The 60,948-nt window shown below is 39.8% G+C and overlaps 1 protein-coding gene across 2 annotated transcripts; it reads left to right on the top strand.

Annotated features, from left to right (window-relative positions):
* Nucleotides 1-518: 518 nt before the first annotated feature.
* CAPSL (calcyphosine like) lies at nucleotides 519-38,706 on the top strand. Of its 2 annotated transcripts, none has more exons than XM_055119833.1 (5): nucleotides 519-640; nucleotides 17,867-18,003; nucleotides 22,777-22,954; nucleotides 23,241-23,450; nucleotides 38,186-38,706. In XM_055119833.1, exons 2-5 carry the CDS (start codon nucleotides 17,867-17,869, stop codon nucleotides 38,285-38,287), a joined length of 627 nt encoding a protein of 208 aa, XP_054975808.1. In that variant the 5' UTR covers nucleotides 519-640; the 3' UTR covers nucleotides 38,288-38,706. The 2 variants fall into 2 exon arrangements, with proteins under 2 accessions (XP_054975808.1, XP_004605605.2); XM_004605548.2 differs by lacking the exon at nucleotides 38,186-38,706 and adding an exon at nucleotides 28,854-29,117.
* The last annotated feature ends 22,242 nt before the right edge of the window (nucleotides 38,707-60,948 follow it).

Genomic DNA, 60,948 nt, shown 5'->3' with positions numbered 1-60,948 from the left:
TAGATTACAAAGTTATTGCTGAAGAACCAGCATATAAAGAGAAATAATATCGGAAGAAAGAGAAAAGAAGAAATAAACGGAAAAATCTTGGGGTGTGGATGTGGAGAAGGAGGAAGGACATTGAATTCTGTAAGTGCACCTGCCTGCATCCATGTGTAGGGGGATATGTCTCAATTGCCAATAAGACACCTTAGCGGAAAGCCATCTGCAAATAACATATAGGCAAAAGGGGACACCTCAAAGAAATACGACGATTTGCTAAGCATTAACTTCTAAACCACACGAGGCAAGTTTTGATACTGTTTGAAAAATCAGTTGCCCGCTAAACTTCCTGCTTCTCTCCCAGAGCAAACAGCTTGGGCTTTCACAGCCACAGAATTTCCTAGGCAACCCAAGTGTAAACTAGAGAAAAGGCAGGCTCAGGACAAGGATTGGCAGTGAATAGAACCAATAAGGCACAGAGTGTGTGACAGTGATTCCAGTTCATCCAATGGGAATGAGGTGGGTGGACCAGGCTGCCTACAGAGAAAAGGTAAGAGGGAGGAGGCAAGGAGGTAGGAGGGATGGTCCTCCCGGATGCAGGAGAGAGCGTCCATAGTTTCAGTTCCAAGCAACTGGTGGCAACAAATTAACGTTTAAGGTAAATGAATGTTTTCTTGCACTGTGTTGATTTGCTCACTTTTTTAATTTTAGCTGGAGGTGGAGGGGTGGAGAAGGACAGATGTTACTCTGTTAAAAAGAACAACAGATGTTCCTTTTTTAAAAAGACATTGTTTAAAAAAGAAAAAAAGACTGAAGGGCAATAAAGCTGTTAGGCGAGGAACTAGGGAAGAAGCTTTGACGTATTTGGTATTTGCTGAGGTTCACACATAAAAATGCACAAAATTAAGTTTCATTCAGCACAGAGAAAAAACTTCATTGAGCTTTCACTCCGGACTGGGTACTCTGGGCAGGGTATGAAGTGCGGGGAGGGGGGTGGAGAAGAGAGGTGTTGGGGGGAGTGGGGGGGGTGCGGTGATGAGAGGTTAGAGGAGAAGAACTGCCTAACTAGCTGCTATGAATGTCGAGAAAGTTGAGTATTAGGAAATTAAATATCCCTGAGTCATAAATCAATGAAAAGAGTGAGTTTTGATTCAGATTTTAATTTGCTGATGATCAAAGCTGTTCTATTTCTGCCATACTCTGCTGAATTGGCCACTTAGGTAAGAACCAGAATTCCTATTAAATTGAACTGACATGGGTTGTTCAAAACGATATTAGAGAGTTCATTGGATTAATTATACAGTTAAAAAGGAGCTTTAATGGTAACACCATTTATTTAGGTTTCTATCCTTTCCTTCAATCTGAAGCACATTTAAACTTTAATTAGTAGATGAAACATTCTAAATTTTAGAGCTCTCATGTCTCCCCCAAAGCCCTATAACGAGAGAAATATTTCCATTTTTGTAACTTTGTTTTAAAATTATTTTCATTACCTTACTTTTATGTTGATCAATCTTCATTATAACACAGCACAAAGTAATTTATGCCAATCTATTTTTTTATGTTTGGTGTAATAGTGCATTTTACATATTGAGATTTAAATTGTGGGCATTCCTTTGTATTTATGTTTATATCTTAATAGCAATTGTTTAACGATATTAATGACCAGGTTTAAGAGCAATTTGATAATCTCCTATAATGTGTTGACAAGAAAACACAGAAGATACAGCCTTGGACTTAAAGATTTTATGGCGTATTAGGAGAAGCAGTTTTGAAAGCGGAGTTACATCCTGTGCGATGTGGATACCATTTGGGGTTTGCACACATCATACAAAGTTTCTTTGTGTGTGTGCACGTATTATACATAGGCTGTTTCACTCTGGCTAGTGTGGTTATGTGAAGCTTCACTGTTGTGATAATAGCAGGAAGGGTGGAACTTCTCCAGGCCAACAACAGAGGGAAAATGGGAAGATATTCCTGAACAGGAGACTGCAAGCCAAAGGCACTGCAGCATAGAACATCATGGTGTATTTGGGGGTATGCAGACTAAATTTCCTTTTAATTTACTCTACGTGAAATTACAATGTTATTCCTGATTGGGCTTTAGGCATGCAGTGTTCCAACACCCGCTCCTTCAGCATTCTCCACTTCCCTCCACCAATCCCCCCCTCACATCTTTTGCCTCCCACCCACCAGTCTCCTTCTACAGAGAAGCATATTTTCTTTTTCTTTTGATGAAGTAAAAATGGATTTTATTTGGAAGTTTTGAGGAGGGGACGAGCGAAAGGAAAATCTCATTCAAGAGAGAAAAGTGGCTTCTGCAGTGGCGAGGGAGCCCTAGTACACATCCCAACATTAGATATGGAAGTATGAAAGGACCTGTCTCAAGAGGGGAGTTGTGGGCAGCACCTGTGCTCCGGCACCTCATGTGCTTAGGTGCCACATGCACTCAGCAACACACATGGGCACAGGCAGCACATGGGCCTGAGCAGCATATGCGTGCCCACTTTTTCTTTTTAAAGTAAGTTTTTGCACTGTGGTTTATAGTGCTGATGCCGATAGGGTCTCATACATAATACTTAACCTCATACATAATACTTAACCACCTATCAAAAACTGGGTAGAAGAGATGAACAGAAATTTTCTCAAAGAAGAAATATAAATGTCCAAAAGGCACATGGAAAATATGCCCTGCGTGACTAATCATCTGGGAGATGCAAATCAAAACACCAATGGGATATGATCTCGCACCACAGAGACTGGCACACCCCCAAAAGAATAAGAACAGCCAGTGCTGGAGTGATGCAGAAAGAAAGGGACTCTCGTTCACCGATGGTGGGAATGTAGACTAGACTTTGAAAAAAATGAAAAATTACTAGAAAAAGGGCTGGAAAAATGCTCGGCCAATGATGCATATATCAAATGCTGAGACATTTGCGTGTTCCATGAACACAATGGGGAAACCCAAAGCATTTTAGTTCAAGGTGTGAAGTTCCGATTCCCATTTTTGTACTGATAACTCTGAGACTCATTTTCTGGGTGGGTTTAAAGAGTAAAACTCCAGGCAAGGACCAGCAAAGAGACCACCTGACTAGAGGAAATGGGAGATGAGTAGGTCCTGGGTTTCAGTGATACAGCCATGAAGCAAAGTAACAAAGTGCAGAGAATGTCAAGACAGAAATTCTACAGGACTTCATTGCTGACACAGCATAGAGAGTAAAAAGGATTCTAGGATAATGTTTATTTCATAGGCGTTGGCAATTCCTTTTCACAAAGCAACAAGTGGTATGAAGGAAAACAATGGAAATGGTTCAGGGACATTAAACCTAGTCTGTAGGTCTTTAAAAATGTTCAATTGTTGTGAATTTGAAATCAGGCTCTGAGACTCAGGACTGCATGAGACTCCTTTTAAAATTTATGAGACATCAAATGTAAGATTGGATGTAACTAGTGTTGTTATGAAATGGTCTCAAGAGTGAGAAAAAGAGAAATAGCTGAAGCATGTACATATTTTATTGAAATCCAACATTAGGTATCTTTATATTTATTTATATGCATATATAAATACAATAAAAGAATGAGTTTTGGGTTGGAAGTGGTATCTAGGAGACTGTGAGGTTCCTTAGTTCTTAGAATTGGGAATAAGATGAATGCTTGTCTGCGAAATTGCAGAAGTAGGGTTTCTTAAACAAATCTAGGATCCAGAGCAGATAAAGACATTATACTAGGCCACCTCTTGGCAGGAAATGGTTGTCACATTCAGGAGTGGTAATAGAATTCAAGGAATGTCAATTTACAAAAACGTGACTAAGGCTAAAGAATATAGATAAGGGATGATAAAACAGTCAGAGACCATAGCAAGGAGGGAGAATTATCCTTGGTCCTGAAAGGGTAGTTTCCGGATCTCAGCAGGTGTGTTAGCCTGGGATACTGCTGAGGGAAAGAGTTGAGTCACTGACAAGTTCAGGGACTATCACACTCCAACCCCTTTCTTCTCCTGTCCTCTGATCTTCTGCTGGTGCCTCACATTGGTTGAATTCAGCTGGAAGCCAGAGAATAGAATATATGGTTAACACTCTGAAGGGTCAATCTCTTACAGCAACATATAATTGGAGAATGGATCCAGGAGGGTTCTTGACGGAAAGAATATTTAGTTCAACATTCTTAGCCCAATTCTAAGCCCACTAACTATTCAGCCCAATGTTTAGTGAGGATAATTGAGTGTTTAGGGGTCACTGAACTTGACACTTGAGTGTCTCTCCCAGTATCTTGTGGTGGTGAGTGAGAGTTCACAAGCAAGGAAGAGGAAAATTTAGTTTGTGGATTGTGCTTTTTGGTTTTAATTATGGCTTTAAATTCTTATTAATGACTAAAATAAGGATTTGCCTTAGTGATTTTTTTCTTGTAATTTTTTTCTTCTATGTAATCTCAACAAACAACCCAACAAAACAAAGCTTCATAAAGGCAGTTTTCTGCATATCACAAGCAAACAAGCTGGCATTTGAAACAAGCATTACAGAATGATGCTTAGATTTATGGAAAGGCCTTCTCTGGACACTTCCCAAACATGTAAAAATTTATGATGTGAGTGATATTCTTTGGATTACCTTGGACACTTCTGGCCAATTCTATTGGCACTCAGTATCTTTTTATTCTCCTAGACTGGGACAGCCCCCACGCCCCACCCACTTACATCTTCTCATAATTTGAACAAATAGAAATAAAATTTTTCCACTGTGCAACTGCAATGCACAATGCCAATGGTTAGAAATAGATGATAGGTGATTATCCTTTTATTGGAAGCTCTTTTGAGTGTCTCTGACCTCACCTGGAGCTCTTCCCATGGCAGACAGAGAGGGGGAGAGAGTTCCGTAATTTGTCTGCTATTGCATGTCTGTATGCTTTGAACTCTGTATGGTTCTGAATCAGGTTCTTTGTATGAATGCTTTATGGCCACTGCAAAGCTTCATGTGAGAAAATAGGATCTTTCTTTTATAGCCCCCCCATCGGTGGACACTTAAGTTGATTCCGTATCTTGATCATTGTGAGTAAATAATAGAAAGAACATAGAACGGTGAAAACATCTCTTCCAAGAGATGATTTCATTTATTTGAGATTTATAACTGGAAATAGAATTGCAGAATTCCTCCTCCTTTTTTTCCCCCTAAGACTGCTTCTGGCTTTGTGCACAGGGGTGACTCCTGGCTGTGCTTGAGGGAACTTATATGGTGTATGGCAAGCGACTTAAGCTCTGCACCATCTCTCTGGGCCTGAGGCTACTTTGAATTTTTTTGAGGCACTGTTTCTCACCATGGCTGTTGCAATTACACTTTCATTGACAGTGCGCAGAGGGGGTCTGTGTGTCCACATCCTTGCAGTTCTGATCTCTTGCTTTTTTGACAATCAAACAGCCTAAAAGATGTGAAGTATTGTGTCAGGGATGTTTTTATTTATTTATTTGTTTGTTTGTTTGTTTATTTACTTTTTTGCCTTTTTGGGTCATACCTGGCAATGCACAGGGGCCACTCCTGGCTCTGCACCCAGGAATTACCCCTGGCGGTGCTCAGGGGACCATATGGGATGCTGGGAATCGAACCCGGGTTGGTTGTGTGCAATGCAAACGCCCCACCAGCTGTGCTATCTCTCCAGCCCCAGGGATGTTTTTATTTATATTTCACTGAAGTTAGGGTTGCTTGACACCTTTCACTTCCCTGTGGCTATTTGTAGACGGTTTGATTCCTGTGGGACTGAGGCTCAAACCCAGGGCCTCTCACAAGACAAGTCCCAAACTACATCCAAGTCTCCTGTTTATATATCTTCTTTGTAAAAGTGTCAGTTTTTCCTTTGCCCATTAGAAAGGTCTGCTTTTTTTTTTTGAAGTTAACAGATTTTATTTAGAGGTTTTTGAGGGAAGGAGGAAGGGATAAGTGGGAGAGAGAATAGTAAGACTAACATGCTCAAGAGAGAACGTAGGCTTCTCCAAGGGTGGAGAGACCTCTACACACATACTAGCTCTAGACACAAAAGCATAAAAGTACACATCTCAAGAGAGGAGATGCGGGTGACACATGTGCTTGGGCACCGCATGTGCTCGGCCACATGGGCACAAGCAGCACATGGGCTCAGGCAGCATATGCTTGCCGAAAGTTCTGCTTTTTTATGAAAAAAAAAAACAACAAATATTTTTGGAAATATTGAACATAATTTTTGCTTGGCTCCTTAATGACTGAAAGAGGAAAACTGCAAAATTTCTTTGTACCTCGTTTTCCTTTTTTTGTACAATAGAAATAGCCCTGCTCCATCATTTCTGTCTATAAAATTACTTTGTAAATTGTGAGTTGTTCTCAGTGATTGTCAAAATCTGCCTTAAACCAGATTGATTTTCTGTCCTAGACAAATGGATGATGAATGTTTGTGAAGTACAGATTACAAAAAAGCTCTCTGTTTTAGCAGATCACTAGAGTCAGAGTGAGTGTTCCTGTTATTGCTGTTGTCTTTTACAAAGTAACCTGGGCCAGCATTTTTTTTCCTCAAGAACAGATTTTAAATATTTCAGGGTTTGTGGGCCAAAAGGTCTCTGTTGCAAATCTTTGCTTTTGTTGCCTTCAAGCGGCTACAGACAGGCAAAATATAATGCATGTGAGCATTCTCCAGCACAGATGATTTATAAAACCAAGTGCAGGCATAAGTGTGAGGTCCCAGATCTTGATATCTTTAGGCTGTTTGCCAAAATTTAGGTTGTCCTTTACAAAGGCCCACATGAAAGGTGATGCTTGTTTGCTTTGTGGAGAAGAGGGTGGGATGCTGGAAGCCATCGATAGACTTCCTCTTGTGCCGACTAGGGCAGAAACTGCAAACTTAATGAGAATGTTCCTCTTTATAGACAGAGGCTGAGTGATAGACAGAGTGAAGTGAAAATGCCAGAAAGCTCTCAGCTGTCTCTGTAGCTGTCTGCCTGGGCTGCTGGAGAAAGCACTGATTGGGGGCAAATGGAAACAGACATTGAGTTCTCACAGTTTCAGAGCTGGAAATCTCAGGTCATGGGGACTGCATGGTCAGCTGAGGGCCTGCTTTCTGCTCCATGGCTGGGACTCTGGGCTATGTCCTCCAGGAGGGGCCGAGGGATCTCTGGGACTCCTTCTGTAAGGCACAATTTCTTTTTCTGATGGCTCTGCCTTCATAATTTAATCACCTCCCCAAGACCACACCTTCTAATATTAGTCTTGGGAGTGAGGTTTTCAGTATATCCAAAGTGGGTCACGAACATTCAGACATTGCACCAGACTTCTTTGTAGAAGTGGCTAATTAGCTTTAAGTGAGGGAGATGGATGGAGCCTGCTGGGAGCCACTTAAAGAAACTAATTCATCTGGGAGAGCTGGAGCAATAGCACAGTGGGTAGGGCATTTGCCTTGCACGAGGCCGACCCGGGTTCGATTCCTTCTCCTCTCTCGGAGAGCCCGGCAACATACCAGAGTATCTGGCCTACACAGTAAAGCCTGGCAAGCTACCTGTGGCGTATTCAATATGCCAAAAACAGTAACAAGTCTCACAATGGAGACGTTACTGGTGTCCGCTCGAGCAAATCGATGAGCAACAGGATGACAGTGACATTGACAATTCATCTGGGAACTGATCCTTCTGGTCCTCACTCCTCTTCTCTGACTCTTGAAGTGTGGCGTTGATGGCTGGAGCTGTGACAGCTCTGTGATCACTTAAGGCTGCTGCGAGGATCAGGTCATGGAAGGCTGGAAAGATGGTGGTTTCTTGGGACCTTGGCAACTTTTAAATTACCTCTAAACTCCTTTTATGATAAAGGAGAGTAAAACTATCATTTTTGGAGACAACAGCCCATTCTGTTTTGAGTACCTGGGCACAGGCCCCTTCTGATAAGCAGCCTGCATGATATTGATACTCTAACACTGGCTTTATCTCCTTTCCCATCTTGGTGTTCTAGATGCATACTTTACCACACACAGGGCACAGATAATTACCTGAATTTCTAAGTGGTTCTGACTAAACATGAAATGTGCAAATGATCACAAAGATGCGTTTTTAATGACCATAAAATAGGTACGAGGTGAGCTTGGTGATGGACGTTGAAAAGGGACAAAGTGGTAGTGAAAATGCCATATTGTCATCTGACAGGGAGGAAGATGACAGAGTTGGGGCTTGTTCTTTGGGTGTGTTTGAAATCACCAAGGCTAAGGCCTCAAGGAAACTAAAACACAGGGTGCTTGGAAATCATATGGTTACTTCTATGAACATAGTATTGCAATTGGGACAAAACTTTTCTTTGATCTTTTTTTGTTGTTGTATTTTTTATTTAATAATCAAATCTTTGCTTTCCTTTTATGATTTAAATATTTTATTTTCTGTTTTTTTTTTAAATTTAGTTTGGATACCATAATAGATATACTGGAGCGATAGCACAGTAGGTAGGGCGTTTGCCTTACATGCGACCAACTCGGGTTCGATTCCTTCGTCCCTCTTGGAGAGCCCAGCAAGCTACTGAGAGTATCCGGTCTGCACAGCAGAGCCTGGCAAGCTCCCCATGGCGTATTTGATATGCCAAAAACAGTAACAACAAGTCTCACAATGGAGAAGTTACTGGTGCCCTCTCGAGCAAATCGATGAACAACTGGAGGACAGTGCAGTGACAGTGCAGTGCTACCATAATAGATAAGACTGTTACAATACGATTTAATGCATACAGTGTTCCAACACCATACCCTTCACCAGAGAGCAGGTGCACATCCCCACTTAGCCTGCCCGCCTATCCTACCTCAGTAAGCTCAGATCCATACACTTTTCTCTGCTTCTTTAAGATCTCTCTTCTGGCAAACTCCTGGCACAGAACAGATTGCAAGTGATTTCCTGGTAAAATCCCCAGAGACTCAAGGTGGACTGGGAGGGGAAGAGTGAGATGGAGAAAAGACAGTAAAGAGACATCTACTAACCTGCCTCCCGCTTCCAGAGATTCCCCACGGAGGCTCATTCTAACAAGGACCCCATAGCCCAAGGGCCTCTGTGTATTTATTAGACATGGCTTTGTATTCCACTGTGTCAGTTACATGGCTCCTTGTATGTCAGGCTATGGCATTATTCTCACTTGGCTTTATAGACAAAATGCCGCAGAGATAGCTATGAGCTGAGAACATGTTTTTGAGAAAAGAGGCCCTAATGAAGTTACTTTATTTCTTCTAGCTTTCAGGGAGAGCTGAAACTCTTCTCACTTCTACTTATTTTACCAGGTATAGGGCACTATCTGGGTCAATCTGAAGTCTATAGAAAGAAGATTTACCAGCTACATTATTTAGGGATATTTTGGCTGTTTGTAACAAGATCTGACCAACGGTAGTTTAAGCAAATCGAGGCTTGTTTTTTCCATCTGATATCAGTGTGAAGTCGGGCAGTTGCTGGCATTGCTTCACTAACTCAGTGATATTATGATTCTAAGTGGGTTTCTCTGTGATTCCCTAACCCTTTGGTTCACACAACTTGTGTGAACCAGAATATTAGTTCAGAAGGCATAAGGCCATGAAGTCCAGCAATAAGACTAGTCAAAGACTGATTTGACAGATAGGTAACTTAAACAGGGGACTTTTGGAAGGTTTTTATGTCATTTTCCATTGTCATGCTCTTTAGGTAACCAATAGAATCACAGCACACAAATATTTGTCATCTGTTAGCTATATTTATTTTGTGTTGGAGTCACACCTGGTCATACTCAGGGCTTGCTCCTGGCTCTGTTCTCAGGGATCACCCCTGGTGGTGCTCAGGGGAGCTTCTGGGGTGTTGGGGATCAAACCTGAGTCATCTGTGTGCATGACAAGCACCCTCCCCGATGTCCTGTCTCTCAGGCCCCAGTTGCCTGGAAATTTCTAACTAGAGACTCAGTTTCTTCAGCTCTTCAGATGGACAACATCGGGGAGTGGCTCAAAAGGCAGGCCAAAGCACATGCTTCATATTTGGGATACCTGGACTTGATCCCCTTGGTCCCCTGAGCACCTCCAGCAGCAGTCCCTAACACTGAGTAGCCCTGAGCACTGTTGGGCGTGGCCCTTGTAAAAAGGAACAATATCATTGTGTGTGGGCTGGAGCAATAGCACAGCAGGTAGGGCATTTGCCTTAGTGGTGGACCTAGGTTCGATTCCTCCGCCCCTCTCAGAGAGCCTGGCAAGCTACCAAGAGTATCCCTCCCGCATGGCAAGGCCTGGAAAGCAACCCCTGGCGTATTCAATATGCCAAAAACAGTAACAGCAAGTCTCACAATGGAGATGTTACTGGTGCCCGCTCGAGCAAATCGATGAACAACGGGATGGCAGTGCTACAGTGCAGTGCTTCCTAACCCTTATCTCATGATGGCATAGAGGCTGCCACTGCACCAGACATCCCATTATCATTCAAGTCAGGAGGAGGTAAAGATGAGAAAGCTCTTCTTGGGCTCTCACCATTGTCATTTAAGTCACTTATTTTGGCTGGAATTTTTTACTCTGTCACCTTAGCTAAAACTGAACTTGTTAGAGATAGATTAGAAAGAATTTTGAATCAAGTGGGCTATGTCTGGAAAATCAGCAATAGCTCAAATTCAACAAAGTTAAAAAGTGCTGTAAATAATATTTATCACCAGAAGGAATTTTATGGTCTTACTCATCATCATTGTTCATAACATAGTAAGTGTTGAATAAACATATGATGAATTCAGGACATAAACTAGGATGCAACAGGCTTAGCACCCAGGGCACACACAGCTTGGGGCAAACACAGAGATGACATTTGAACAATCCTCAGACTGAGGGCCTCCTTAAGCCCTAAGTACCCACTCTATCTAGCCAAATACTAAGCATGGTTGAGTGAACAAAATGAAATTTAAAAAAGGTGAAATTAGCATATGATGTAAAATACACCTCATGGCAATACCATATACAAAACATTATTCTTAAATGGAGTCATGACTAATTAACATTAAATCATACTATTTAAGTCATAACATTTAACTAAGGACTTATATAACATCCCAAAGATTAGTAGAAATTAAAGACCATGATAAATTCTAAGAAAACCTGCCTATAGACAATAGCTGAGGCATGAGTTTAAATCAGATCAAGAAAATGTATTTCAGTTGCAGAGAAACTATTGCACTTAACTATATTTTTCTTAAGACATACTTCAATGACACCTTATTTCCACAGTATGATTAGCCCCTGCCAGCATGCAGGGAGTTCATCCAGTGGAACATGAACATTGCAAATCAAACTAAGACCAGGTGTTTCCTATCTTCATACACTACAGAAAAATTAAAAGCAATTTATGGAAAGAGAGTTTTCTGTCTAGAAGATAAACACAGCAGTTTTGAGTTTAGGTTAAAAAACAACAGCAACTCAAACCCCAAATAAACAAACCCAAGCAGCGTGTCTCTTTAATAAGACAAACAAGCAAACAAAAACCCCCTAGGAGGCAGGGACTTGGTGACATTACTCATGGCAAAATCTGAAGCCCACCCCAGGGCTCTGTGTGGAGGGGGGTGGGGCTGATGGAACCTGGGCCAGCCGCTTGCCCTGTTCTGCTGAACTGAAGTGAGTTCAGGCAGGTTGCCTGCAGAAGTTCTTATCAACACTAACTCTACATGACCGTTTCCAGGGTCCCTGGGACTGTGACCAAAGAAATTCCTCAAACCCTGAACCTTCGTGTCCAGTCTCAGGGTGAGACATCCTAGTCACCTTCTAGGCAACTCTGAGTGCCGGGAGCTAATATCTATTTAATATTTATTCCAGTGAGGCACTTTTTTTTTTTTGCTTTTTGGGTCACACCTGGCAATGCACAGGGGTTACTCCTGACTCTGCACTCAGGAATTACCCCTGGCAGTGCTCAGGGGAAAATATAGGATGCTGGGAATCGAACCCGGGTCAGCCGCATGCAAGGCAAATGCCCTACCCACTGTGCTATTGTTCCAGCCCCCAGTGAGGCACTTTCTAATGAAACGTTTTGAGAAGCCACTGACTTTTTGCTATTTACTATGTAGTAACTACTAATTTATTAAGAGAACTAGTTAGTAAGATATTTAGGTTCTCTCAGTTATTGTCATCAAGTTATTGTGTCTCTCCTAATACCCTGATTATTATGAGCCAAGGGTTTAAAGACCTGCTATTTAGATCAAAATTTCAGGCCCCTCGCCAGTTCTTAAGGAGGGAGCAATAAACTCCGGTGTATCCTCCATCCCTGCAGGGAATAAGCATCTTTGCTTGGGGTCAGACCAGTCAAGCCTGCGCTCTAGCAGAGATGGGAAAAGTTTGGAGTCTGACTTGAGTTTGAGAGAAGGTTGGCTCCCATCTAGGCTTCCACCCTCTTCACTGCCTTCTGCATTCTGCTCTCTAGAGAGCAGAAAGTCTAAAGCCACAAGCGACTATTGTAACACCCTCAGATCTCTTGCTACTGAAATGCCCAATGTAAAGACATTTAACACTGTAGCACTATTGTCCCATTGTTCATCAATTTGCTCAAGTGAGCACCAGTAACATCTCCATTGTGAGACTTGTTGTTACTGTTTCTGGCATATCAAATATGCTATGGGGAGCTTGCCAGGCTCTGTTGTTGGCGGGATACTCTCGGTAGCTTGCCGGGTTCTCTGAGAGGGACAGAGGAATCAAACCCAGGTTGGTCACGTGCAAGGCAAACGCCCTTCCTGCTGTGCTATCGTTCCAGTCCTGTATAGAATAATCACAGAAATGCTTCATGATTTTTTTTGGGGGGATGGGGTGGAGATGAGGGGAGACTTGTGACTTGTGGTTATACCCAGGGATGCTCAGGGGTTAACCATGGCTCTGAACTTAGGAATTACTCCTGGTGGTGCTCTGGGACCCTATGTGATGCTGGGGCGTAAACCCACGCTTGCTGAGTGAGAGTCAAGTGCCCTATGTGCTGCACTGTCTCTCTAGCCCTGCCAAATGATGTTCTTAAGGCAAAATTCACCTTCAAGACAGTGGGGCTTGAAGGCTGTCAGACAGCTGCTGCCCCCATCTCAAGACCCCAAGCAGGGGTGTGCAAAAGACCCTAAACTAAAATCAGGTCAAAACATTCCTGGTTCATCTTCTTGCCCATCTAGGAGGGTCTGCTTCTCCTCCCCAACACTCCCTCACTCCCCTCCTCCCCACAATGTCTTCAGTGACTTCTTGTTCATCTAATTTTGCTCCCCCTTCAAGTTTTCTCTAAAGTTCATCTGCGGTAACTAAACCTGCTTCATTGAGGTCTCTCCAACCCCTTCACGTAACAGTCCTTTTCTTGACAGTAAAACCAGCGCCATGTCAGAAAGACCCAATCAAGATTCTTGAAATAACGAAGTAGGAAGTTTCCTTTGCATTAGAGCACGAAGATTATTATTTTTTTTCCTTTTCCACTTTATGGGTATTTGGAGAAAAGCTTCCCCATGGACCTCATGGGGAAAATCTAGGATCCACCACTGTATTTCAAATTGTTGGTTGAAGGGAAGCTCTACCCTGCCTGGGCGCGCTGTGATTCCCAAAGTCACGAATCTCACAGAGTTGTGGTGACAGTCATGTCAGTAGGGGGCACCAACCACAACACAATCAAGTGCAAAAGCCTGAGCTCCAAGGTTCCCCTCTGCTTGCAAGGTTCAGCTTCAGTCCTTCCCTAAGTTCGCATCCCCTGCTGAGAACCACGGGCTGATGGGCAGACCGTCCCCAAGCATTTTTGTTTCCATTCCCTGTCTCATAATGATTAAAAAAAAAATCAGACAGCTGGTGTCTGAGTTGGGGAAAAGGTCCTAAAGCAGGAAAGGCCCCGAGATGCGGGAGGTCTGCGCTTTCTTCTCCAGCCAAGTTATTTGACCTATGGTTCCCCCTTAGTGGCCCCAATCTCAGAGCTGGGGTGTTTGCCGGGGGAAGAGCTGGGAGCAGCTGACGGGCTTTTGATATTCTTTGCATGGCCTTTGATCCTTTGTTCCAGCAGGAGCATCGCCCCCACCCTCTCTGCTTAGCCAACTCTTCTTATGAGGGATCCTGAGTCTTGCTCCTGCATCTCAAAGGTTTCCCAGGTTTCTGAGATGGACCTTTGCTCTTTTGTGTCCAGACTGAAGGCTGGTTTAAGTTTCTGACTGTTTTTCTCCAGAAACTTTCCCAGGGCCCTCCGTCTCTGCCTGCAGCCTAACTTTGTGCCAATTCTCTCGTTCCCCTCCCTTTCTCTACTATCTTTTTTTTCATATTCCGCCAAGACCCTGTGTGTCGATTCTTACTACCGTTCTTTCGTTCTCCGTCTAAGAATTTCATTCCCCCTTGGTTTTGGGGTCACACCTGGGGATGCTAAGGGTTTACTTCTGGGCTTTGCACTCAGAAATAGTTCTCGGCAGTGTAGGGAGAACTATATGAGATGTTGGGGATCGAACCCTGGGCGACCTCATGCAAGGAGAGGCCCCAATCCGCTGTACTATCACTCCGGCCCAAATCTCGTTTCCTATGGCCCTAGGTGACGTTTCTTGAGGGAAGGGAGATTACTGACCTCTGAGACGTGCGCAGACGCAGCGCCAACACCAGGGGGCGCTGCGGTCACACGCCTCGGGAGGGCAGCGTCTTCCAGGATGCTGAACCGCTGGCTGCACGGGCTCTGTGATCCAGAGACCCCCGAGGCCTCCGGTGGTCAGAGACAGTCCCTTGGAGGCACGGACGCCTTGTGTAATAATATGAAGTGAATGACACGTGTTTGGGGACCAAAGAGAGGTCCTCTTAGTCAAGCTGGCAGCAGAGGATGTAATTTTTGTTCTGAGGCGGGCAGTTTAGACTTCAGAGGAAACTGAAGCAAGCCCGCCTGCTCCTTGGATCTAGTCATCCAGGAGGGGTGAGGGGGAGGGATATTCTCGGGGCTCTGACACTCCCCTGCTGCCTAGGCTGAGTGGGGACACCCCCCCCCAGTTTATCTCTACTATTCCCCATGACGGGTGGGGCAGAAGACCCCTGCCATGGATCCCAGTATTTAGGACAAGTTGCTCTAGCAAGATTGGGACAATTGGGAACCAACTTAGTTCCCCTGAGATTAGCAGGATAATCCCCAACTCTTTCGGGGGAGGCGTGGGAGGGAGGCCCTTTCTGAGTCTTTCACACTGAAGTGCGAATACAACTGGCCAAGGACAGTCCAGAGGGGCCTCGGGGTACCCGGAGGACCCCAAAAGAAATAAATCAGGTCGCTCTCTCAGATGCTTTAGTCTGTGAGGCTCACAGTACACCGTAAGACTGCAGGAGCCTGAAAAAGGTCCCCAGAGTCCTTCACCCCTGTCAGTGGAAGAACAGGAGGTGGTTAGAAGTGAGGCAGGGCCCACTGGTCCATGAACACGGGGTTCCGACTGGGGTTCTGTGGCAGGGCATCAGGACTGGAAGCTGGGCACAAACTGTGAATTGTGAGGTTTTTAAGTGGATGTGATGTCCATGGGCCCCACAGATGGCTCACATGAAGTGGGGAGGAGAAAGACGATCACTTTCTCGTGATCTGCCTCTGCCACCAGGGACCCAGGGTTATTGGGTTCTTGGTTCATTTCACAGAAAATAATTTCAGGAGTAGACAGGCAGTGAAATTACAGTTTTTATTTAGAAGATTTGAAGGGAAAGAGGGAGAGAAAGTGGGAGAGAGTGGAGAGTAATGTCATGCTTGGATGAGCATCACCCAAGAGGGAACAAGCCTCACCCAAGATGGGATGAACCTCATCAGAGAGCGAAACAGCAGGAAAACGCAGATATGTGGGAACCTGTGATTCGGATCTCCAAGCCTGCTTGAATCAGGACTGGGCCTCCTCCCCCAGGTTCTCAGTTTTCCAGTAGCTTGGCAGTCACTCCCACAAACTACCCCTGGCGCCATGTAATCTCATCAACGTCCAAGACCCAGAGACTATAAACTAATGCTCCAAAAGAGAACAGAACAGAGTTTCCTGGACATTATATTCTATCCATAACAAGCAATACAAAACAAATCGTCTAGCATTGCCTTTTTGGCAGCTTTGAGTGGTGGTGAGACTGGTGTCAAAATATAGAATGTAACCAAAGTAGAGAGAGAATATGGGGGAAATTTTCTGCCACACAGGCAGCGGAAGGGTTGGAACGGAGTGGGGAATGGGGGGAATATTGGGGATTTTGGTGGTGGAGAATGTGCACTGGTGAAGTGATGGGTGTTTGATGATTATATGACTGAAGCTCAAACATGAATGCTTTGTAACTATCTCAGAGTGAATCAAAAAAGGGGGGGATAATAATAAAATAATAAAATAAAATTAACATTCAGAATAGAATAAAAAAAGTAATGTGGAGTTCATGCCTAATTTAATCAGCTTAATCAATGACTGAATAAATAGTAGTACTCCTACAAACTTGAAAAAAGAGAGAGTGGAGAGTAATGTGCTCAAAAGAGAACACGGGCTTCTTCAAGGGCAGAGAGAGCCCCTACACACATTCCAGCATTAGACACGAAAGCCTGAAAGTACACATCTCCAGAGGGGAGATGCAAGCGACACATGTGCTCAGGCACCGCATGTGCTTGGCCATCTGGGCACAAGCAGCCCATGGGCTCAGGCTGCATATGTGCGCGCTTCCTTTGTTCAAGGTGGCCTTTATAGGTTTTCTCCAACCTGCTTCGATGTGCGGCTTCTGCCTAGGTCAAAGTCTGTTGCTAAAAAAGGTTGTCAAGGGGGTAGAGTTGGGAGTGGTGATGGTCTTCTTTGAAATTCCTCTTTTTTCTCCTGATGGAGCTTCTGTCGAGGGGGTTCCAGCCTCCTCGGACGGACACTGGCACTGGCACCAGTTCTCCATGAGGTCAGGGCTATTATTTCCCAGCAAATTTACTGCCATTGCCTTGGGAGAAGCCTTCCCTTCCTGCCTGCCCCGCCAACATTACAGGCACCCACTACTTTTGCCCTTGTTGGATCACTGCTGATCACTGCTCCCTGTAAAGGCTTGACACTGTGAGGGCAGACTGTCAGAACTCCTTCTAAATTCCAAGGGAACTGTAAAAGCATCACTACCACTCTCACCAGGGAGAGGAAATCAAAGGGGCAAGAAGATGTGCACTCATTGGATTAAATTATTTGGTCTCTGGTTAAGTTGTGTGATTCATTCTTTGAAGGTAAATAATGAGAACTTTGTACGGGAATTTATTGGAGCAGCATAGAGGAGCCCAATGTGAGGATCAACAAATTTGAAGAGAAGACTTTTTTCTGTTTTTTTTTTTCTTTTTGTGTACACCCAGCGATGCTCAGGGATTACTCCTGGCTCATGCTCAGGAATTACTCAGAAATTACTCCTTGCAGTGCTCAGGGAACCATATGTGATGCTGGGAATCGAACCCTGGTCGGCCACGTGCAAGGCATATGCCCTACCCATTGTGCTATCACTCCAGCCCCAATTAAAATCAAATCTTGTCAAAAATATAAAGACTGAAGCAACAGATATTGATGCTAGGACTAAAGATGAGAATATCAAATGTGGAGTCAAAGGAAATACAGAAAATTCTAGAGAAAGAATGAATCATATGATTGAGAAGAGATCAGGAATATAGAACTTCTTTCTTCATAGTGGGGGGAGGCCAGAAAGATTATAGCACAAAGGGGAATGACTATATGTTCCAAACTATTGTCCTGACTCGGGAAATCAGAGGTTCTGATTTCCAGGACAGGTAATGGTAATACATATGTCAGGTAATACATATGTTCAGGTAATACATAGGTCAGGCCTACATGTGGTATAGCTAAAAATGGGAATTTGGGGCGGTTGGAGACCATTCTTGGGGAATGAGTTTGGGAGCATGCTATTAGTTATCTCCTCAGCAAGACGTGGCTGCCAGGCGTGGTCCAGCCACCTGAACTCTGTGATGTGGTATGCCTTCCCTTCCCAGATGTCTGGAACAGCGCGCCATGACCGAGAGATGGTGATCCAGGCTAAGAAGAAGCTCACCACGGCTACTGACCCCATTGAAAAACTCCGGCTGCAGTGTCTGGCCCGGGGCTCGGCAGGCATCAAAGGACTCGGCAGGTAGGACCTGGCCTGGGGGTGGCAGAGAGCTGGGGCTGGCAGGGTGGCGGGGATGGTGGCAGGTGGGGTTGGTTCAACCAGGTGAGACCTGTGTGACCTCGAGCAACTCGCATCTTCCTGGGGTTTCTTCTTTATTTGTGAGATGCTGTTTGGAAGACTAACTGGAGGTTCCCTGTGGCAATTTTGGGTGTACAACCTCAGACTGAGTAACGACCATGTCTGCTAAGAGACTGTGGATAAGTTGAGGTAAAGGAGATGTGTGTTCAGGCCCGAGAGACCAGGGTCAGGGTGAGAAACACACTTCCTGGAGGGTGACAAGAAGGGCCGGGGTGGAAACAGGGGGTAGGTGTTGAGACGGAAGAAATGGGAGCTAATTCTCAGGCCTCTGTCGCCTGCCTGTCATATAGCTATCCTGTTCTCTGGCCGTTGGGCAGTGTTAGGAGTCCCAGGACTGAAAGACTCCTGGGGGAAATAGAGGAAGCTACCGGAGCAGGTTCTGTGCTTTTGTCTCTTGCACCAACCAAATCTAGGCCTGCCATGGCCCAGTTGTCCTGTACCTCTGGAATGCAGTGGGGTGGGGTGTCTCCCGCAAAGGCCAAGTGGTCACTTCTGTGGTTACATGTGAGAGAAACTTGGGATAAACTAAAACATTTGTAACTCCCAGTCAATAGGTTGAAAACTTCCCTTCCAAATATAATGAATTAGAGAGTCAGGCCTTCGGAGGTGCTTAGGTATGGAGGATGGAGCTTCAGTGCCCAGAGAGCTTCCTCACCCTCTCAGCATCCTGTGAAGATGCAATGAGAAGAAGCTGAAACCCCAGTATCTGACCCCCAGAGGGCAGTTCCCCAGCGCTGAAATGTGCTCGCGCCCTGCAGATCTAGGAGAGAGAAATATTTATTGTTCAAACAGAATTTTCCAACTGGGTCCCCTATGGCCCCTAGAGACTTCCAGGTTATTCTAAGGGGGTTACAGGTGAAAATTGGATCAGTGGGAGCACATCATGAGACTAGACAGTCCACCAGTATGAGGGGTGGGGCCCAGGAGCAAAGCAAGGCCAGAAGGGGTCACGGTTGAGGAAAGGTTTAGAAACTTACTCAAACTACCCATCCTGTGGCATTTCAATTATAGCAGCCTGAACTGAGCTGATAAAATGTTTATTTCTAATTTCTTCATGATGAAGAAGGAAACAGGAACAATTCGTTTTCTGTACTGTTTCTCCATGTTTATTGTTCATTCCTGTTTAGCCAACTAATTCTGCTAGAATAGGCTTTTCATGGAATCTCTTTTCCAGACTATGTGATGCCCTTTTCACAGTGCTTGGTTTTGTTTTCTAAATAAAATGTAAAGTGAAAAGGAGTAAGATTCGTTATAACATATAACTCACCAAGAAAAAGATGCAGGTTGTTACTTAAAAAATTTGTGTCATTTACATGCAAATAGAGAACTGAAGGTTGACCAATCTCTCCATATGGAAAATTGAGACCCAGAGAAGTTTCAGGATGTGCCCTAGTCAAACAGTAGAACTGAAACTCAAACCTCAGGTTTTAAGATCCTAAGTAAAATACATTTTTTTAAATCCATGCTATTTTTTTTCAAAAGAAAACCCATATTGTTTCTAAAATCCATAAATAAATAAATCCTCAGATAAAATAGATCATATTTAGGCCTGTGTTGAGAGTAATGGTGGATGGTGAAGGAGATCATAATGGAGGTGATAAGATGGATGAAGGACCTTAAGAGTCACAGTTAAAGACAGACAGTTAGGAAAGATGTGCTTTTCCACCCCCCCCCCCAGTAAAAGATGTGGGTACCACAAATTAGGAGGTCATCAAACATAGTAATTGGAGGTAATTGCATCCTACTGGAGGTTTTGCAAATTTTCTACATTTGAGAAATGAATGACCTATGTGAATTTCCTGTAGGAAATGGAATGATCTCTAAGTAGAGATAGGGACTTGAAAATGTAACATTTTTATTTTTTAACTAGACTTAATGTTTTATAATAGCTTCAAATACATAGAAAAATGGTGAGAATTATATAGAAAAAATGCAGTGAATTTTCATGTACCTCCTTATTCAGTCTTTTTCTGTCCTTAGCATACTCCATCAAGGTAGATGGACACATACATTTGCAACAATTAATGAACCACTATTTCTACAATACTATTAACTAAAGTCCACAGATTTTAGAAGTCTGTGTTTCCTGGTTTCTACATTGCATCTACTTTAGTCTCAGGACTCTATTCAGGAAAGGTGTTATGTTTCCTGGGGATACTTTTAGCTCTGTTAAGTTTTTTAACTTTGTTTTTGATAAACCTGAGAAGACTGGCATTTTTCAGGATATCCCTTTATTGAAATATGTCTCATGTTTTTTTTCTCAGAATATGCTCAATATACACTTTAGGAATACAGAAGTAAAGTGATATTTTCAACACCCCATATTATTTTGTTTTTTATTTAAATTTTATTTATTATTATTTTTAATTGAATCATCATGAGATACAGTTACAAAGATTTTATGATTGAGTTTCAGTCATACAATGTTCCAACACCCATTCCTCTACGAGTGTAGATTTCCCACCACCAATATCCCCTGTATTCATCCTGCCACCCCACCTGCCCAGCCTACCTCTATGGCAGGCACTTCTTCTCTCTCTCTCTCTTTCACTCTCTCTCTCTCTCTCTCTCTCTCTCTTTCCCCTTTTGTGCATTCTGACTTTCAATACAGATACTGAGAAGACATCATGTTTGGTCCTTTGCCCACTTTCAGCACACAACACCCAACCAGAGCAATCTCTTCCAACCATCGTTGTCATAATGGTCCCTTCTCTATCCCATCTGCCCTCTCCTCCAGCCCTTGAGGTGAGGCTTCCAACCATGGGCCAATCCTCCTGGACCTTGATTCTACAGTCCTTGTTTGTAGGTCAACATCTCATTTTAAGTATGTCTATTAAAAACATGATGCTTAGTTTGCTTTAGTTGCATGATGCTTATGTTTATTGATCAAGGTCAATATTGACCTTGACCACCTGGCTTTTCCATTGTACAGTCTAGTCTTCTACGCACCGCCCCCACATCCTTAGAAGAAAATTGCATGCCAAACCACTCAGAGATGGGGAGTGGGATTTCCATCTTTGGAGTAGAGTTTGTGCATGCTTAATTTGCGCTTCTTTTGCAAGAAAAAAATTGTTTCTTCATTTGCATTAGTTTTTTAATCATTTTTCCAAACTAATCTCACTTGTGGATATTTTGTTATTGTTATAATGTAACACTACTTTTTAAAAAATTGCTCTATTATTCCAATTTTGTCCTGTGAATCTTTTCAGTTAGTTCCTGTGTCCTTTTAATATATACCTATGGATTAAAACACACACACACACACACACACACACACACACACACACACACACACACACTGCCTGTGCTGTCTGGCATAAGATACTCCAAGCTCACATGATATATTTCCTGCTTCAATTTTAGTATAATCAATTTCTCCAGAAGCACAGTTTTTTTGGTAAGAGAATTATATTAGAAACCAAGATCTTGGCTCTAGATGTGCTTATTTCTATTGGAGTGCTACTTCTAGATTCTTTTTTGCTGATAGAACAAGGAAAGGGAATATATGTGTTTATGTGAACAGCGTATCTATGTATCTTTATCTGTAAATATTTTTATATGTGGTTATAAGGTAATGTTACCTTATGTTTGCATTTAGGTAAATACGAGTTGACACAATGTCCACCACTCTAATGGATCATTTCAGTGCCTCTTCTAGATTTCTGTAAATTTCCATTACATCATTGAGAAACCTGGTTTCTATAGATCCTGGCCATGTTTTGTTTAGTACACATTTCTGGCAATACAAGAATTTTCAACACTTGTCATCATGAAGAATATTTTTATTAGCCATAGTGTAGTGTTTGTGTCTAGATGCTTTTGACTTAAGCCTCCACACCCCCAACTCCTCCTGTGAGGGAGAATGTCTCAAATATTTGCAGTACACAAATAGACTCATTCCTTTCTGATAGCACTTATTTCCTAAATAACATTTTAAAAATTTATATACATTAAAGCTTATGAACTTCACTGAAGTTCTAGGGGCTTTGGCAAATGCTAATGTCATATATCCAGCATTACAGTAGCACATGAAGTTGTTTCACTGCTGTAAAAATCCCCTAGGTTCCACTTGTTCTTTCTCTCGCTATCATTCCCCTTATCTTTGTAGTATCTTTACAGTTTTGACTTTTTGAGAATGTCGTATAATTAGAATTATACAATGGACTTTTTTTGTGGGGGTGGGGGAAATGGGAGAGCTCCCAAGCAGTGCTCAGGGGTAACATGGGGCCATTTGCAGCAATTTTCAGCCAAACAGGGTTATGGTTCAATGTGAAGATTCCTTGGGGGCCACAAGGACTATATCTTGCCGTGCTCAAGGGGCTTCTGGGGTCATGGCCGCAATGCTTGAGGGCCATGTGTTGTGAGGTCAGAACTGGGCTTGGACACATGCCATTCATGATTCATATACTATCTCCCAAGCCCTCATTTAGTACGTTTTTTAGTTTTTTTTTCTTTTATGAGAGCTTGTGAAGTGGCTTTCCAATTTGAAAAAAAAGATTTTGAGAAGCATCTAAAATGCCTATAATTTTTTTTGGAAAAATGTGAGAGCAGTGTTCTTTGAGAAATTTTTTCTTATAAATTTTTCTTGTGTATTTCTCTCTCTCTCTCTCTGTGTGTATGTATACGTGTGCTTGCACATGTGTGTGTTTTCTTCAGAGTGTTTAAAATCATGGATGACAATAACAACCGGACCCTGGATTTCAACGAATTTATCAAAGGCCTAAATGACTATGCTGTGGTCATGGAACGGGAGGAGGCAGAGGAGCTGTTCCGGAGGTTTGATAAAAATGGAAGTGGAACAATAGACTTTAATGAATTTCTTCTTACATTAAGAGTAAGTGGCTCCATGATTCAGTATATCTGTGCAGGTTGGTTCGCACATGATTTGGGTGGGCAATTTTGAGGTTATTTTTTTCTCAGAAATTTTTAGTGCAGAGTGGAGGAGATGGGCAGGAGATTGGAACAGATGAAGGGAAATTTTGGAGTAATCATAGGCACATAATTAAGAGCTCTCACTCTCACAACATGGAGGTGAATCAGACACCTCATCCTTTCTGATAGACAATGAAAATGATTTTATTTGTGCATTGTCAGTGTATGTGTTTTTTATATTTCTCTAGCCACCAATGTCCAAAGCTAGGAAAGAAGTCATTATGCGAGCGTTTAGAAAGCTAGACAAGACAGGAGATGGTGTCATAACAATTGAAGACCTCCGAGAAATGTACAATGCAAAGCATCATCCGAAGTACCAAAATGGAGAGTGGACTGAGGAGCAGGTGTTCAGAAAATTTCTGGACAACTTTGATTCACCCTATGACAAAGATGGGTTGGTAAGTTCTCCTGGCCTGATTTGTAATTATAAAGAAGAATTAGCCCCAAGTCTTAAAAAAATATTTACACCAGATTTAAGTAGAAGTGAAATGTTTTCCTAGTGACTATTTGGAGAGTTGGACTAAATGAAACAGTGAAATATGTATGTGTGTGTGTACATATAGTGTCAGGTAATCTATAGACAGTAAATATCCATCATCTGGGAAATGTGGTATTTTGATTAAAATTTCCTGTTTGTGGTTGCTGTATTTATCATATGCTACTGCCACATTCCAATGAACTAGACCTATTTAACTTCAAAATGAGACCATAATTCAACTTTGAGAGACACAGCTCACAAGTCATTACAGAATGTTGCAGTTCTGAACACTCATCTCTGAGCATTGTTTGTCACCATACTTTGGCATGTGGAAATGCCACTTTAGGGAAACTTCCAGTGAAGGAAATGCCAGACAATTGAATTCACTCTGATTCTAATCTCTGATATAACTTTGCATTTTTAAATGACAAGTAAATCTCCATTAGTTAATAATTTTTAATTACATATTTGTAGCTAAGTGTCGGGTAAGAAACTAGAACTCTGTAACTGTAGCTAAGAAAAAAATGTCATCTGTCTTCTACCAACTAAGCAGCAGCAGAATCCTGGTCAGGGTTACTCCTGAGACCTGTGTCATAAAGGATTAGGACAGTGTGCAAGAGGTTATAGGAAGAGGAAACGAGTTTTCCCCTTATGCAGGGACTTTCCACAAAAACCTGCTAGATGTGGAAAAACAGCCTCCATTTCAGCCTGAAGGGACTGCAGAATTGATTTTTAAGACAGGAAGGGGTTTTTGATGGTCTATGGCAGCTGAAGGCTTAGGGAAAGAAATCAGAAAAACCATAGATGTTTTCTTCCATCATTGCCAGTCTTTGATCATTTTGGTGGTAGTGGAAAAATAGCCAACTGCCATTTCCCCAAATTAGCCCAACTTGCATGGGATCCCAGGGTGCCATTGCCTCTTTTCTGCAGGTGGTTCCTCCTTGTTACCAGGGGAAACCTCAGCAATCACCCTTTTCTCTAACCCAAGCCAGTTGTGATTCAGCTAATTTTAAGTTCCCACCCCCATGCCATTCCTTCTGACATTTATCTAAACAAACCACATTAAACTCTCAAATACTCACAAAGGTTACTGGGGTTTTTAGCAGTTGCAGTGTTTGATGATGTCACTTGGATATCATAGATCCAACTCTGTGCAGTTTCATCATTTGGAATATGTTCTAGTAGTACAGATTGTTGACTGCACCACAAAACTTTAGAAAATGCAGGGGCCAGAGCAAGAGTACATCAGATAGAGTGCTTTTTTTGCATGTGGCTGACCCAGGTTTGAAACTTGACATCAAGCAAAAACAAAACAACAAAAAGAAATGTAGGACTCCATTTTTGTAGGTGGATTTGCAGTCTTGCAAATTTACACTTAAAAATATTTTTTAATTTTAATTAAAGAACCGTGATTTACAAAGTTGTTGATAGTTGAGTTCTAGGCAGAAAATATTTCAACACCAGTCCCACCACTAATGTCAACTTCCCTCCACCACTGTTCCCATGTTCCTCCCTCACAAATTGACATTTTTAAGAATGTCACAGGTGTCTCTTAATCCCCTTCATATGTGAGACCTTTGCTTCTAGAGATTCAGAAATGCCTATATTTTGTTAATGTATATAATGGGCATGTGAACCTCTTTTATGGATCTGTGCAACATTTCTTAAGCACTGATTCTTAGTGCTTTGCTAAGGATTTTATTCCAATATAACTTTGAATAGGCATAATGAAATGGTTTTGAAAAGTGATATGCAATTATCTTCTGTAATTAAACCATATTTTCAATGCATTTAGAACTGTTGACATAAAGTAACCCTCTGGCAAATTTTTTAGAAAGACACTAATTAGCCTTTCATTTACCTTTGTCAAATCAAGTTGTTTTGCACATTAAAGGTATCTATGCTCAAGGTCAGTTCACCATTTATAATGAAAAAGATAGAGTTCAAATCCAAATAATGTACTGTACTTTTAAAATATATATTAATTTATTTTTTGATATAATTTTTATTATAACACTATGATTTAACAAGTTGTTCGTAACACTGTTGTTTCATGCATTAAATGTTCCAATACAAATCCTACCACCAGTGTGACCTTCCCTCTACCAATGTGCCCCAGCTTCCTGCTCAAACTATGCCCTCTTAACAGACATACAAGGTTTACCTAATATTATTTGTTATAACACAAAGACAAATGGAATTATCAACTTTGGATCAATAGAAGTCAATTTGTGATCATTGTTATATCTCAGAATGACACAATGATGCATCTGAAGTCATTGAGTATTTATTGGACTAGTTGGTGCAAGTTGAGCCTCAGTTTGTGACCAAATAAAACACTTTAAGCTTAGTCAAAGAGGTTAGCATACAACTTGGTCAAAGATAGTGTTCTAATGTTTCGTGTTTTTTTAAAACGGTGTTTATTTTCCATCTAACCTAATACACATTTTTTTCACTTTGGCTTTTTTGGGTCACACCTGGCGATGCACAAGAGTCACTCCTGGCTCTGCACTCAGGAATCACCCCTGCCAGTGCTCAGGGGACCATATGGGATGCTGGGAATCGAACTTGGGTCGGCCAAACGCCCTACCTGCTGTGCTATCATCTCCAGCCCCAGTGTTCTAATGTTTTAAATCGAATCACTGCAAATTACAAAGTAACAAAGTTATTATTGTTATTACTGAGTTTCAGGCATATAATGGACTGGAGCAATAGCACAGCAGGTAGGGCGTTTGCCTTGCACGAGGCCAACCCGGGTTCGATTCCTCCGTCCCTTTCGGAGAGCCTGGCAAGCTACTGAAATTATCCCGCCCGAATGGCAGAGCCTTGCAAGCTCCCCGTGGCGTATTCGATATGCCAAAAACAGCAACAAGTCTCACAATGGGGACGTTACTGGTGCCCGCCGCAGCAAATCGATGAACAACGGGTCGACAGCGCTACAGTGCTAATGTTCCAATACCAGTTTCTTCACCAGTCTTCACTTCCATCCACTAATATTTCCAGTCTCTACCACCCCACAGCCTGCCTCTAAACTTTTAATCTCTTTACAGCATTCCGTTTCCCTCCGGAGTGAAAATTTCCCTCCACCAAGGTCTAATTGCACCCTTCCCTGACCTAAGCTCTCACCTTCTTTAAGCTTCCAGCAATAAACTTCCTCTTGGAGAACAGTTTTCATGTGCTTTGTTTCTGTTGCCTTTGAGAATGTGTTATTCCCCTACTATGTTTCTCTACACCCTGCATCTGAGATAGATCATTCTGTGTCTGTCCCTCTCCCTCTGACTTAGCTTCACTCAGCATGCTGCTCTTCAGCTCGGATGAGATTCTAATTTGCCAGTATTTAGTAATCTGGACTAAATACTTCAGGTGGTTATAAAGGGTTGCCGAGGTTGAAGTAGCCAGCGAATTTAGCATCACAGGTCCTCTACCCAATGTTCTGATATCATACCTGAAACAATTTAGTCAAAGGTGTGAGGTCAACCAAATATTGGGTGAAGCAGTAGACTTCCTTCAGTCTGATCCTATCTCCAAACTCTGCCCCAGTTGGGTGAGACTTTATGTATTATCCTCTTACTGTCTAGATTTTGCAATTTTCATGTATATGCTATTTTATAATGACAGATAAGTTCTTAGAATTAGATTAACATTTGAGGGGACTGTTGCCTACTCTATCTCTTATGGATATTTAAAAATAAACAAATATTTTATTTATGCTACTGAGTGTATATAGAAGTGCTAAATTTATTCTATATAATGTATATATTCTACATACATATATATAATTATATATAATTTTCTTAATCAGTCTGGAGTTGAGAAAAAGGGACTATTTTTGTGCCATAACTCGAATATTTTTATTTTATTCATCTGACACGTTCTATATAGAAAATACAGCTAGTTAACAATAGAATTGTCAAGAGGTCTGTTATTGTATCACTTTTTCTTAATATCAGAAAAAGGATTTAAATAATAATGTTATTATTTAAAGAAATTTAGGAAGAGGGCAAACTAATAAGTAAATCAGAATTTATGATTTTGGCCAGTTGGATATTAGGAAATACGCAGATACTTTGCAAGAATAATTGTAGCTTTTCTTGAAGTGATCAAATGTAGATTTTAATGTAGTCTGATTTTCAGATGGGGTTTAGTGCTAACCGGGGAAGTGCAAAGGAGGGCAAAAAAATAAAGACATTCCAGAAAGGCGACTGTTAATGGTGGTCCAATTTTAGCTAAAACTATGCATATATTATTTATTTCTACTTTCAACCCTCTGCTCACCTATTGGTTCAGACCAATATCTTTTTTTAATTGCCTTTTTTTTTTGAGGGATTGAGGTAAATATAAGGAGGAACTATGGGTTTCTTGATTTCCCCCTCTGTTTCCTTATAACTTTAGCTAGAAAAGCAAGTAGGTTAGTCATTTCCCATGAGTCTTAGAAGAAAATGAGGGGAAACTTCATGAGAAAGGAATATTTGACCTGCACAAGAAAGGGGTTTTGAATTATTCATCTATTTCACTTTTTTTGTTGATTTTTTTTAACCCATTAGGATGCTGAAGATCAAGAACAGTCAGTCTCTAAAGCAGCTGTCATTTTGATACCTGTATGCTCATTTGTAAGCAAGTCCATTCTTTATAAATTGATGAGTGAAACCATTCAAATTGGGGTATCAATCATTCCCTGACTGATTTGTGGCAGCCAGGATGGTTGAATTCAGATGTCCTCAACACACACCTACTAAAAAGTCATAATGGCTATCTTTTGAAAGTGAAGCCTATATAATATCTCAGCAAATATGAACACACTAAGTGGTCTTTCCAGAAATACAGTTACAGGCTATAACAGAGAGGTTGACAGGGAGCAGTGGGCTGGGGTTGCCTGTTCCACTCATCCTGTGTCTTGAGTAATTGATGCCCCAAAAGTGCATGAAGTCAAGAACTATTTAAATAGAAATCTATTCTATTTTTCACTCTACCAGGACAGATCTCCATGTTTTGAAAGTAAATTACGAGCTGTTTCTAAGCTTGTACTCTGAGAAAGACAGCATTAATTATACACTTTGATTTTCAGTCTTACATTTCTGTCTGCTCCTGAAGAAAGATGAGGACTTTCCATTTAGGCCGGTCCGGAAAATTTCAAGACTTTCTACCTCTCCTCTCCTTCCCACTATTCTCCCTTTGCCTTTATTTTAGATCTGGTTCTTGACCATGCTCTCTCAGAAGACCTCTCAGTTGAAATTTCCCTTCCACATACAGATACTGGAGATGACCTTCATGGAGATGGTGAAAAACCAAGTTTTGTTTTTGTTTCTAACTTTTTCTGCTCTAGGTCACCCCGGAGGAATTTATGAACTACTATGCCGGGGTGAGCGCATCCATTGACACCGATGTGTATTTCATCATCATGATGACAACAGCCTGGAAGCTCTAAGTATATGGTGGGGAACAAGGGAAGTGGGTACAGCCATGTGGCATCAACTGATTAAACAGTCAGCTCAAAACCAGGGTTGTTTTTGATTTTATGCACCCAAGTGTTTCCTCCAAGACAGCACATGATTAATTTTCTAGGACAGAAATAAAGACATTTCTCTGAGGTTGTTTCCTTAGATTTTATAATAATAAATTATTCAAAGAAGATCTATAAAGTCGAGATAATACAGGTGTCAAAAAATTAGATGTTTCTAATTATAAATGTTTTTATAATAAATGTTTAAATATTTTAACTATATGTTAGCACTATTGTAGCACTGTCGTCCCATTGTTAATCAATTTGCTCGAGCGGGCACCAGACTATATGTTATATGCTAATAAATGCTTAAATATTTTAACTATAATCTAGTATAATGTCCAGTTTTTTTTTCTCTTCTTGAAAGTTTCATTTCTAGGTGGGAGAAGTTATCTATTTTTATGCTGACTATGATTTTTTAGGTACTTCACAGTTCCAAGTTGAAGACCAAAGAAGATTACTCATCAAGCTCAATTTCTATAACTGAATCTTGAGGTTTCTCTGCTTAAGTTTTAGGGAACTTGATTTTTTTTAACTACTCATGACTGGCATACAATATTCCAACACCAATTTTTTAACATTTTATTTTTTTTAAATCCTGCAATTGAGTGCCATCATTCTATGTCTGTCTCTATCCCTCTGACTCATTTCACTCAGCATGATGCTTCCATGTCTCTCCATGTATAAGCAAATTTCATTACGTCATTTCATTTTTCCTGGAAGCTGCATAATATTCCATTGTGTATATGTGCCATAGTTTAGTTTTAGGGAATTTTTGGTTTGATGAACACATTTTATTTTTATTGTATTGGGGGGAGGGGTATTTGGCCACATCCAGTTGTGTTCAGGGTCTTAGTCCTGAATCTGTGCTCAGGGATCACTCCTTGTGGGGTTTGGGAACCACAGGTGATGCCAGGGATGGAACTTGGGTCAGCCTTGTAACAAGCACCTTACCAGTTCTACCTTTTCTCTGGCTCTGATGAGCAAATTTAATTAAATTTATTACTAATTTTCTATTTGGGGCTACACTGGCTGTGCTCAGGGCTGACTCCTGGCTCTGTGCTCAGGGATCACTCTTGAGGGCTCATGCAACCATAAGGGCTGCTGGGGATTGAACCCTAGTTGGTGCATACAAGCAAGTGCCTTCCCCACTGTACTATCTCTCTAGCCCTGGTAATCACATTTGGTGATCACATTTTAAATGACTTTTTTTTCTTTCTGCGTCACACCCGGCGATGCACAGGGTTCACTCCTGGCTCTGCACTCAGGAGTTACCCCCGGCAGTGCTCAGGGGACCATAGGGGATGCTGGGAATCAAACCCAGGTTGGCTGCGTGCAAGGCAAACTCCCTACCCGCTCTACTATCACTCCAGCCCTTAATTGACATTTTTGGGTGATTTTTAATTTGAAACTAGAGGACATGGCCCTGAGAAACTGAGCTGAGACCAATTAAAGTGTTCCCACTTAGCTTAAAGGTTAGGTCGAGCTCTCAGATTTTATGGGGTACATCTTTTCCCATGACTGCATAAGCCATATCAATAAGCCATTACCTGGTCAAGTGTCCATCTCTCTCTTCTCTGCCATTGACCAATCATGTTGAAGCTCCCCCATCACAAGAGACTGGTATCACAGATGTGTCAAGATGGGTTTTTAATTTTGCCATTTTTGTGAGCTCAGTCTGTTTCCTCTCAGCTCTAAGATTTTGTTCTTTTGCCATTGATATGTGATATTATATGTGATATTATTCCCAGAAAAAGGCTTCTGAGCAAAGGTTGCTTCAGTTGCCGGAAGACAGATATGGACTATAACTCACCCATCTTGTGTTCAGTGTCTGGCACAAGTCATTAGTCCTCTGGTTGTGGTGCTACAAGTAAGATTCACCTACTCTTATAACTCAGAGAGACGCCTCCTTTTATCACCTCTGTCCCAAACTGTACTCATGTCCTGGTTTGGGGATGTAGGATGGGGTAGGAGTTCTTTAAAAAATACTTTCATGTATTTAAGTGGTTCTAGATTGAGGGGGATGACTCACATAACATGTTTTCTACCATTTGTGTTGCTCTTTTTTATATTTCACAGTCTTGGAAGTTGATATCAAGATATGCATTGACTTAAAAATAGCAAAAACAGGTATTTCCAGATAAGAGTTATAGTGACAATAGAAAGAACAACTTGCTTTGTTTTTTGCTGTTTAGAGGATAACCTCTCACTTGTTTCAGAAAGGGAACCTTTTTCTGAAGATGAGGACACCACACCCAGTTCTTGGGAAACATTTAAAAACAAATTATACAGGTCTGGTTTTCCCTCAACTTGTCATTTAGGCTTCAGTAAAGGTTGGCAAATTAAAGGAACCAAGTATTATAAAACATACATAAATGACTTAAAAATAGAAGAAATTTATATAAAAATCCCATGTTTTTTGCTATCTGTAACTTAAAAGATTGCACCTAAGGAGAGGCCCATGGTTTCTTGGGCCTGGTGGATGTTGAGCCTTCCACTCTTGATAGAATTTTGTGACTCATGTCTTCGCAGAACGGAAGGCCACAGAGTTATAAGCATTTTCATTCCTAATAAGTCCTTATTTGTAACAAGGATTCAGTTGCAGCTATCAGATTTGTCTTCCCCAGTTGTACTTACTTCCTGTCTAATTGGGGCACAGGATAAGGCCACTAGATTTTAGATAACCCGAGTCTAATGATGTGTTCAGTCACATTTACTTTGCTCTTTGCTTGTATCTGGGTCCACCAGGGAGGATTCCATCAAGGCCCTCTCACCCTCTGCAAATAAGATGCAATTAGCCTGACAGTTAAAATATATTTTGCTCTTATTCTCAGGTTTAGTTGTGACTTACAGCTTATTAAGGAATTATTCCTCATAAAACCTCTTCTTTTTAACACCAGAGAAAGGAACAATGGACCATTACAGATATTATTTTGTAATGCTTTTCTAGGTACGTTTCTGTTTATTAGTTAACACATTTTAAGCATCACTAGTTTAGCGATTTAGAAAGTAAGTACTCAGGTCAGGCGATAAATCACAACAAAAAGTCACCAAAAACAACTCTTATTACTACCTTGTCTGTTGGACCTAGGCCTCCAGATTGGAAATAAAACAAGCCCAGGAAAGCTGGAGAAAATTAGCATGTTTCTATGAAACACGATCGATCTATGTGAAGATTATAAGAATTGGTGCTGGTCACATCAAGAAAAATACTGAATCTGAGGTTCTAACTCCCCTGAAGCAAACATGGGCAAACACACAAATGGGGCCTGGCTCTGCCCATGCTGAGTTGCCGGGCTTGCACTCTGAATTCCATTCAGAGAGCAGATCAGAGATTCAAGAAGTGTAGGATGAGTTGTAAGCTGTGGCAGAAGAGTCTGTGGAGTAAATTTTAACGGTCATTCAACTCTTCATAGGATTTCCTCTCCAGATGGCATTCTGGAGTAATGTGTTGGATGGATTCTTTGTGATCTGGTGACATGCAGGAACTTAAAATTCATATCTTTGAAAAGAAACTTTCAAGACAGAAACGATCCTTCTCCATGTATGCTACATATTGGTTTTGTACATGAGTTTAGAATAAAAGCACATCGTGTGAAGAAATAATTGATGAGGGGCTGCATATGGATGAGCCAGGTTTAATCCTTGGCATCCCATATGGTCCCCTGAGCATCACAAGGAGTAGTTCCTGAGCACAAAGCTAGGAAGTGATCCCTGAGCATCACCGGGTGTGACCCCAAAATAAACAAAAAATTATCTGATTCTTTGCTGTGTGCCATGTTTTATTCTATGTTGTGGGGGCAGAACAGTGAACCAGAATATATACAAAATAATGAAATATAGAGCCACAAAGCAAATGCCCCACTGGAATTATTTAGTTTATTAATTTTATGCAGTGCCTAAACTTAAACTTCCAATCGCTGGGAAAGATGAGTAAGGAGAGGCTGCTGAAATCTCAGGGCTGGGATGAATGGAGACGTTACTGTTACCCGTTTGAGTAAATTAATGAACAACAGGATGACAGTGATACAGTGACACAGTGATGTAGTGCTAGGGATCTAACCTAGCGCCTAACACATGCAATGTGCTCTACTGCTGAAGTACATCTGCTGCCCCATTCCATTGACTTTTAAACAAAATTATTATATTATTGGCTTTTGGGTCACACCTGCCAGTGCTCAAGGCTTACTCCTGGCTCTGCACTCAGGAATTATGCCTGGTGTTATTTGGGGGACCATATGGGATTGAATCTGGGTCAGCTGCATACAAAGCAAACTCCCTACCTTCTGTACTATTGGTCCAGCTCCTTAAACAAAATTAATGGCCCACAATCATTAAAAAAATAGAGAGGGTGGAAGAAATGGGGAAATGGACCCTCAAAAACCTTTATTTGTTGCTTGCTTATCTTCTGAAGCCAAGACTTTTGGGGACCTTCATAAGGTAGTGTCTTTGGGGAACAATGTAGTAAATTTGGGGAATATAAGCAATCTATGATGGAAATGTAAGGGATATTCCCTCTATTCTTGGAGGCAGACTTTTGTCTGGCCCTTTATTTCTCTTTGGCAGTGTGAATAGCTTTACTGAGCCATAAGAGTACTTGCAGATAGTGTTTCCAGCCTCCTTAGACTATTTACAGATGCAATATATTCTGCTTAATGTTTAATTAAATTAATCAAGTGGATTTTTGATGGTGTGTGGGAACTGTTCTATTCATCCTTGGTGAAATTCCACTAACACTGACAGAGAAATATATCCTTTTGGATTGATGCCTATGTCTTTAGTGCATAGAATGCAAAGCTTCACAGCTTCCAATTTTTCTGATCAGTTCACAAACCGACTTTCCTGGAAATTATTGAATTTTCTTTGAAATACAGATCAGGTTGAATGAAGCAGGAAACTCTTAAAATTTGAAATACTTATGACTCAAGAAAGACAAAGTTTCCAGAGTTCTGATAGATTGCCAAATAAAATTATTTTCATGAATAGAAATTCTTTAGAAAATCAATGCTTTTAAGCAAGGCTTTACTTATCCCATTGCTTGCATAAAACTATGTAACCTGGGTAGAGAGTGCTTTTATTGTGATTAAAGCAATAGTAAGTCAGTCTGCAAAATATATGCTTTAAAATAGATGATGGGGGCTGGAGCAATAGCATAGCGGGTAGGGCATTTGCCTTGCATGCGGCTGACCCGGGTTTGATTCCCAGCATCCCATATGGTCCCCTAAGCAAAGCCAGAAGTAATTCCTGAGTGCATGAGCCAGGAGTAACCCCTGTGCAATGCTGGGTGTGACCCAAAAAGCAAAATAAATAAATTAATAAATAAAATAAGATAGATGACAATTGAATAGATTGAATAGATTTCTGTTGAAAGAAACCTAAGCAAATGATTACTGAGATGATTCTGAGAACAGTGCTATGTGAGAAGAATTCTTGCAGTCTCAGTGGTGTGGTGAGAAGCTGTGGTAAAACAGTGCTTCCTCTCTGAGAATAGCATGACCTTCTTGTCTTATTTTCACACCTGCTTTGCCAAAGCAGAATTTTCACTCAGCGAAATATAGTAGAGGTACTCTTCAGGAGTTAAATCTCTTGAAAATGTGAACAACCAGCCAGTAGCTGAAGTTTTGACAATAGACATGGCCACAACCAGAAAGGTATATTCCAGCTGTAAAAAAAAGATCTCAAAATTCAATGGTGTATTTTCTTTTATTTTAGATTATTCTCCTTATTCATTATAAGTGGAAATTATTTGTTTATATTTTCTTGTGAGCGTTGTAAAAATCCCAGCTGCGATGGGAGACTGTTGCCACAATTTCTATTTTTCCCAAGTTCTTTTTTCCCCCCTTTTATTTTTGAAGTCACCATGAAGTTACAAAGTTATTAATGGTGAGGTTTCAGGCATACAGTGTTTCAACATGGATTCCATCACCAGTGTCCACTTCCCTCCATCCTCCATCAATCAATCCCCTCCATTTCTTATTTGCCTCTCATTCACCAGTATGCCTCGAGAAGGGGCACTTTATAATATATATATATATATATATACATATATATATATATACACATGTCAGTACATGAGTTGGTAGAGTTTCATACATAACACTTTACTACTTTTCAGCATCACCTCCTCCAGGTTTAATGCTTCCCTCAAACAGTCTATTTTACCCAAGGTCTTGTGGGAGCCTTGGTTTCCTGTTCACATCTTGCTCCTGATGTTGGGATTATGGAAAGCAACTCAAGTGTGTCAAGATTCACACCCGATTTTGCATCATGCAGCTCATGAAACTATCATTCATTTCTAAATTTCTTCTGCTTACAGGGTACCAGGAGGCTCAGGACTAAAATCTGAGTATATCATTTGTCATCAAAGATTTGAGTAACTTTTCTCTTTCGTGACATTTAACATCTGGCATTCAGAAACTGGTATTGATTCTAGGAACATCTTGATCTTAAGCTTGAAAGGGTTGAATTTTCTCATCTCCTAGAAACCCTCACGCCGCATGTGACACATGATAATCAGTGCTCTGAGAGAGCCTTAAGCAGAATGGGATCTGCAATAGAGAAAATGACAGATGGCAGAGAAGTTTGCTCCTTCCAGAATTTGAAGGCACCTTTAAGTGTGCCTACATTGATGGAATGAAGTATTTAACAAATGCAGCATATTATCAAATGATAGGCATTACCCAGAACATCTCTTTTGTTTCTAAGGAAACCACGAAATTGAGTACCTTATACTTAGTAATACCTAAAATTTAATTTAGCAATATAATTCAACAACCATTTAGGGAATATTGTCTTTGAAGCTGCAAAATATATAAATAAATCACCATGTATTTAGGTTCCAATAAACAAGTCCACTTATATTGCATTTGCATTAAAATTGAAAATTTTGTTACCTATACTAAAAGAAAGTGGCTTGTTAAACAAGTCAGATGTAAAGAAGATTTATATAGCTGTACCTACTTTTCTAGAGGATATGTTTTATTAATACTTACAGAGATCTATTTGTACATTAATATAACTAGCTTACTGGTTATTAAAAATTTCTGCATATTTTAAAAAACAACTCTGGGATGATTATTAATTGGCAGTAACTTACTTGAACAAATATAATATGAAGCTTTTTTTCTCCATTCTGAGGTTTTCTTGTGTAAATTCTATTTTTAGAGAGTTTTAAATTAGATGTTGATTAGAAATTAATGCTCAAAAAGCGTTTTTTAAAGCACAATGTTCAAGTTATCTATGAAAAAAAATTAAAATTATTTCATTAAAAACCTTTAGCTTTCTGGGGGCTGTAGTGATAGCACAGTGGGTAGGGTATTTGCCCTGCAAGCGGCCGAACTGGGTTCGATTCCCAGCATCCCATATTCCTCTGAGCACCGCCAGGGGTGATTCCTAAGTGCAGAGCCAGGGTAACCCCTGTGCATCACTGGGTGTAACCAAAAAAGCAAAACAAAACAAAAAAAACTTTAGCTTTCTCTCGCAATAAGTTTCATATGGACTGAACTTATAATTTTTCCTAATTTTTCTTGCGGGTGGAGTGAAGGCTGCAACTGGTGATGCTCAGGGTGTACCCCTGGCTCATTCCTCGGGTGTCACTTCTGCTGATGACTGGATAACCATGTGGTGCTGGGGCTCAACCCTTGACTCCCAACAACCTGCACACTAGCACTTGAAGATCTATCTCTTTAGGACAATAGTCATGCTATCATACTGAATAAGCAAATGTAGAAACACTTTTATTTTACAAAATTAGGCATTGTTTAATATATGATACCAACTTTGTCACTTTGTCACATTATTGGATCGTGCCCTGTTATTAGTATAGTTCTGATTAAGTAGGCTTTCTTCACTTTAAAGCATGAAACATTAGCTATTCTTGTAATAAGAGTTCAACAAGATTTTGTATTTAAGTTTGAAAGTGTTTCAAAAATATATTTCTTCTTATTAGATAATGCCCCATATCAGACCTCTTTTGAAGTTTTCTTCCTCATGGTGCCTTTGGATCATTTAAAAATATTACTTGTGTGATGTTTCAGTTACAGGTGATAAAATATCTTATTTGAAAATGTTAAGATCTTGTTAAAATTGCACTTGCTTGTGCTTTTACAAGAACAGAACATAATTACCTGTAAAACCACTATTTTTGCAACCAAGAATGAAAGTTTGAAAAATTGATGTTAATGTTCTTTTTGCTACAGGTTGGATGGTTCCCATCTAGTAGTCCAAGCACGTTCACAGAATGTCCATCCTCTGAGTGGTGTCTCTAGGATTATGGAGTCTAGCATTATTCTAGATGTTGGTATTAGTGGTATTAATTTCTGTGATTTGGAATAAGTTTACTTGGGAGGTTGACTGAATAGAGAGACAGAACCCAGGGGACTATTCGTGCTCCTTATATATTTGTTGTCAATATTATTGTCCACTTGAAAAATACTGGTCTACACATAAAAACTTACCCATATCCTGGTCAAACTAAGAAACTGGGTATTTGTCTTCTAGTACCAACCTAGAGGCATAATACCCTGTACTCTGCTTTTGAATTCAGGACTTTATACCCTTCTAAACACCTTTTTTCTCTAGATTTACTTCTACCTATATGTTTTTTAGAGTCATGTTCTCTAATGTTATTATTCTTTTAACTTATTCTACACACTTCTCTACTTTAATGTATTTTTTTAAACCAGAAATTTTAAAATCTTTGTTTTAAAGCAACATTGTCTCATCAAAATTTCTGATCGTAGGATCTTTTTTATATCTATACTCTCAAATACAACAGTTGTTAGCTACATGTAGATATTGAGCAGCTGAAATGTGGCTGGTGTGACTGGTGAAATGGATTTTTCAATACATTTAGTTTAATTTAAATTAGAAAAACTCATGTGTGACAAGTGGCTGCTGTATTAGATAAGCACACCCCTATGATCTTATTTTAATGCAGAAACGTGGCTTTGGGGGTAATTGTAGCTGATCCAATAGTATTTGGCAGCTCTTGTGCATGTCCAACCTTAGACACTGCTCAGTGGCTCCTTGACCCAGACTGCTCACCAGTGACAAACCCCTTCTATAGAAAAGCTTTCAGGGAGAATCCACAATGGTATACTATGATTCTTAGAGTTTTGATATTGTTTTCTCCACTTTCCTTTAATTTTCTCTAGATTTCAAAAGAAGACTTTCTGAACTATTATGCTGGTGTTAGTGCTTCTATCGATACTGATGCCTATTTCATTTTAATGATGACAAAATCTTGGAGATTATGACTATTTAATTTCTTGGATATCATAGACTCTCTTAAAGGAGAATGAGCATGAAAGAAGTCCATCGCTAGAGGCTTTAGTAAAGTGTAAACTTAGTTTCTGAAGACATGAAAGCTTGAACATAGCAGATCTTCTTAGATATCTGACAAATTCATTTCCTTAAATTTCTGAGGACGCATTTTAATTCAAAAAGAAAGGAATAATGGAAGAGAGGAAGAAAACCATAAAATCAGACTTAGAAGATGGGGGAAAAATAATATACTTCTTCTGATGGTTTTTCCACTTATAAGTGTAGGTGAACTTGTTCTAGCCATGCTTTCATTTTGTCTACTGTCTGGGGGATGTAGCAGGGTAGAAAGTGATAGTAAAAGAATGGGAGGAACATGTAACTGTGAAAAATTTCTTGAGCTTACTTATTTTAATATTTTTCTTGGTGAATACAAATAAAATTAATTTTATTCTGAAATATAGTGACTTCCCCCTTGTTTTTCTTATTTTAGTTTTAAAATTTTATTTCAGGCGCCATTGTTCACTGTTAATGCATTCACACATTTTAGCACAATACTCTTCACCAAAATGTCTACTGCCTCCACTTTTGTCCCAGTGTCTCCCCTCCCCCACTGGGTCCCCTCTTCCTTCTCCTATGGTAAGCTTCTTACAAAAGACCAGTTCTCGATTTCTGTTGCCCGTGGACACTTGTTTTACCTCTACTTTGCTTGTTTATGTTCTACTTATCAGAGAGATCATCTTGTCCCTCTCTGTCCTTCTCCTTCTAACTTCATTCAACAGTATACTCTGCAGATCCATCCACATAGCAGCAAATTGCATGACTTCCCTTTTTATTGAATAGTATTACATTACATACATGTTCCATGATTTCTATATGCAGTCATCTGTACATGAACACTTGGGTTACTTCCAGATTTTGGCTATTGTGAATAATGCTGCAATGAATACAGTAGTGTAGATGTCTTTTCTGAATAGAGTTTTGGGGTCCTTGAGGTAGGTATAAATAAGTGGAATTATTTGGTCCCGTGGAAGCTCAATTTTTTTGAGAAATATCCACATTTTCCACAAAGCCTGGACCATTCAGCACTCCCAGTACTAGTAAATGAGGTTCCCTTTTTGCTCACATCCATGTCAACACTGGTTGTATTGTAAAGAAAACCAAATACCTAGGAATCCCCTTAACAAGGGAGGTGAAAGGCTTATACAAAGAAAACTATAAAACACCACTAAAAGAAGTAAAAGAGTACATGAGGAAATAAAACACATTTCCTGTTCATGAATAGGAAGCATTAACATGGTCTCAATGGCAATTTTGTCTAAAGCACTATACAGCTTCAATGCAGTCCTTCTAAAAATACCCATGACGTTTTAAAAAGACAGAGATTAAATGCTGTTAAAATTTACATGGACTAAAATTCGGAGCTGCTGAGAGTGAAACGGACCCTCTGTGCCTAAAGACTTTGATTCCAGAGACACATTCGGGCATCCAGTGCAGCTTCTTATAGCAATGCACTGGGACTGTGAACTGGGCTACAAGTCCGTGCTGCCTGGGGGTGGATCTTTCCTCACCACCCTGTCTCCCTGCATGGAAAATGTCGGCAGAAGCATCATCCACATGGCAGGAGCCATCTTCTAAGACTCCTAACCCAGAGGTATACGATTTTTACACTTGGGGCTCCTAGGGACTCATGGGAAGTGGGTTGTAACCGGCATGCCCTCGGCCCAGATAAATTCGGAGCTGCTGAGAGTGAAACGGACCCTCTGCGCCTAAAGACTTTGATTCCAGAGACTTCTTACAGCAATACACTGGGACTGTGAGGTGGGCTATGCAATTTCTGGCAGAATTTTCCCTGGACTTTATACAGAAATCCAAAACCAAGACTTAACATCTATAATTGTCAGCAATGTGAAACGGTTCCTTTTTAACAGGTCTGACTTGGGGGGGAAACTCCAAATAATAGCAGTGAGTTTTTGTTGAAATATTGAAGGTTATTAAAGTAGCAGCCATTTCTCTGGACTGTGAACTAAGCAACAGCCCCACGCTAGCCGAGGAGAGGAAATATCCCTCTTTCCTGGTTGTTTCCCATTTTCAGGCATGGCGTCCACCATACTGTGAGGCGCGGGAAGGGGGATGAGGGGGAAAAAAAAGGAAAAGGAAGAAGGAAAAATAAAAAGAGTTATGTACTTGGAGCATTGGGGCTACATATCTCTTCATTCTCAGCAATGGAAAACTAATTATCAAATGCTTCCTTGGTAGTAGGGCTGTCTTTCTTGGGGGGAAACTCCAACAACAATAGTGAGTTTTGTGTTGAAATATGGAACGTAATCAAGGTTAAGAGAAAATGAAGTGAAACTCATCAGTTATACAGTTGGGGGTGGGGGGCGGGGTTTTGGGGGTTTTTGGTGGTGGAATATGGGCACTGGTAAAGAGTAGGGTGTTTGAATATTGTGTAACGGAGACATAAACCTGAGAACTTTGTAACTTTCCACATGGTGATTCAATAAAAATTTTTTAAAAAATTTACATGGACTAATAGTCCCCATCCCAAATTGTAAAGATAGGAAACTTATCTTTTCCCAACATCAAACTGTACTATAAAATTGTAATAGTCAAAACTGTGTGGTAGTGGAATAAGGGCAGACTCTTAGACCAATGGAATAGAACTGAGAGTCCAAAGACAAATTTTGACAAAATAGCAAAATGTATGAATTGCAGTAAGGAAAGTTTCTTTAGCAAATGATGATCCCTTTAGCAAACAGGGTAAAACTGTTTGTCACATACAAAGAAATGAATTCAGAATCCTTTCTAACACCACACACAAAAGTCATATCAAAGTGAATTAATGATCTTGATATCAGACCCAAATCCATAAGTCACATTGAGGAAAACATAGGTAAAACACTCTATGACATAGACGTTAGAGCTATCTTCAGTGGACGAACAAATAGAAGCAAATATAAACAAATGGGACTACAACAAACTGAGAAACTTCTGCACTGCAAGAGAAATAATAATTAGGATATAAAGACACCCCATGGACTTGAAAAATATTTGCCCACCATTCATCTGATACTAATGCTTGTAAAACTGTGAGAAAAAGAACACATAAAAAATGAAGGGAAGACATGAATAGAATCTTCTTCAAAGAAGACATATATATGGCTAAAAGACATATGAAAAATGCTCTACATCACTTATCATTAGGGAGAGGCAAATTAAAACAACAACAATAAAATATCATCTTGCACCAGTGACATTGACACACAGCACAAAGAATATTTTTATTGTATTATTCCAGTGGTTTAATTTCAGTCAGTAACCCACATTTGCATGGGTAAGGGAACTATAGTGCTTCTAGGATGGTGAGTTTGATTGGCCCATTTGTTGAAGGAGGGCCTCTTTTACTGGATCAATTCAAGAGGAAGGAAAAGATCACAAAGGAAAGGAAATGCTTTTTAGAAAAGTTCAGGAAGGTTTTGGAGCATTCAGCGGACTGGGAAGGTGTGTATTCATAAAGTGACTAAAAAGCCCGTGACTCTCTCTTGCTGCCTGCATTTGACTCCCATATTACAAAAGCATAGCATTAACTATCTTCCTGTGTCTATAAAAAAAGGACATTGCTCTGAATTAACTATGCAATGTACGTAAATAGAAGAGAAAAGCAATATTTACAAGTTAATAGACTCTGATTAGGAGATAAAGGTGATTGACTGGATGGGGAAGCAGAGCACAAAGAAAGAGTTTACAGATAAACACAGAGGAATGGGAGTGTCTCTGGAGCACTGAATGGTGTTACTCCATAAGCCTAAGCTCCTTGTGGCAAGGCAGAAAGGACAGACCAATGTTATCCTACAGAAGTAAGACTTTGGAACTCGCTTGGAAAAACCATCTTGAAATCTCTTTGAGGCATCTCCATAATGAGGTAAAATCAAGTTTCGAGATTCACCTTTCTGGACAGGTAAGGACTGGAGAGTATCAAACACATACCCTGAGTCTTTTCAGTTTTGAAAAAAGGTTGAAATCAGGTGGGAAGTGAGGAAGAAGGCTGTGTTTCTCAACTTTAATGGGCTCAAAACTCACCTGTGGTCTGGAGGGAGGACCAAACTGGAACCTTGTAATGACAAGCTTTCCTGTGGTGTTGACAACTCTGTCCTTCATACCGAACATTAAATAGTAAAGGAATAAATATACCTATATCAGATTGGGCATTTCTAATGCATTAGATTATTTGTCCACCTTTTGCTTGATGATCTTAGTTGATAGTTTTTGACTGGGTCATCTTCATGTCTTTGAGGGTATAGCAGTGTGGGGGAAGTATTTTAAAAGCTCACATCTTGGGTCTGGAGCCTTGTATGTGGCTGACCTGGGTTCGATGCCCAGAAAACTGCCAGAAGTGCAGAGCCAGAAGTAACATCTGGAACATCACTGGGTATAATCCCAAAGCAAAAAACAAAAACAAAACACATGTACCTTTCAGACATGAGTGGGAAAAAATACTTTGGCTATGGTTAGTGTAGTGACATTTCAAATGGCAAACTTCATACAGTCTAAGTCCAAGTCTTGCAGTCTTCTGTCTCAAAGATTTGAACGTGTCAGGTTACCAAGGGTAGGTACATCTCTATTTTTCTTTTTGGGAGTCACACCTGGAAGTGCTCGGGGCTTACTCCTGTCTATAAACTCAATGATCACTTCTGGCAGTGCTCAGGGGACCATATGGGGTGTGAGAGTCAAACCCAGGTCAGTTTCATGCAAAGCAAGTGCCCTACTTACTGTACTATCTCTCCAGTTTCTATCTTTTAAGAGAAATTTTAAAAGTACATAGCTACTTGTATTAAAACTGGAACTTCCAAACAGTTGACTGACCATGGATAACCCAATTTTTATGTATGCTGAGATGAGAATAGAGAACTTATTTGGACTTGAAGATATGAAGGAATAATAGTCTAGTTTTCAATTCAGGATTACTGTTAGCAGTTTGCTCTCAGATACTTACAGTATGTTAGGACAGTGTTACTTACAGTAACAAATCCTCAAATTTATAAAAATCCAAGCATAAAATCTTTCACTCATCAAATAGTAGCATGTATCAGCTATTTGTAATCAATAAGCAGTTTTCCTAGTATAGTGATTATGGGTTGTAGAAATCCTTTATTTTGTGATTCTTCAATTCTCTTAAGACTTTGTAGACAATGGTATCCATGCAACCAAAGGAGAAAATGATGCAGACAAGGCTGAAAAGTTATTTAGTTTGTAAATAACAGAACTTTGTCAACTTGTCACTTCAACTTGCTTTCCATTCGAAGACAAGATTATGTCTGAATGCTAAGGAGGCAGGAATCCAAGTCTATGTGATGGGAGAGAGTATAAATTGTGGAAGACAACTAAACCTCTCTTCCCTTATACTCCCTGTTGTTTTTCTGTTCTTATAAGGATGTGCTTCAAGGTCTGATAGACCACAAGGAGTGAAATATTTGCCAGTTGGGAGGAATGAAGAACTGAGGTTTCTCTATCTTTAGCCATGTGAGCAACAAAGAAAACAACTTCTAGAGCCATAGAAGGTAAATTTTCTCTAATCAGTAAATCCTGTGACTTTACTTCATGGCCCTATTCCAGGTCTTAAAATTTGTGTCGCCACAACATTGAAAAAATTTATTTCTTATATGCTTCTATGACACAGAATCTAAGAATTTCTCATCTATGTTTATGTAGGGACTTTTTTGCTGGGAGCTGTAGCTATGTCCTAGCCTCTCTACCAGAACAAGATTTTAATATTGGTAAATGAGAAAAAAATTGCCTTATCAGTAGATCCCCTGTTTGGATCTTAATTATAATCATGTGATTATTTGGTCATTGGAATCAGAGAAAAATTCACAAAGAAGGCTGGAAAGATTGTATAGGAGAGAAGGCTGGCTCTGATCTCTGCACGGTGTATGGTTTGCGGAACACTGCCAACCTCACTTCTGAGGAGAGCAAGGCACGATTAACACCTGAGCACTGCTGGTTGTTTCTGGTGGCTGAACCTCCTTCTAAACAAACTAATAAAAACAAAGGAATAGAGATAATAATGCCTAATAAAATTAGGTTTATACCTTATTGCATTTATTTTTTCAGTATAGTGTTCATCTCCCAATAGTTTTCTTGAGGAGAACAATAATAAAGATATCTTCTCTGATCCCTCTTTTACAACCCTTTATAATTGACTAGGAAACCACTGGAGAGACACAATTCTCATTTCAGATATGTTAATCAGATATATCAATGTGATTACTCAGAAGCTGGCCTGTTTTATATGCCAAGCGGTGATGGTTGCCCATTTATGATGCTTTTGAAAACTAGTTAGTTATATAAAAATATGGTAATTGTAATATTGCTCTGAGGTCATTTTACTTCTGTTATTTGAAATGTATCTTACTGTAGTCCCAAAGAACTGACCACAAAATTATTTAATAACAGAATTAAATCAGAAGGTAATGATATTATATGAAAATACTTCATCAGAATTAACAATCAGCATGGTTCAATTAAGAATGGGAGAGGAGACATAGAGGTTTGCAAGTGTTAAAATTAAAGTTGTATGCAATTACAAATAGAAATTGTAGGAAAAATTTAGAATTCAGCAGAGTTAAACATCAGGGAATCATTAAGATTATATCTAACACATTCTGTCACTTATGAAAAATGTTGGAAGGGGAGATTTTATTTCTTTGATTGTAAGACTACAGATGGTGGACACTTGACATGGCTCTCACTTTCATTTCAAAGTTGGCATAGGGTACACTGAATAATTCTGCACCATTATTTTGCAAAAAAAAACTAATGGTCTAGAGTCTACTAATATATTTGAGTACCTTCTTTCTCCTTCCCCACTTTACAGACTCAATTACTCTTATCTCAGAAATAAACATAATCCCCAGATAATTTCTATAGTTTTATATTTTTTAATTCATATTTCATACTGATATTACAATGAATTACTTTTTTATTGTGAACCATTGTTCACAATCAATTACTTTTTTATTGTGCCTCAGGTTCCTCTATGTAACTTATTTCTTGAAGACATTCAATAGTTTTCCACATTTAGAATTTAGATGTCTTAATATAGCATTGAAAGCAAACAAAACTCCAAAACTTGTTCTGAGCTGCATATTTCTAGATCCCATCACACCCTTCACAATGTTCATACTTCAGTTGCAGCATCATATTACTATATAAATATATAATATTATAAAATGTAATAATATGATAAAATTTAATAAAGGATTTTTCCGATCTTGCTTTAGGTTAGTAGCACAAAACTAAAATTCCTGGACTTCCCTGAGGAATAATGGATCTTGTAATGGTAATGAGTGATTCTGGCTGAGTTCCTAGATCCTTTCAATATGGGGGCTAGTTACCATATAGACCACCTATATGATTGGAGATTTGGAACTTTGTGTCAGCCCAGCACAGATGAGGGAAGGAGACCTGGAAATTGATTTTGGTCAAGTGAATTATGGTTTAATCAGACATGCCTAGATTTTCAAAACTGATAACAACTCTGAACACTGGGACTCAGTGACATCTCATTGCGGGTATGCTGGGCATGATTCATGCTGATTTTTGGAGAAGACAGGAAAGTACTCTGCACTTTCTCTCAGACTTTGGTCTACATTTTCCCTCTTTTAGCCAAATCTCCTGATTGGTATTCTTTATAAAATTTTTGATTGTTAGTGTATTATTTTCTGAATTTTATGATTCACTCTGGTATATTACTGAAACCGAGGGTGTCATGGAATCTGCATTTCTAACTAACTGAGTATAAATTCAAGGCTGCAATAAACCTGCCTGAGCTCCCAGTCCACACATTTTGACTTGTAGAATTCAGACGTAAAATTTTATAGATGTTCAATTCGTATACATATTTTATGTACCGGTATACATGGGCTTGTGTAAAAATTTCTTTAAAAGGTGCTCTGAGTGGAAAACGTTTTTCAATTTTATTTGAGGCAGAATAATTTATAATACTGTTAACAATGTTTCATGATAACACCACCACACCTTATAACAAACTGTCCACTTACCTCCACCATTTTCCCAGAGTTCTCTCTTATTCCCCACCCTCCTCCTACCCTAGGTAAGTTCAATTCTGTAGACCAACTCTCAGGTTCTGTTACCATTGGCAGTTTGTTATTTTTTTGTTTCTTTCTATCCCACATATGAGAGAGATCATTCTCTTACCTGTCCCCACCTTTATGAAATGATTTTATTCAGCATGATACCCTCCAGTATCTACATAATAGCAAATTTCATCTTTTCTACAGCTGAGTAGCATTATATTGTATGTGAACACACACACATATTCAGTCATCTGTTCTTGACACTGGTTGTTTCCAGATTGGGTATATTGTGAATAGTATTATAATAAACATAGAAGCACAATTAAAGGAGTGTCTTGGGCCCTTGGGTAGATAGCAAGAAGTAGGGTCCTGGGTCATAGAAAGCTCAAATTTTAGTTTCCTGAAAAGTGTCCTTTTCGTTTTCCAAACAGTGGATAAGATTTTCTTCCCTCCCTTCCCCCACATCTACTCTAGCATTGTTTGTTTTGCTTCTCTATGATGTATGACAATTTCACAGTTCTGAGGTGACATCTTACTCTTGTTTTGATTTGCCTTTTCCTGATGATCACTGATGCAGGTATTTTTTCATATATCAATTGACCATCTGTATGCCCACCTTAAGGAAGGTTTATTCATGTCTTCTTCCCATTTTTGTTTTGGTAAAGTTTGATTTTTGCTTTATAAGTGCTTTAAATATATTTTGTATATTGATACTTTGTAAGCTGAGTGGTGGGCAAATATTTCCCTCAATATATGGAGTTTTTATTCCAGCCTTTTTATTCTATGATATTTATAGTTTTTTTGTTTTTTGTTTTGTGACGCATGAGCTTATTTTGTGGTCCATAAGCTTTTATGATGCATAAACATTGATGTAATATCATTTGCTCATTTTTTCTTCTGTTTGTTTGGCCAATGGTACTGCATCATTGAAGATGATACCTTTAAATCAGTGTCATAAAGGGCTATGCCAATGTTTTTCCCAACATAATTTTTTAATTCAGTCTGATACTGAGGTCTTTGGGGCTGGAGCGATAGCACAGCGATTGGGCATTCACCTTTCACGTGGCTGACTGAGTTCGATTCCTCCGCCCCTCTCGGAGAGCCCGGCAAGCTACAGAGAGTATCAAGCCCGCATGGCAGAGCCTGACAAGCTACCCGTGCAAATTGGATATGCCAAAAATAGTAACAATAAGTCTCTCAATGAGAGATGTTACTGGTGCCCTCTCAAACAAATCGATGACCAACGGGATGACAGAATCCAGAATTCACTGAGGTCTTTGTTTAATTTTTCTTTATTTTATTTTTTTAAATTCTTTTATTGATTCACCATGTGGAAAGTTACAAAGCTTTCAGGTTAAAGTCTCAGTTACACAATGCTCAAACACCCATCCCTTCACCAGTGCACATGTTCCACCACCAAGAATCACGATATACCTCCCCCTTCCCCCACTCTCCAGCCCCCACCCCGCATGTGTAACTGGTAAATTTCACTTTAATTTCACTTTCCTTTGATTACATTCAATATTTAAACAATTACAAATTAAACTTCTGTGCATGAAGTGAGATAGGATATGAGTTTTTTTTTTTTAACCTATGAGTTTTCTCAAGATTTGTTGGAGAGGTTTCCTTGTTCCATTTCATTCTTTTCCTTAGCTACTATGTTGATTAACTTTCTGTCTGTACTCCTGAGTATCTGTCTCTGGTCTCTTAATTATATTCTTTTGCCCTTAATTCCAGGGATTTCTATAATTTGTGTACTATTCCTTTTGAACTCAACCCATAGTTCTCTGGTGGACAGTTTGTTTCTCTTCAGAATTTTCCTGTCTTCTGTTCTTTACTGGATTTTTCTTAATTTTTATCTTGGAGTTTACCAATTCATTCCTCAGCTCTATCCCTCTGTTGCTAAGGCCTTACTGAGTCTTTTATTTAACTGATGAGACGCTTCAGTTCTGTCACTTCTGATGCTAGTGCTTTCATTCCCACTCAAACTTTCTTGTGCTTTACTGACTACTTGTTTATTTGATCTAATTAAAAAGCCTGATCATGATGTCTCTTGTGTCATTGTTCAAGAGACAACAAAAGCTGGTCTTCACTCATTAAACTTGGTGAACTTCATGCTGCATTTATATTGTATCTGTTGTGTTCTGAGGGTGAATTTCTGTACTTACCATTCAGAAGCTCTCTGATGGATTCAGCTGAGTGTTGCTCTTTTCCTTCCCTGCCAGGAGGTGACTGCTAATGTTTCTGGTGCATCACAGGGCTGCTTTCGATGTCCCCACCTCTCCTCCAGCAACAATTTAATACTCTGATTTCTCACCATCACCACTGCCTTGTCAGGGTTTTTCGGTGAGATAGGAAGATGGAGCTAGGTATGAGATACCAACAGTAGGAAGGCCCTGAAGGCAGTCAGGGATACACAAGAACCTGTCAGTTTATAGCAGGGGATATGGATGTGTGAAGTGTTTGGCATGAGCAATAGCTTTGCTTTGTGCCTGCAAATGCCACACAGCTTAGGGTGCAAGTAGCTGAAGCAGAGTCAGGGGCATGATTCCAGCTCTGAGTAATGATGGACGCCTGTGCTGAGGTGGGACGGGGCTGGTTTTCTTATAGGGTATGGAGACGAAGTGTCAGGAAGAATTGGGGTGTGACCCATGTCACCAAAGATGATGGCGGTTGGGTTGAATGGTAAAAGTTTGGGAAGCTCTGAACACTTCTTTCACCAATATCATAAGAAATAAATCAGAAACTGAATGGAGAATAACAATATCTCATTTTTAATAATCAGTCTCAAGATTTTATAAAAGTAGACTTCAAAAAAACAGATACATCAATTCTAAGAATTACTACTCTCAATTATATTGAGAATTACTTTATTTACTTCTTTTGCTATGTACCTCTAACCCAAAGGAAAATAACACAAAACAAGCAGATGGAACTTTTATTTTCATGTACTCACATTACCAGTCACTGTCTAGTAAAAAGTACTGAAATCAAAACTTTTTCCTAAACATACTAGCTTTCTAATAGTGTAATTTTATAACTTCTTAATTGACCTTTCTTTGGCGAATGTTTTTGTGTTTGTCACCCTTTGTCTTTGTCCAGGTACCTATGTTACCACCTTTATTTCATAGAATATGAGAGAGATGGCTCTCATCCCATCCATGCTTGACAATCTTCTTGTGACTGTTATTGGCCTGGGGATGTATATGGTACTTCAGAGTTGGGTGAATAATAGTGAAGGCTAAAGCTTAAATGCTATGCTGAGAAGATAAGTAGTTTATTCTCATTCTGCAATTTAGGTAACAAGTGATTGAGTAAGTGTTTTTACTTTGATGGTCAACAAAAGAGTTTATAAATATTTGAATCCATCCATAACTCAACCACTTTTTCTTCCTTGAAGGATCCCAGTATCTTGAATTGTAAGCAAAATCAATTTTATTAAACAATAGAGAGAGGTGATTGTGGGTCTGCTGCTGTATGGATGAGGCAAAGAGATATGCTCAAACAAGGACAATGGTTCAGCCCTATAAATGTAAGCAATAAACTTATCAACTTACAGATTTATAAGTTTATAAATATGTATTCATGTCTGATGGGGTATATTGCATTATAGTCTGATTTTGTTTCACTTTATCTTTCTACAAGCTTTACTTTATCATTTGGAGTTTTCCCAGTAAAACACGTATAGTTTTCCTCATTGATTCTCCATTTGTCCATATGATCTGCTTAACTAGCATGATGAAGTGGAAGTAATGAGCGTCAAATCTAAGCTTAAGCTCCAGGAGGTCTCTGTCCTGCTTGCCCTCATGTGCCTCTACTGTGAAAAGGGAAGGCCTGACGAGCTGTTAGTCTCAGGAGCAAGATAGGAATTTCACAGAGTGGTGATATTCCCAGTGGAATGCCGCCATTTGCATCAATTGATTCTTGTCTACTGGCAGATGACCAAGTCACTCCAGCAGGCACTAGTATCACCCAGCTGTGTTCTTCCTAGATTTGTCAACTCAACGCAAGGGACAAAGCATGAGAGTAAATAATATTTATTGACTAAATGTCAATAGTTGTTGCTTAGTTGCAATAGCTAGAAGATATACTGTTCTGTCTTGTATTTTCTGAGCATGAGAATGAAAGGGAAAGAGAATGAGAAATGTAAAGCCATTTATTCAGACTTTCCTTTTCTGAGAAACTTTTGGCATAGTATTTATTTATTTTACTTGTTGATATTATTATTATTGTAACATGGTGAATCATAGTGTTAATGTTTATACTTTTAGAGAACAATGCTACTTTCTGCAACTTCTACTAGCGTCGAAGAAGGGACTGCTTACTACTGTCCCTAGGTCCCTTTTCAATCTGTCCCATCCCTCCTCATCCTCTATTTCCAAGCAGCCTGTTTGGTGTCAGAGTATAAAGGTTTGTTTTCATTAGAAGTTATCTACTTCCGATCGTTCCGTGTGCTCTCTGCCACCCAATTCAGGTACCAGCCCGGCTCGGGGCTCCTGCCCAGGGGCTTCGTTTTTGCCCGGTTCTCAGGAAAGCCGGTTTTCATCCTTGATCTTCAGGAGACGGGAATTGAGGGACACAGCACCGCATCCAAAGCTGATCGTTCCATGCACTCTCTGCCACCCAATTCAGGTAACCAGCCCGGGTCGGGGCTCCTGCCCAGGGTCGCGGCCGCATGAGTGGCTGCGAGTTTTTCTCTTCTCTCCCTATTCCACAAGAACCAGAAGTTACTCTTTTAGCTAGACCTTTCACCAGGTTAGCTTAACCAACAGAAATACAATTAACCAATATCTCATTAAGCCCACCTACATTAATACTGCATCATGAACAGAATAATACCAGTGAGTGTGAAGGTCTGAGCCACATAGGTCACAATGGTAGAGCAACGCAGATCCCTACCAAGCTTACTTGTTGAAGAGGCTAGCCCAGAAGACCCCAACAGCAATGAAGTGCTATACAACCTCTCTGACAAGGAATTTAGAAAGGAGCTACTGAAGATGTTTAGGGAGCTAAAAGAAACAATGGAAAGCAATACCAATAAAATACAAGAAGATTTGAAGGTAGAGATGCGGAAAATACAAATGGTAATGTCAGATGTGAAAAACCTGGTAGGACAATTAAAAAACTCACCGGACGGCCTCATCAGCAGAGTAACAGTTGCTGAGGACAGAATTAGTGAGCTCGAAGATGAAGTCCAGAGACTCTTTAGAAAACAACAGAAAATGAAAAGAGACTGAAAATTTGGGAACAGATGGCAAGAGAAGATCGTGATGAAGCCAAAAGGAGCAATACAAGAATTATTGACATCCCAGAGGGACAGGAAGAAAACCCTGATGAAGAAGAGACTGTCACAGACATCATTACTACGATGTTTCCAGAGCTGAAGAAACATGTGACCACATTCAGGAAGCCCGAAGAGTACCAGCTAGAAGAAATCCAAATAAAAATACCCAAGACACATCCTGATCAAAATTACCAAAACCTTAGATAGAGACAAATTCCTGAAAGAAGCAAGACCAAAGAAAGAAATTGCCTATAAAGGAGCATCCTTAAGATTCACAGCCGACTTGTCTGATGAAACCCTCATGGCCCAAAAACAGTAGTGGGATATAGTGAAAAAACTCAATGAAATAAACACTTCACCAAAAATACTTTACCCAGCTAGACTCTCATTCATAACAGAAGGAAAAACACACAGTTTCACAGATAAACACCAGCTCAGAAACTTCATAGAGTCGAAACCATGGTTACAAGAACAACTTAATACTTTAAGACAAGACAGGACCCTCAAATACACCAACTTCAGCAGAAAAATGGGACAAAACTTCATAACAAAATCTCTCTCAAAGTCAATGGGTTAAACGCACCAATTAAAAGATACAGAGTGGCAGGATGGATTAGAAAATTGAACCCAACATTCTGCTGCTTGCAAGAAACACATCTCAATAGTCAGAGCAAACACAGGCTCAAAGTCAAAGGCTGGAAAACAATCCTACAGGCAAACAACTCCCATAAAAAAGCTGGTGTAACCATCTTAGTATCAAACCACATTGATTTCAGACTGAAGAAGGTCACAAGAGACAGTGAAGGGCATTTCTTATTGATAAAGGGATCTGTACAACAGGAAGAACTAACAATACTAAATATATATGCACCTAATGAAGGACCAGCAAAGTACTTAAAACAACTACTCATAGACTTGAAGAAAGACATTGATAGCAACACAATACCAGTAGGAGACTTCAATATTGCTTTATAACCTCTTAATAGGTCAACCAGACTCAAGCTTAGCTAGGACATACAGCATCTGAGGGAAGAAATGGAAGAAAGGGATTTAGTAGATATATATAGGACACTTCATGCTCAAAAAGCTGAATATACATTCTTCTCAAGTATGCATGGAACATTCTCCAAGATAGACCACATGCTGGGCCACAAAACATACCTCCATAAATTTAAGAAGATAGAGATTGTATCAATGATCTTCTCAGACCATGATACGGTGAAATTAGAAATAAATCACACACACAAACAGAAAATGAAACCAAATACCTGGAAATTAAACAGCTCACTATGGGACAATGAGTGGCTTAGAAAGGAAATCAAAGAGGAAATCAAAAGACTCCTGGAAACGAATGACAATAAAGACATGAATTACCAAAACCTATGGGACACAGCAAAAGCTGTATTAAGAGGAAAGTTAATAGTTCTACAAGCATTCCTCAGGAAGGAGGAGCGAGCCCACATAAGTAACCTAACCTCACAGCTTAAGAGCTTGGAGAAGGACCAACAAAAGGAGCCCAACCCGAACAGGAGGAAGGAAATAATAAAACTCAGAGCAGAAATTAATGAGATGGAAACCAAAAAAACAATCCGAAAGATCAATGAAACCAAGAGCTGGTTCTTTGAGAAAATAAACAAGATCAATAAACCTCTAGCAAGACTCACAAAAAAAGGGAGAGAGAAAACCCTAATAAACGAAATTAGAAGTGAAATGGAGGACATTACAATGGAAATTACAGAAATTCAAAGGTTCCTCAGAGATTACTTTGAGAATCTTTATGCCACGAAACATGAAAACCTCGAGGAAATGGATAAATTCTTAGACTCCTATAGCCTCCCAAGGCTGAACCAAGAAGAACTGGGGTATCTGAACAGACCTATCACCATCAAAGAAATTGAACTGGTAATAAAAAAAAAATTGAACCCAATCACAAAAGTCCTGGCCCAGATGGATTTACTAGTGAATTCTTCCAAACCTTTAAAGAGGACTGACTCACAATCCTCTTTAAGCTTTTCCAGGAAATTGAAGTATCAAAGACACTTCCAAACAGTTTCTATGAAACAAATTATCACCCTGATACCAAAAACAGACAAAGATATCGCAAAGAAAGAGAATTACAGACCGATATCCCTGATGAACACAGACGCAAAGATCCTCAACAAAATGTTAGCAAATAGAATCCAACGACTCATCAAAAAGATCATATACCATGACCAAGTAGGATTCATCCCAGGGATGCAAGGATGATTTAACATTCACAAGTCAATCAACATAATTCATCATATTAATAAAAGAAATAATAAAAACCATATGATCATATCAACAGATACAGAGAAAGCATTTGACAAAATTCAGCACCCGTTTATGATGAAAACTCTCAGCAGAATGGGCATCGAAGGAACTTTCCTCAATATAGTCAAAGCCATCTACCAAAAGCCCACGGCAAGTATTCTCAATGGGAAAAACTGAAAGCCTTCCCTCTAAGATCGGGAACAAGGCAAGGTGGCCCGCTTTCGCCACTCCTATTCAATATTGTACTGGAAGTCCTGGCCATAGCAGTTAGACAAAAAAAAAGATATCAAGGGCATACAGATAGGAAAGGAAGAGATCAAGTTATCACTTTTTTGCAAATGATGTGATACTATACTTGGAAAACCCTAAAGACTCTACAGAAAAGCTCCTAGAAACAATAAGTTGATATAGTAAAGTGGCAGGCTACAAAATCAATACCCAGAGGTCCATGGCTTTCTTATATACAAATAATGAAAGAGAAGAAAGAGACATTAAAAAAACAATCCCGTTCACAATAGTACCTAATAGAATCAAGTACCTTGGAATCAGCTTAACCAAAGAGGTGAAGGAGGTCCTATACAAGGAAAATTACAAAACACTACTTCAAGAAATAAAGGAGGACACTAGGAAATGGAGAAACATCCCCTGCTCATGGATAGGGAGAATTAACATTATCAAAATGGCAATACTTCCCAAAGCACTATACAAATTTAAGGCAGTCCCTATCAGGATACCCACGGCATTTTTCAAAGAAATAGGCAAAATATTCTGGAAATTTATATGGAACAATTAACCCCCACGAATAGTTAAATCCTGGAAAAAAGAAGATAGGTGGTGTCACCTTCCCCAATTTCAAACTCTACTACAAAGAAGTAGTAATTAAAACAGCATGGTATTGGGATAACAACAGACCTGCAGACCAATAGAAAAGAGTTGAACTTCCTGTCACAGACCCCCAAATATATGGCCACTTAATCTTTGATAAAGGAGCAAGAAATGTGAAGTGGAAGAAGGAAAGCCTCTTCAACAAGTGGTGCTGGAAAAACTGGATAGCTACCTGCAAAAAAATGAACTCTGACCTCTGTCCTGTCTAATGCCAGGCACGAAAGTCAGATCAAAGTGGATTAAAGACCTCAATATCAAACATGAATCTATAAGGTTCATAGAAGGAAATGTAGGCAGAACTCTCAATGACACTGATGCTAAAAGCATCTTTAAGGACAAAATGGCACTGACCATGCAAGTGGAAGCAAACATAAGCAAATGGGAATACATCAAACTAAGAAGCTTCTGCACTTCAAAAGAAACAGTGACCAAAATACAGAAAGAGCCCACAGAATGGGAAAGAATATTTACCCAATACCCATCTGATAAGGGATTAATATCCAGGATATACACGGTACTTGTAGAATTGTATAAGAAAAAAACCTCCAACCCCATCAAAAACTGGGGAGAAGAACTGAACAGAAGTTTCCTCAAAAAATAAATACAAATGGCTAAAAGGCACATGAAAAAATGCTCCATGTCACTAGTCGTCAGGGAGATGCAAATCAAAACAACAATGACATATCGTCTCACACCACAGAGACTGGCACACATTCAAAAGAACAAAAACAACCAGTGCTGACGTGGATGTGGGGAAAAAGGGACGCTCCTTCACTGTTGGTTCAATGCCGACTGGTCCAGACTTTCTGGAAAACAATATGGACAATCCTTCAAAAACTAGAAATTGAGCTACCACTTCTGGGAATATATCCCAAGGATGAAGAAGAGTATAGTAGAAATGACATCTTTATTGATATATTTATTGCAGCACTGTTCACAATAGCCAAAATATGGAAACACCCCAAGTGCCCTAATACAGATGACTGGTTAAAGAATCTTTGGTATATCTACACAATGGAATACTATGCAGCTGTTAGGAGAGATGAAGTCATGAAATTTGCTTATAAATGGATAAACATGGAAAGTATCATGCTAGGTGAAATGAGTCAGAAAGAGAGGGACAGACATAGAAGGACTGCACTCATTTGTGGAGTATAGGGTAACATCATATGAGGCTGACACCCAGGGACGGGGGGTTGCCCCATAGCTGGAAGCCTGCTGCATGAGCAGAGGGGAGAAGGCAGATGGAATAGAGAAGGGATCCCTAAGAAAATGATGGCTGGAGGAACCAGTTGAGATGGTAGATGCATGCTGAAAGTAGATAATGGACCAAACATGATGACCTCTCAGTGTCTGTGTTGCAAGCTATAATGCCCAAAAGTAGAGAGAGAGTATGGGGAATATTGTCTGCCATAGAGGGAAGGGGAGGGTGGGAAAGGGGGGGTATACCAGGGATATTGGTGGTGGGGAATGTGCACTGGTGGAGGGATGGGTGTTTGATCATTGTGAGATTGTAACCCAAACATGAAAACTTGTAACTATCTCACGGTGATTCAATAAATTTTTAAAAAATTTAAAAAAAAGAAGTTTCCACTTCCATACTTTATTTTGTTGTCTCTCTGTGTCACAAATGAATTAGATTTTCCTGCATTTGTCCTTCTCCCTCTGACTAATTTCTTTTAATATAACACCTTCTTGTTCCTTACCAATAATAGCAAAAGGCAAGATTTCATCTACTATTTTCTTTGTATTCTTTTGAAAGAAGAAGGGGATGATTCACACCCATTGGTGATTGGGGACTATTACTGTCTTTGTGCTCAGGGGTTGTACAGATGATCATATATGGTGCTAAAGACTCAGACTGGGATCAGCCACTTGCAAGGTTAGTGTCTTACTTCTTTGGCCCTCATCTTTTCATCTAGCTGAGGTGTGCCTGGATATTATTGGTGGTAATGAGATCACAGACAGCAAAACGTCTAGACTTAAAAAAGCTTCTAGCAGAGCTGCCAGGATTGTGCTTGGCACATGTGGTAACACCAGGGACTAAACCAAGGGCAGGTGCTTCCCAAGAATGCTTCTTAGAGACTGAGATTTTACTCTGAGCTCTCAACACATCTCTAAGAATAGCAGCATGATAGGGGCTGGAGCTATTGTCCAGTGGAGAGGGCACCTACCTTGCATATGGCAGACACTGGTTGAATCCCTGGCATTCCATATAGTTCCCTGAGCACTTCCAGGACTGATTCCTTGATTCCTGAGTAAAGAGTCAGAAGTAACCCTTGAGGTGTGGTCCCAATCATACTCCCAAATTTTGGCAACATAATATAGATGATTATATCAAATATTCAATATTATTCTTTCTAAGGACCAGACGAAGGATTAGGATGTGAGGTATCTTTTTGTTAAATTACGTATGTCTGGGTTTCTTAAAAGACTTAAGAGCAAGAAAGTGTTAAATATAGGTTCAATACATATTTGAAGAAATCACCTCAAATTATGAAAAACTTATAATCAAATCCCTGACCTTGGATTACAAAACTGATTAACAGTGGGGAGGAAGCAGGGAAGACTTGGATCCTTGGGTATGGTGGGACATCAATACTATAAATGCTAATGTAATAATATTACCTTAACTAGAATCTAAGGAAGTATTATAATCAAAGACCTTAATAAAATCTCTGTATATTTGTTTCTGTATTAAAAAGCCTGAGTCCTTGAGTTTTCCAGATTTGCAATCATTTTATCTGCCAGTAATGTTCATTTGGTTCCTCCTCATGAATGTTTGTACTTCTTACTTTGATTTTTTTGTGTAATTGAATTTCTGAGCATTAATAGAACAATGATAAATATAGTAGGAGTGTAATACCTTTGACTTATCTCAAATTTAATAATTAGTCTCAATGTGTTATCATTACACATGGCTTTGGCTTAAGTTCAATTATTATCTCACCAGAGATTTTATTTTATTAAAAAAGATACTAAGAATTACTCATACATACATTTGCATCTTCACAACTAAGTTTGTGAAAGTTTACTTTATTTATTAAGTTTATTAACAATGGTTTGTTTATATGTAAAAAGAATATTCTATAACATATTCATCGGTTTATTCTACAGCATTTATTGACCTTCTACTTAATTAAACAAATGACTATTTAGACCCTGAAATTAATAATTCACTATTACTTATAGAAAACCATCTTTAAACTAATCATGTTTCTTGATTGTTTGGCATTTGAATGTAATGACTAGTGTAGTTGACCCTTTGCAGCACCTGATTTGTCATTAAAAAAGAAAAGGTCCTTCAGAACCTTTGTAAGTTCTCTTCTCATTCTTAATGAGATTTTTTTTTCAGAGTAGAGACAAATTGGTCCTCACAATTTGCAAAGTAGGGGTCATTAGATTAACTCAAGTGTTTGTAGAGAATTCAGCACTGAAACTTTCTTATTTTCAAACCTCAAGGGCTTTGCACATCGTTAGCCTCATACTTGGATTTACCAGTGTCTTGAAAAGTGTTAACACATTCTTCAGACCCACCATATTTTATGCATTACTTTTTGTCTGAACAGCTGCCGCATTCAAATTACAGTCAGATGCCAATAGCCATTTGAATTCGGAAGTAAGGTTAAATTTTAATCAAAAAAGTTGAAAATAAAAATTTATGTGAACAGACAAAAGTAAATGAAGATATTTATCAGAGAAGTGACGCTTTGGAAAATTCTCTTTCCACCTTACTCCACCCTATCATTTCCCCATTTTTGTGGTTTCTGTGGTTGACTATGCAGCTGGTGAGGTAACCGTGGATGGGGAAGGCAACCGACTTCTTACACATGACTGCCCAGATGTGCATTTTTCTCAGGGATGCCTTACCTGCCTCTGTCTAAGTACTTGAGCCTCAAATTCTTCCAGATTGAACACAGCCGAGGAAACACATTGACAGAGAGAACATCATTCATGAGTGATTGAGTGACTTCTTGATTTTAGGGACTATGTTCAGTAAGAGATACAAATCTCTGTAAGTCTTCTCTGTATACTTTGAAGTCCGTAGTGAATTCAGGTAATGGCCAATCAATATGGTAACAATAAGGGTAAGTATAAGAGACTCTAGCATGCATATATAAGCCATATCCTGGTCTGTGAAGAGGAAGCATTTCTTGAAGAGACATGAACCACTTCTTGAAATTAGTCTGACTTTTGAGGCACTGAGTGTGCAAAGTGCAAATCCAAGGGGTTAAGAGAGTTCTGGGCTAAGTCTGAGCATGACGATAAGAAGGAAAGTTAAGCAATAGCTAGATAGGTTGCATCATGCCCTTTCCTGCTAATATATCCATATCCTAATACTGGCAACCTGAAATCAGGGGTGAGGAATTTTGTTGTTTCCAAGGGCCACTTGTAAATTTCAAACATCATCTGAGATGTCTATATAATACAGGCAGATGGGGCGCAGTCTACGAACATGAAGTCTATTCTGTCTCATAGTTGAGCCAGACCACATAATTTCCTAAACCCTGCATGGCTTGCAGACTGGTTGTCCCCATCCCTGTATGTGGTCCAAAGGACTTTTCAGATTGTGTTTACATTAAGAATTTTGTAGTAGAAAAAGTCTCTATGGGTGAACCCAACATAGCAACATGTCTCTGATGAACTGAAAAATAAGATCATTAATTTTTCAGGTGACTTTGCATTTTGGGGTGCAAGTTATGCGTTTCAGATTTCTTTGAAACCCATAGTGAGATTTAAGTTAAGGCAGATTTAGGATGGAAAATGGATATTAGAGGAAGATTTGGACTTGGAACTGTGAAGAGTCTTCTGATGATGGTCTAACTTTTAATTTAGTCTGCCAAGCTCATCACATTGAAAGGGTTATAAAGTGCCTGGAAGTTGAATGGGGTATGTACGTGTCTGATTAAATATATGTGTCAGGTACTCAAGGTTCCAATGGAACCTTTGTGATCTCTCTCCAGAAGAAAAAAAATTCTGCTCTTTGTCTCTCTTGCTTAGGACCAGCTCTTTAGGTGGTTTACAAAGTATGCTGTTGTGTTGAGTCCTGGTGACCCAACTCACAGTGTCACACCTGCTAGGCAAGTACTCTACCACTGAGCTGCATCCCTGGCCTCAGAACTCACACTTTGGCTTAAATAGGGCAAGGGCAATATAATGATGTGAAGAGAATTGTCACTCATCTCCAGACGCATGTGGAGGTCAAACTTGTTGGGTCTTTCCCTAAGACTGGGCTTCTGACCCTGCCAGTTCAAAAGTCATAGCAACCATTAGGTGTTGAAGTTGTTGCCAGGGCTAAAGCAATCCACTGTCTGGAATGCAGATAAGCCATGACTGGAAATTACACAGGCTGAAAGATGGTGACTCACAATTTGAAAAATTGTCTTTATGACTCAGTGACCTTCCCTGATGTAATTGTGAGCTTCATCCCTCTCAGAGAAGCCCCTGCAGAGAGGTGAGGCTCAGGATCCTGAGCACGATAGGGTAATCTATGTTGATACCTGGTCTGACTCCTCAGCTGGAACAAGAACACCTGTGGATAGTGAATATCGCAATCCTTAAAGATTAGAAACTAGTTTAAAAACAAGGAATCACCATTTTAGCCATTGGGTTAGGAAAGGAAATCTGCAATAGGTTTGAGATGGGAATCAGCCAGTCAGTAGGAATGTCTATGATTGTCAGCACTGTGGAAAAGAACTCTGTGAACATTGCCATATTAATAGATATGGGAATGTTCAAAATGGAGGGAATTTTTTTTTTAAATTCTTTTATTAATTCACCATGTGGAAAGTTACAAAGCGTTCAGGTTAAAGTCTCAGTTATACAATGCTCAAACACCCATCCCTTCACCAGTGCATATATTCCACCACTAAGAATCACGATATACCTCCCCCCTCCCCCCCACCTCCCCAGCCCCCCACCCCGCATGTGTAACTGGTAAATTTCACTTTACTTTCACTTTACTTTGATTACATTCAATATTTAAACAAAAAAAATTCACTATTATTGATTTGGAGTTTCTCCCCCCTAAAGTCGATCTGCTGAAAAGAAAGCATTTGGTAATTTGTTTTCCATTGCTGAGAATGAAGAGATTCTC

This window comes from Sorex araneus, chromosome 1 (genome assembly GCF_027595985.1).
Source record: "Sorex araneus isolate mSorAra2 chromosome 1, mSorAra2.pri, whole genome shotgun sequence".
Lineage (NCBI taxonomy): Eukaryota > Metazoa > Chordata > Mammalia > Eulipotyphla > Soricidae > Sorex > Sorex araneus.
Note: the sequence above shows the minus strand (reverse complement) of the source record. Positions and strands in the feature narration are given on the sequence as shown.

Bases quoted from the DNA above. Each gene is read 5' to 3' on its own strand.
- CAPSL (XM_055119833.1), top strand. From the start codon at position 17,867: ATGTCTGGAACAGCGCGCCATGACCGAGAGATGGTGATCCAGGCTAAG. The intron at 18,004-22,776 runs GTAGGACCTGGC...TGTTTTCTTCAG, and splicing joins GGCATCAAAGGACTCGGCAG to AGTGTTTAAAATCATGGATG. The intron at 22,955-23,240 runs GTAAGTGGCTCC...ATATTTCTCTAG, and splicing joins AATTTCTTCTTACATTAAGA to CCACCAATGTCCAAAGCTAG.